At 46.3% G+C, this 72,089-nt stretch overlaps 1 protein-coding gene across 1 annotated transcript; it reads left to right on the top strand.

Moving 5' to 3' along the window:
• Positions 1-16,223: 16,223 nt before the first annotated feature.
• LURAP1L (leucine rich adaptor protein 1 like) lies at positions 16,224-65,485 on the top strand. The gene is made up of 2 exons (XM_075339593.1): positions 16,224-16,673; positions 64,978-65,485. Exons 1-2 carry the CDS (start codon positions 16,476-16,478, stop codon positions 65,353-65,355), a joined length of 576 nt encoding a protein of 191 aa, XP_075195708.1. The 5' UTR covers positions 16,224-16,475; the 3' UTR covers positions 65,356-65,485.
• The last annotated feature ends 6,604 nt before the right edge of the window (positions 65,486-72,089 follow it).

The following is a 72,089-nucleotide window of genomic DNA, read 5'->3' as shown; positions in this document are numbered from 1 at the left end:
ACAGACATAGGCAGAGACAGACAGACAGGCAAAGGGAAAGAGGCAGACAAGGAAAGAGACAGAAGCAGACAAGGAAGGAGACAGACGCAGACAAGGAAAGAGACAGACAGGGAAAGAGGCAGACAGACAAGAAAAAGGCAGACAAAGACAGCTAGACAAGGAAAGAGGCAGACAGGGAAAGAGGCAGACATACAGGGAAAAAGGCAGACAGGGATGGAGACAGATGGGGAAAGATACAGATAGCCAGGGAAAGAGACAGACAGATAGACAGCAAAAGAGACAGACAGGGAACTATACAGACAGACACAGAGATAGACAGACACAGAGACAGATAGAGAGAGACAAAGACAGACACACAGACAGAAACACAGATAGACAGACAGAAACAGACTGGGAAGCAGACACAAAGAGACAGAGAGACAAAAATAAATACAGAGACAGACAGGGAAAGAGACAGACAGAGATAGAGAGAAAGAGAGAGAGAGAGAGAGAGACAAAGACTGGGAGAGAGACAGATACTATCCCAGGGAACGCCGGGTACCACAGCTAGTCATTAATAAATAACATTTGCCACATAACTACTTTACATGGGCATCATTTTTTCAAACATATATATTTTTTTTTTTGCTATGAAGTTAGAAGGGGTAAAACATTATCCGCAACGTCTCATTTTACCAACAAAATTTACCAAACCAATTTTTTTTAGGCACCACAGCATATTTGAGGTGACTTTGAGGGTCTGGAATGGATAGCGGACACCATGTTGCATCCACAAGTCACCACATTTTGGAGAGTACATCCCATCAATAAATTCATCTAGAGGTGTTGTGACCACCTTAAACCCACAGGTGCTTCACAGAATTTTATAATGTTGAACCATTAGTATAAAGCTGTGGAAAAAGAAGCGCAGATAGGGTATTACCCCAATAATATGGGGGGAAGGGGGGGAGTATTACTCACCAGATGAAGTTGTGCAAGTCCCAACTCCTTTACTCGCATATAAAATGTGATTAAGGCTGCAGCCCCCCGAAGGCAGATAACAGAAAACAGTAGAGAGGGGTAGTGATGCTGCGCCAAAAATCATTCATGAGAATCAGATTAACGTGTCTTTATTATTGGCATAGGTCTACGCGTTTCAGGAGCTCTGCTCCCTTCCTCAGGACCGACAAGCAAGAAAGAAACATCAAATCTACAATCGTGACAACAGACATACATTAAATAGCTGCATTGATGTCACAAGGACCATCCCACTTGGACAAAAAAAACGGGTGGGAAACAACGAAGCATGGCAGTCCAATTAAAACATCATGGATACATTCCTAGAAACAGAAATAAAAATATAAAGATATATATATACACAAGAACTCCTGAAATAAATTAAATTTATGCAAAAAAGTGTATTTATTGTGATGCGTGTGAGCAAAAATATTTCAAAGAATGTGATTTATATATAAAACAGTGTGTGTGTGGGGACCAGAACCCACATGTGCTTGTAATTCATGTGGTATGTTAAAGATATAAAGAATATAGAGGATCCAGTAACGCCACACAGGCATGTGTTCTTTTTTTCTGAGGAAAAGACAAAAAACTATGGATCAGGAGGTGGAGCGACCTATATTTAATGCAGGAAGATAGGACATATATCTGTGAAATAATCTCACTAGAAAGAACCAGAAAAAGGGAAAGTGGGTACAGACTATAAAACCGCTACAGATCCTCATCACTGACAGCGGTTCACCAAAGTTCAAAGCGTGGGAAAAAAACCCTGCGCCTGCGCCAAGGATATATATCATGGGCAGGCGGGTTTAAAAAAGCTCATCAGCGTGAGGAAAAGAGAAAACCGGCGCTGATGAACTTTTTTAAACATGCCTGCCCATGATATATATCCTTGGCGCAATCATAATCAAGTAAGCAAGCAAGCAAAGCAAGAATCATAATCTTTTCCACTATTCTCCTTTATGTTTCTTTTTAGTGAGTTAAAATCCATACCGTCCTGGGATTCATATTATAGTATAGATCGCTTTCACTCTCTGCTTCATAGTTTTTTATCATATTAGATCATGTGATTTTATGAGTATATATGTTTCATATCCATATGGATAATATTGTTTATGTATTGTTAGGGTCATAATAATTCATTCATACCTCTTTCAGAATGCACCTAATTGGTGCAGACTTATATATATTATATATTTTTTTGGGTTGACCTTCCCTTTGGGTTTTTTTCTCCCATATTATGTATCCTAATTGTGTCCGTGTTCTTTTGCCCCTTGTTTGGGGTGTTGTGTCTTATTAGCGCTATGCCGAGCGGTACTGATACACATATCTTTCCGTTTTTTCCGGCTACCTATGAGGACGGTGATTCCTCTGTAGGTTCATATGCTTGATAAGGTTATCATTGCTAACGGAAGATAGTATTCTCTTCTACCATCTTCTCTAGGTTTCACATTTCTCTGGGTGTTTCTAGTTATTGATATACACCATATTTCTAGTGCCGGGCTTCTGACTTGCGCCGGTTTTCTCTTTTCCTCACGCTGATGAACTTTTTTAAACCTGCCTGCCCATGATATATATCCTTGGCGCAGGCGCAGGGTTTTTTTCCCACTCTTTGAACTTTGGTGAACCGCTGTCAGTGATGAGGATCTGTAGCGGTTTTATAGTCTGTACCCATTTTCCCTTTTTCTGGTTCTTTCTAGTGAGATTATTTCACAGATATATGTCCTATCTTCCTGCATTAAATATAGGTCGCTCCACCTCCTGATCCATAGTTTTTTGTCTTTTCCTCAGAAAAAAAGAACACATGCCTGTGTGGCGTTACTGGATCCTCTATATTCTTTATATCTTTAACGTACCACATGAATTACAAGCACATGTGGGTTCTGGTCCCCACACACACACTGCTTTATATATAAATCACATTCTTTGAAATATTTTTGCTCACACGCATCACAATAAATACACTTTTTTGCATAAATTTCATTTATTTCAGGAGTTCTTGTGTATATATATATCTTTATATTTTTATTTCTGTTTCTATGAATGTATCCATGATGTTTTAATTGGACTGCCATGCTTCGTTGTTTCCCGCCCGTTTTTTTTGTCCAAGTGGGATGGTCCTTGTGACATCAATGCAGCTATTTAATGTATGTCTGTTGTCACGATTGTAGATTTGATGTTTCTTTCTTGCTTGTCGGTCCTGAGGAAGGGAGCAGAGCTCCTGAAACGCGTAGACCTATGCCAATAATAAAGACACGTTAATCTGATTCTCATGAATGATTTTTGGCGCAGCATCACTACCCCTCTCTACTGTTTTCTGTTATAATGTTGAACCATGAAAATTAACCCATTCACCACCAGCCTGTTTTCACCTTCATGACCAGGCACATTTTTTCAATTCTAACCAGTATCACTTCTACAGGTTATAACTCTGGAAAGCTTCAATGGATTTTTGGGCTCCACATTTTAAAAAGGACATTCAGAAGTTAGAGTCAGTTCAAAGGCGGGCAACTAGACTATTACAAGGAATGGAAGGCCTCCCATATGATGGCAGGTTGAAAAAGTTAGATATGTTTAGCTTAGAAAAAAGACGTCTCAGAGGAGATCTCATTTATATGTATAAATACATGTGTGGTCAATATAAAGGACTGACACATGACTTATTTCTTCCAAAGACAGTACTAAGGACCAGGGGGCACTCACTGCGAGTGGAAGAAAAGCGATTCCGACAGCTAAATAGGAAAGGGTTCTTTACAGTTAGAGTGGTCAGACTGTGGAATGCCCTACCACAAGAGGTAGTAATGGCAGACACTATAACAGCTTTTAAAAAAGGGCTGGATGATTTCCTCAGTACACACAGCATTGTTGGTTATAAATGACTTTGTGACTAAATGTAGAACTGGTGGAGGAAGGTTGAACTAGATGGACCTAGGTCTTTTTTCAACCTAAGTAACTATGTAACTAACTATGGATCCCAGTAATTCTGAGATTGATTTTTCATGACATATTGTACTTCATGATATTGGTAAATTAAGGATTTCTTTTGTATACATTTGTGAAAATATTGGAAATTTGGAGAACATTTTTGCAATTTTCAAACTTTTAATTTTTATGCCCTTAAACCAGAGAGTTATGTCACAAAAAATACTTAATAAAATACATTTCCCTCATGTCTACGTCACATCAGCACAATTTTTTAAACATTATTTTTGTGGGTTGGGAAGATAGAATGGTTCAAAGTTTATCAGCAATTTCTATTTTTTCCAAAAAAATGTACAAAACTACAAAACCAATTTTTTAGGGACCACATCACATTTGAAGTGACTTTGAGAGGCCTAGGTAACAGAAAAAATACTAAAAAGTGACACCATTCTAAAAACTACACCCCTCAAACTGCTCAAAACCACATTCGAGAAGTTTATTCACCCTTTAGCTGCTTCACAGGAACCAAAGCAATGTAGAAGGAAAAGATTAAAATGTTATTTCTTTTCCCATAAAAATGTTACTTCAGCCCCAAATTTTTCATGTTCACAACGGTAACAAGAGAAAACGCACCTGACAATTTGTTGGGCAATTTCTCCAGAATACACCCATGTGTGGTGGAATTCTACTATTTTAGTGCATGTCAGGCTCAGAAGGGAAGGAGTGCCATTTGAATTTTATAGTACAAAATTGTCTGGAATAGATAGACGACGCCATGATGTGTTTGGAAAGGCCCTGATGTGCTTAAACAGTGAAGAACCCCCACAAGTGGCCCCATTTTGGAAAGTAGACTCCTCAAGGATTTTTTCTAGATGTTTGGTGAGCATCTTGAGCCCTCAGATGCTACAAGGAATTTTATAATGCTGAGCTGTGAAAATTCCTCCCAAATTTTTTTTGCCATAAAAATGTTGCTTTAACCCCAAATCTTTCTGCTGGCCACTGCCAGAGATAGTTCTATATTCCTGGTTGCTGTCCCACCCTGTTCTGTTTAGTGATTCTGGTGTTCTCACTTTTGTTTGTTTCCTGACTACCCTCCTGCCTGCTGTTTATGTACCTCACTGCCTGATCCGGATTTGACCTCTGCTTTGTTTTCTGATTACATCCTTGCCTGCCGATTCTGTCCCTGTTTTGCATTTCCTGGTTCGACCCTGCCTGACTACTACTCTCTCAGACTGCAGCCTTTCACAGGTAGTGATCTACAGGGCCCTGTGTATTTCCAAATCCCTGTATAGGGATTAAAGGGTTTCAGGGTTCTAGGAGTCCTGCGTGGTGAGTGGCTTCCCTCTAGCCTGTCCATTACAGCCCGTCTGAATCTGTTGATGCAGGCAGGTGTTACAATTCCCAACTGAAAATTCACTGTAATGAGGCAGAGTGGCAGAGGGAGTCACTTTGAACTCCTGTCTGGCCTGTGGTGCGATGGTGTGCATCTTTTTACTCGTCTTTTTATGCATGCACATAAGTGTGGTCATCATCAATTATGTTCACCTTTGAAAAAAATGAACACTGCTGAACTGAGGCCAAACTGAGTCTGGGGTATCTCTGCTGCCTGATTATAGTGAATGGATCCATCTGGGGTTTCTGCTAACAGAGACATGTTATGGCTTGTTTTTTGCGGGATGAGTGGAAGTTTTTATAAGTACCATTTTGGCACACATAATATTTTTTGATCTCTTTCTATTCCACTTTTTGTGAGGCACAATTAAAAAGAAACAGCAATTCAGGAATTGTTTTCTGTTCTTTAAGACAGCTTATTCTTCGGGTCAGTAGGATTATATCAATACCACATTTATATATATTTTATGTTTTCCAATTTTTACATCATAAAAACTATTTTTTTAAAAAAAAAAAACAAAAAACATTTTTACATTGCTGTATTCTGAGAGCTATAGCTTTTTATACTTTTTCTGCTGGTAGAGCTGTATTGTGTCTTGTTCTTTGCAGGACAAGATGACACTTTCAGCAATACCATTTTGCATACAACTTTTTGATCACTTTTTATTTCACGCTTTTTGTCAGCTGTATGATGAAAAAACTGTTTTTGCTACGTTTTTTATTTATTTTTTATGGTGTTCACTGAAGGGGTTAACTAGTGTGACAGTGTTATAGATTTTCTTATGGATGTGGCAATACCAAATATGTGTCCTTTTTTGTTATCTTTTTTATATAAATTTTTATATTTTTTGTTTTTTATTTTCTGATTTTTATTTTTTTTTTCATATTTTCACCTTTTTTAACTTTTTTATTTAGTCCCTGCATGGGACACTACTTTTTGCAGCTCTGACCGCAGCTGCACTTTATTACAATGCTTGATCAAACATACAAAACATTTTTTGAATCACCATAATTTGACAGCTATAATTTTCAAGATTTCTGCTGACAGTCATATCAAAGCTTGTTTTTTAGATGATGAGTTGACATTTTTATTGGTACTAATTTGGGTGGCATTATATTTTTGGATCGTATTCTATTCCGATTTTTGACAGGCAGAATTTATTTATTTTATTAGGCCTCCTTCACATATCCATGCAAAACACAAATGTTTTGCACGGTCCATTATTTACAGGTTTGTGGTGAGTGCAGTGAATATGCATGAGCTTAATTAGAGGGCCTGGAAGCAACAGCAGAGACAGACAAAGCAGCGTCGGAGACACGAAAGTATAATCCCGGAACTGTATCCGGCTCATCCCGATTGCCCTGGTGCGGTGGCAATTGGGTAATAAGAGATTAATAACAGCTCTCAGCTGCCACTAAGCCCTAGATTAGTAATGGGAGGTATCTATGAGATCCCCCAATACTAATCGGTAAGTGAAAAGAAATAAATACAAACACAGGAAAAAGTATTTATTTGAAATAAAATGCAAAAAAATCCCACCCTCTTTCACCCCTTTATTAACCCCGAAAACACTAAGCTCCGGCATAATCCACACGAGGTCCCATGATGATCCTTGCTCTGTTACATTACTGAAGGCACAGCGCGCAGGCATAGAACATGAACACCTACTGTGAGCTTCATGCAGGGACTGAGCAGCAGTGATGAGCGGTGACATCACTTAGGTTATTTGTAGTTTAGAGCTGTAGGTTCCAACGGTCCTCCACAGACTAATTGACACTAGTCAGACATGCTGTCACACAGGGTGGGGGCGCGTCTGACTCCAACCGATCAGAAATGCAGGAATTGCCAGAGGGCAGGGGAAGCAGTGCATATGAATTAGGTTAATGAGCGGCCCAGAAGCAGTGTACAGCCGCGCGAGAGATCGCTAAGTATAACGCACCTGCTTTCCCTTTTTTTTTTCTTTATTTTTCCTTATTTTTTTAATCACTTGAGTTGACAGACCTGGAACGTTACCCGGAGTTCCCTGAGAACTCCCGGCCCGAGGTCAGTGATCGGGTACTTTTACAGTCCGGGACAACTCATCCCTACTGCTGAGGAAAAAAAATAAACTGCATACAAATAGCATACACATGTCATATGGATGCTGGGTAAGCAAAAAAAAATATCACACTCACATGACATATGGAATATCAAATGGATTTCACTTCTCTAACATTTCTGACTAAAAATCATAGCAATTTTTATAGGCAGATGTGAGTAAACCATAAGCCTCCATTGCTCTGGCTGACTAGAAGGCACACAGCATTTTCTCCAATGCCAGTGTTTTCTCCATTTCTCTGGCTGACTAGAAGGCACACAGCACTGTCTACATGCCAGCATTACCCCCATTTATCTGGCTGACTAGAAGGCAAACAGCACTGTCTACATGCCAGCATTACCCCCATTTCTCTGGCTGACTAGAAGGCACACAGCACTGTCTACATGCCAGCATTACCCCCATTTATCTGGCTGACTAGAAGGCACACAGCATTGTCTACATACCAGCATTACCCCCATTTATCTGGCTGACTAGAAGGCACACAGCACTGTCTACATGCCAGCATTACCCCATTTCTAGGGCTCACTAAGAGGCACAAAGCACTGTACCGCATTCTCTGACTAGGAGGCAGACAGCACTGTCCCCCATTTCTCTGACTGGGAGGCATACAGCACTGTCCCCTATTATTGGAGGCACATATCACTGTCCCCTGTTATTGGAGGCACACAGCACTGTCCCACATTGAAGGCACACAGCACTGTCCCCTATTATTAGAGGCTCTCTGCCCTGTCCCCTATTGGAGGCACACAGCACTGTCCCCTATTGGAGGCACACAGCACTGTCCCCTATTGGAGGCACTCTGCCCTCTACCCTATTGGAGGCACACAGCACTGTCCCCTATTGGAGGCACACAGAACTGTCCCCCATTGGAGGCACATAGCACTATCCCCTATTAGAGGCACACCGCACTGTCTCCCATTGGAGGCACAAAGCACTATCCCCTATTGGAGGCACACAGCACTGTCCCCCATTGGAGGCACACAGCACTGTCCCCTATTAGAGGCACACAGCACTGTCTCCCATTGGAGGCACAAAGCACTATCCCCTATTGGAGGCACACAGCACTGTCCTCCATTGGAGGCACACAGCACTGTCCCATATTGGAGGCACACAGCACTGTCCCCTATTAGTGGAGGCACACAGCACTGTCCCCCATTGGAGGCACACAGCACTGTCCCCCATTGGAGGCACTCTGCCCTGTCCCCATTGGAGGCACTGTGCCCTGTCCCCCATTGGAGGCACTCTGCCCTGTCCCCCATTGGAGGCACTCTGCCCTGTCCCCCATTGGAGGCACTCTGCCCTGTCCCCCATTGGAGGCACTCTGCCCTGTCCCCTATTGGAGGCACTCTGCCCTGTCCCCCATTGGAGGCACTGTGCCCTGTCCCCCATTGGAGGCACTCTGCCCTGTCCCCCATTGGAGGCACTCTGCCCTGTCCCCCATTGGAGGCACTCTGCCCTGTCCCCCATTGGAGGCACTCTGCCCTGTCCCCTATTGGAGGCACTGTGCCCTGTCCCCCATTGGAGGCACTCTGCCCTGTCCCCCATTGGAGGCACTCTGCCCTGTCCCCCATTGGAGGCACTCTGCCCTGTCCCCCATTGGAGGCACTCTGCCCTGTCCCCTATTGGAGGCACTGTGCCCTGTCCCCCATTGGAGGCACTATGCCCTGTCCCCTATTGGAGGCACTGTGCCCTGTCCCCATTGGAGGCACTCTGCCCTGTCCCCCATTGGAGGCACTCTGCCCTGTCCCCATTGGAGGCACTGTGCACTGTCCCCCATTGGAGGCACTGTGCACTGTCCCCCATTGGAGGCACTCTGCCCTGTCCCCTATTGGAGGCACTCTGCCCTGTCCCCCATTGGAGGCACTGTGCCCTGTCCCCCATTGGAGGCACTCTGCCCTGTCCCCCATTGGAGGCACTCTGCCCTGTCCCCCATTGGAGGCACTCTGCCCTGTCCCCCATTGGAGGCACTCTGCCCTGTCCCCTATTGGAGGCACTGTGCCCTGTCCCCCATTGGAGGCACTCTGCCCTGTCCCCCATTGGAGGCACTCTGCCCTGTCCCCCATTGGAGGCACTCTGCCCTGTCCCCCATTGGAGGCACTCTGCCCTGTCCCCTATTGGAGGCACTGTGCCCTGTCCCCCATTGGAGGCACTATGCCCTGTCCCCCATTGGAGGCACTCTGCCCTGTCCCCTATTGGAGGCACTCTGCCCTGTCCCCCATTGGAGGCACTCTGCCCTGTCCCCTATTGGAGGCACTCTGCCCTGTCCCCGTTGGAGGCACTCTGCCCTGTCCCCCATTGGAGGCACTCTGCCCTGTCCCCATTGGAGGCACTGTGCACTGTCCCCCATTGGAGGCACTCTGCCCTGTCCCCCATTGGAGGCACTGTGCCCTGTCCCCCATTGGAGGCACTCTGCCCTGTCCCCCATTGGAGGCACTCTGCCCTGTCCCCCATTGGAGGCACTCTGCCCTGTCCCCTATTGGAGGCACTGTGCCCTGTCCCCCATTGGAGGCACTCTGCCCTGTCCCCTATTGGAGGCACTCTGCCCTGTCCCCCATTGGAGGCACTCTGCCCTGTCCCCTATTGGAGGCACTCTGCCCTGTCCCCATTGGAGGCACTCTGCCCTGTCCCCTATTGGAGGAACTCTGCCCTGTCCCCCATTGGAGGCACTATGCCCTGTCGCCTATTGGAGGCACTCTGCCCTGTCCCCATTGGAGGCACTCTGCCCTGTCCCCCATTGGAGGCACTCTGCCCTGTCCCCCATTGGAGGCACTCTGCCCTGTCCCCTATTGGAGGCACTGTGCCCTGTCCCCCATTGGAGGCACTATGCCCTGTCCCCCATCGGAGGCACTCTGCCCTGTCCCCTATTGGAGGCACTCTGCCCTGTCCCCCATTGGAGGCACTCTGCCCTGTCCCCTATTGGAGGCACTCTGCCCTGTCCCCCATTGGAGGCACTGTGCCCTGTCCCCCATTGGAGGCGCTATGCCCTGTCCCCCATTGGAGGCACTCTGCCCTGTCCCCTATTGGAGGCACTCTGCCCTGTCCCCTATTGGAGGCACTCTGCCCTGTCCCCCATTGGAGGCACTCTGCCCTGTCCCCTATTGGAGGCACTCTGCCCTGTCCCCCATTGGAGGCACTCTGCCCTGTCCCTCATTGGAGGCACTCTGCCCTGTCCCCTATTGGAGGCACTCTGCCCTGTCCCCTATTGGAGGCACTCTGCCCTGTCCCCCACTGGAGGCACTGTGCCCTGTCCCCCATTGGAGGCACTATGCCCTGTCCCCCATTGGAGGCACTGTGCCCTGTCCCCCATTGGAGGCACTCTGCCCTGTCCCCTATTGGAGGCACTCTGCCCTGTCCCCCATTGGAGGCACTCTGCCCTGTCCCCTATTGGAGGCACTCTGCCCTGTCCCCCATTGGAGGCACTCTGCCCTGTCCCCTATTGGAGGCACTCTGCCCTGTCCCCCATTGGAGGCACTCTGCCCTGTCCCCTATTGGAGGCACTCTGCCCTGTCCCCTATTGGAGGCACTCTGCCCTGTCCCCCATCGGAGGCACTCTGCCCTGTCCCCTATTGGAGGCACTCTGCCCTGTCCCCCATTGGAGGCACTCTGCCCTGTCCCCCATTGGAGGCACTCTGCCCTGTCCCTATTGGAGGCACTCTGCCCTGTCCCCCATTGGAGGCACTCTGCCCTGTCCCCTATTGGAGGCACTCTGCCTTGTCCCCCATTGGAGGCACTATGCCCTGTCCCCCATTGGAGGCACTCTGCCCTGTCCCCTATTGGAGGCACTCTGCCCTGTCCCCCATTGGAGGCACTCTGCCCTGTCCCCCATTGGAGGCACTCTGCCCTGTCCCCTATTGGAGGCACTCTGCCCTGTCCCCCATTGGAGGCACTCTGCCCTGTCCCCTATTGGAGGCACTCTGCCCTGTCCCCTATTGGAGGCACTGTGCCCTGTCCCCTATTGGAGGCACTCTGCCCTGTCCCCTATTGGAGGCACTCTGCCCTGTCCCCCATTGGAGGCACTGTGCCCTGTCCCCCATTGGAGGCACTCTGCCCTGTCCCCCATTGGAGGCACTCTGCCCTGTCCCCCATTGGAGGCACTCTGCCCTGTCCCCCATTGGAGGCACTCTGCCCTGTCCCCTATTGGAGGCACTCTGCCCTGTCCCCCATTGGAGGCACTGTGCCCTGTCCCCCATTGGAGGCACTCTGCCCTGTCCCCCATTGGAGGCACTCTGCCCTGTCCCCCATTGGAGGCACTCTGCCCTGTCCCCCATTGAAGGCACTCTGCCCTGTCCCCTATTGGAGGCACTGTGCCCTGTCCCCCATTGGAGGCACTCTGCCCTGTCCCCCATTGGAGGCACTCTGCCCTGTCCCCCATTGGAGGCACTCTGCCCTGTCCCCCATTGGAGGCACTCTGCCCTGTCCCCTATTGGAGGCACTGTGCCCTGTCCCCCATTGGAGGCACTATGCCCTGTCCCCTATTGGAGGCACTGTGCCCTGTCCCCATTGGATGCACTCTGCCCTGTCCCCCATTGGAGGCACTCTGCCCTGTCCCCATTGGAGGCACTGTGCACTGTCCCCCATTGGAGGCTCTCTGCCCTGTCCCCTATTGGAGGCACTCTGCCCTGTCCCCCATTGGAGGCACTGTGCCCTGTCCCCCATTGGAGGCACTCTGCCCTGTCCCCCATTGGAGGCACTCTGCCCTGTCCCCCATTGGAGGCACTCTGCCCTGTCCCCCATTGGAGGCACTCTGCCCTGTCCCCTATTGGAGGCACTGTGCCCTGTCCCCCATTGGAGGCACTCTGCCCTGTCCCCTATTGGAGGCACTGTGCCCTGTCCCCCATTGGAGGCACTATGCCCTGTCCCCCATTGGAGGCACTCTGCCCTGTCCCCTATTGGAGGCACTCTGCCCTGTCCCCCATTGGAGGCACTCTGCCCTGTCCCCTATTGGAGGCACTCTGCCCTGTCCCCGTTGGAGGCACTCTGCCCTGTCCCCCATTGGAGGCACTCTGCCCTGTCCCCATTGGAGGCACTGTGCACTGTCCCCCATTGGAGGCACTCTGCCCTGTCCCCCATTGGAGGCACTGTGCCCTGTCCCCCATTGGAGGCACTCTGCCCTGTCCCCCATTGGAGGCACTCTGCCCTGTCCCCCATTGGAGGCACTCTGCCCTGTCCCCTATTGGAGGCACTGTGCCCTGTCCCCCATTGGAGGCACTCTGCCCTGTCCCCTATTGGAGGCACTCTGCCCTGTCCCCCATTGGAGGCACTCTGCCCTGTCCCCTATTGGAGGCACTCTGCCCTGTCCCCATTGGAGGCACTCTGCCCTGTCCCCTATTGGAGGAACTCTGCCCTGTCCCCCATTGGAGGCACTATGCCCTGTCCCCTATTGGAGGCACTCTGCCCTGTCCCCATTGGAGGCACTCTGCCCTGTCCCCCATTGGAGGCACTCTGCCCTGTCCCCCATTGGAGGCACTCTGCCCTGTCCCCTATTGGAGGCACTGTGCCCTGTCCCCCATTGGAGGCACTATGCCCTGTCCCCCATCGGAGGCACTCTGCCCTGTCCCCTATTGGAGGCACTCTGCCCTGTCCCCCATTGGAGGCACTCTGCCCTGTCCCCTATTGGAGGCACTCTGCCCTGTCCCCCATTGGAGGCACTGTGCCCTGTCCCCCATTGGAGGCACTATGCCCTGTCCCCCATTGGAGGCACTCTGCCCTGTCCCCTATTGGAGGCACTCTGCCCTGTCCCCCATTGGAGGCACTCTGCCCTGTCCCCCATTGGAGGCACTCTGCCCTGTCCCCTATTGGAGGCACTCTGCCCTGTCCCCCATTGGAGGCACTCTGCCCTGTCCCCCATTGGAGGCACTCTGCCCTGTCCCCTATTGGAGGCACTCTGCCCTGTCCCCCATTGGAGGCACTGTGCCCTGTCCCCCATTGGAGGCACTATGCCCTGTCCCCCATTGGAGGCACTGTGCCCTGTCCCCCATTGGAGGCACTCTGCCCTGTCCCCTATTGGAGGCACTCTGCCCTGTCCCCCATTGGAGGCACTCTGCCCTGTCCCCTATTGGAGGCACTCTGCCCTGTCCCCCATTGGAGGCACTCTGCCCTGTCCCCTATTGGAGGCACTCTGCCCTGTCCCCCATTGGAGGCACTCTGCCCTGTCCCCTATTGGAGGAACTCTGCCCTGTCCCCTATTGGAGGCACTCTGCCCTGTCCCCCATTGGAGGCACTCTGCCCTGTCCCCTATTGGAGGCACTCTGCCCTGTCCCCCATTGGAGGCACTCTGCCCTGTCCCCCATTGGAGGCACTCTGCCCTGTCCCCTATTGGAGGCACTGTGCCCTGTCCCCCATTGGAGGCACTATGCCCTGTCCCCCATCGGAGGCACTCTGCCCTGTCCCCTATTGGAGGCACTCTGCCCTGTCCCCCATTGGAGGCACTCTGCCCTGTCCCCTATTGGAGGCACTCTGCCCTGTCCCCCATTGGAGGCACTGTGCCCTGTCCCCCATTGGAGGCACTATGCCCTGTCCCCCATTGGAGGCACTCTGCCCTGTCCCCTATTGGAGGCACTCTGCCCTGTCCCCCATTGGAGGCACTCTGCCCTGTCCCCCATTGGAGGCACTCTGCCCTGTCCCCTATTGGAGGCACTCTGCCCTGTCCCCCATTGGAGGCACTCTGCCCTGTCCCCCATTGGAGGCACTCTGCCCTGTCCCCTATTGGAGGCACTCTGCCCTGTCCCCTATTGGAGGCACTCTGCCCTGTCCCCCATTGGAGGCACTGTGCCCTGTCCCCCATTGGAGGCACTATGCCCTGTCCCCCATTGGAGGCACTGTGCCCTGTCCCCCATTGGAGGCACTCTGCCCTGTCCCCTATTGGAGGCACTCTGCCCTGTCCCCCATTGGAGGCACTCTGCCCTGTCCCCTATTGGAGGCACTCTGCCCTGTCCCCCATTGGAGGCACTCTGCCCTGTCCCCTATTGGAGGCACTCTGCCCTGTCCCCCATTGGAGGCACTCTGCCCTGTCCCCTATTGGAGGAACTCTGCCCTGTCCCCTATTGGAGGCACTCTGCCCTGTCCCCCATTGGAGGCACTCTGCCCTGTCCCCTATTGGAGGCACTCTGCCCTGTCCCCCATTGGAGGCACTCTGCCCTGTCCCCTATTGGAGGAACTCTGCCCTGTCCCCTATTGGAGGCACTCTGCCCTGTCCCCCATCGGAGGCACTCTGCCCTGTCCCCTATTGGAGGCACTCTGCCCTGTCCCCTATTGGAGGCACTCTGCCCTGTCCCCCATTGGAGGCACTCTGCCCTGTCCCCTATTGGAGGCACTCTGCCCTGTCCCCCATTGGAGGCACTCTGCCCTGTCCCCTATTGGAGGAACTCTGCCCTGTCCCCTATTGGAGGCACTCTGCCCTGTCCCCCATCGGAGGCACTCTGCCCTGTCCCCTATTGGAGGCACTCTGCCCTGTCCCCCATTGGAGGCACTCTGCCCTGTCCCCCATTGGAGGCACTCTGCCCTGTCCCTATTGGAGGCACTCTGCCCTGTCCCCCATTGGAGGCACTCTGCCCTGTCCCCTATTGGAGGCACACAGCACTGTCCCCTATTGGAGGCACTCTGCCCTGTCCCCCATTGGAGGCACTATGCCCTGTCCCCCATTGGAGGCACTCTGCCCTGTCCCCTATTGGAGGCACTCTGCCCTGTCCCCCATTGGAGGCACTCTGCCCTGTCCCCCATTGGAGGCACTCTGCCCTGTCCCCTATTGGAGGCACTCTGCCCTGTCCCCCATTGGAGGCACTCTGCCCTGTCCCCTATTGGAGGCACTCTGCCCTGTCCCCTATTGGAGGCACTCTGCCCTGTCCCCTATTGGAGGCACTCTGCCCTGTCCCCCATTGGAGGCACTCTGCCCTGTCCCCTATTGGAGGCACTCTGCCCTGTCCCCATTGGAGGCACTCTGCCCTGTCCCCCATTGGAGGCACTCTGCCCTGTCCCCATTGGAGGCACTGTGCCCTGTCCCCATTGGAGGCACTCTGCCCTGTCCCCATTGGAGGCACTCTGCCCTGTCCCCATTGGAGGCACTCTGCCCTGTCCCCATTGGAGACACTCTGCCCTGTCCCTATTGGAGGCACTCTGCCCTGTCCCCATTGGAGGCACTCTGCCCTGTCCCCATTGGAGACACTCTGCCCTGTCCCTATTGGAGGCACTCTGCCCTGTCCCTATTAGAGGCACTCTGCCCTGTCCCCATTGGAGGCACTCTGCCCTGTCCCCCATTGGAGGCACTCTGCCCTGTCCCCATTGGAGACACTCTGCCCTGTCCCTATTGGAGGCACTCTGCCCTGTCCCTATTAGAGGCACTCTGCCCTGTCCCCTATTGGAGGCACTCTGCCCTGTCCCCATTGGAGGCACTCTGCCCTGTCCCCATTGGAGGCACTCTGCCCTGTCCCCCATTGGAGGCACTCTGCCCTGTCCCCCATTGGAGGCACTCTGCCCTGTCCCCATTGGAGGCACTCTGCCCTGTCCCCATTGGAGACACTCTGCCCTGTCCCTATTGGAGGCACTCTGCCCTGTCCCTATTAGAGGCACTCTGCCCTGTCCCCATTGGAGGCACTCTGCCCTGTCTGTGTGACAGCATTACCTCAGCAGGCAGATACTGTGCAGGGCTATACGACACTCCCGGCTTTGCACTGCGCTATTGTCTGGGAGATCGCCTGCAGCTCAGTGTAACCTAAAGAGAGCGCAGCCAGGAGCCTGATAACACCGAGGAGCCGCCAGGATTCCCTCCTATCAGGAGATGTACGGTACTGGGGCTGGGTCACATCTGCGCCTCTTGGCACCGAGGTTTAAAGTTTCAGAGCTCTGGAAAGTGAATGATAGAGGCGGCAGCGCAGTGTCCGCACCGTCCGCCGGTGACAGCGCCTGTACCGGGGCAGCGCACACGGCGGGAGGATGCGCTGCTCCATGACATAGGCAGTGCACACCCTAATGAAGGCGCTGTGACTTGTCACCCAGGAAGCGATGACTTGTTCCTCTGCCCTGCTGTAGTCACCTGGGCACCTGGCTCCGTGCTCTGCTCCCTCCACAGCCATGGCCGATTCCTCCACCCCGGACCTCCGAGATATAGAGATCAAACTGGGGCGCAAAGTGCCCGAGAGCCTGGCCCAGTCCCTGCGGGAGGAGGACTGGAAGAAGGATGCCACCGACCCGCCGTGCCCGCTCAGCCCTGCCCAGCCCAGCGCCCTGGAGAGACTGGAGAGCAAGCTCCAGCTGCTGAGGCAGGACATGGTGAGTAGCAGCAGTGCCCGAGCATGGCAGTGCCCAGGAAGGCTCCTACTGCGGGCTCTGTGCAACAGCTGCCAGGCAGCAACAGGTGGACCATGCCAGGCTGCTGTACAGCACTACACAATAGGATGCCAGTGCCCTCACACAGGGCCACACACATTATGTATACATACACCATTCTCGGGTGGGCACTAGAATGCCAGTGTACCCTCACACAGGGCCACACACATTATGTGTACATACACCATTCTCGGGTGGGCACTAGAATGCCAGTGTACCCTCACACAGGGCCACACACATTATGTGTACATACACCATTCTCGGGTGGGCACTAGAATGCCAGTGTACCCTCACACAGGGCCACACACATTATGTATACATACACCATTCTCGGGTGGGCACTAGAATGCCAGTGTACCCTCACACAGGGCCACACACATTATGTGTACATACACCATTCTCGGGTGGGCACTAGAATGCCAGTGTACCCTCACACAGGGCCACACACATTATGTGTACATACACCATTCTCGGGTGGGCACTAGAATGCCAGTGTACCCTCACACAGGGCCACACACATGTGTACATACACCATTCTCGGGTGGGCACTAGAATGCCAGTGTACCCTCACACAGGACCACACACATGTGTACATACACCATTCTCGGGTGGGCACTAGAATGCCAGTGTACCCTCACACAGGGCCACACACATTATGTATACATACACCGTTCTTGGGTGGGCACAGTGTGGGCAATAGAATGCCAGTGTACCCTCACACAGGGCCACACACATTATGTATACATACACCATTCTCGGGTGGGCACTAGAATGCCAGTGTACCCTCACACAGGGCCGCACACATTATGTATACATACACCATTCTCGGGTGGGCACTAGAATGCCAGTGTACCCTCACACAGGGCCACACACATTATGTATACATACACCATTCTTGGGTGGGCACTAGAATGCCAGTGTACCCTCACACAGGGCCACACACATTATGTATACATACACCATTCTCGGGTGGGCACTAGAATGCCAGTGTACCCTCACACAGGGCCACACACATGTGTACATACACCATTCTCGGGTGGGCACTAGAATGCCAGTGTACCCTCACACAGGACCACACACATGTGTACATACACCATTCTCGGGTGGGCACTAGAATGCCAGTGTACCCTCACACAGGGCCACACACATTATGTATACATACACCGTTCTTGGGTGGGCACAGTGTGGGCAATAGAATGCCAGTGTACCCTCACACAGGGCCACACACATTATGTATACATACACCATTCTCGGGTGGGCACTAGAATGCCAGTGTACCCTCACACAGGGCCGCACACATTATGTATACATACACCATTCTCGGGTGGGCACTAGAATGCCAGTGTACCCTCACACAGGGCCACACACATTATGTATACATACACCATTCTTGGGTGGGCACTAGAATGCCAGTGTACCCTCACACAGGGCCACACACATTATGTATACATACACCATTCTCGGGTGGGCACTAGAATGCCAGTGTACCCTCACACAGGGCTGCACACATTATGTATCCATACACCGTTCTTGGGTGGGCATAGTGTGGGCACTAGAATGCCAGTGTACCCTCACACAGGGCCACACACATTATGTATACATACATCATTCTCGGGTGGGCAATAGAATGCCAGTGTATTCTCACACAGGGCCACACACATTATGTATACATACACCGTTCTTGGGTGGGCACAGTGTGGGCTCTAGAATGCCAGTGTATTCTCACACAGGGCCACACACATTATGTATACATACACCGTTCTTGGGTGGGCACAGTGTGGGCTCTAGAATGCCAGTGTATTCTCACACAGGGCCACACACATTATGTATACATACACCGTTCTTGGGTGGGCACAGTGTGGGCACTAGAATGCCAGTGTACCCTCACACAATTGAATCATGCACATCAGTTATGCAAACATACACCAATCTTGTGTAGGCACTAAAATCACATCTTGCCCTCGCTCACACTGTTGTATGTAGTTCATACAGATGGGGGCAATGTTATATATAACACCTACAGATGGGGGCAATGTTCTATGTAGCACCTACAGATGGCTTATCATGATATGTAGCTCCAACAGATGGGGGCACCATTGTATGTAGCACCTACACATGGGGCCACTGTTATATGTATCACCTACAGATGGGGGCATCATTGTATGTAGTTTCTACAGATGGGGGCACCGTTATATGTAGTTTCTACAGATGAGGACACCATTTTATGTAGTTTCTACAGTTGGGGGCACTGTTGTATGTAGCACTTCCAGATGGGGCACCGTTGTATGTAGTTTATGGGGGCACCATTGTATGTAGTGTCTACAGATGGGGGCACCGTTTTATGTAGCTCCTACAGATGGGGGCACTGTTGTAAGTAGTTTCTACAGATGGGGCACCATTGTATGTAGTTTCTACAGATGGGGGCACCGTTGTATGTAGCTCCAACAGATGGGGCACTGTTGTATGTAGCACCTACAGATGGGGGTACTGTTGTATGTAGCTCCAACAGATGGGGGCACCGTTGTATGTAGCACCTACAGATGGGGGCACCGTTGTATGTAGCACCTACAGATGAGGGCACCGTTGTATGTAGCACCTACAGATTGGGGCACCGTTGTATGTAGCACCTACAGATGAGGGCACTGTTGTATGTAGCACCTACAGATGAGGGCACTGTTGTATGTAGCACCTACAGATGAGGGCACTGTTGTATGTAGCACCTACAGATGGGGGCACCGTTGTATGTAGCACCTACAGATGAGGGCACTGTTGTATGTAGCACCTACAGATGAGGGCACTGTTGTATGTAGCACCTACAGATGAGGGCACTGTTGTATGTAGCACCTACAGATGGGGGCACCGTTGTATGTAGCTCCAACAGATGGGGCACCGTTGTATATAGCACCTACAGATGGGGGTACTGTTGCATGTAGCACCTACAGATGAGGCACCGATGTATGTAGCACCTACAGATGGTGGTACTGTTGTATGTAGCACCTACAGATGGGGGCACCGTTGTATGTAGCACCTACAGATGGGGGTACTGTTGTATGTAGCACCTACAGATGGGGGCACCATTGTATGTAGCACCTACAGATGGGGGCACCGTTGTATGTAGCACCTAAAGATGGGGGTACTGTTGTATGTAGCACCTACACATGGGGGCACCATTGTATGTAGCACCTACAGATGGGGGTACTGTTGTATGTAGCACCTACAGATGGGGGCACCATTGTATGTAGCACCTACAGATGGGGGCACCGTTGTATGTAGCACCTACAGATGGGGGTACTGTTGTATGTAGCACCTACAGATGGGGGCACCGTTGTATGTAGCACCTACAGATGGGGGCACCGTTGTATGTAGCAGCTACAGATGGGGGTACTGTTGTATGTAGCACCTACAGATGGGGGCACCATTGTATGTAGCACCTACAGATGGGGGTACTGTTGTATGTAGCACCTACAGATGGGGGCACCATTGTATGTAGCACCTACAGATGGGGGTACTGTTGTATGTAGCACCTACAGATGGGGGTACTGTTGTATGTAGCACCTACAGATGGGGGCACCGTTGTATGAAGCACCTACAGATGGGGGTACTGTTGTATGTAGCACCTACAGATGGGGGTACTGTTGTATGTAGCACCTACAGATGGGGGCACCGTTGTATGAAGCACCTACAGATGGGGGCACCGTTGTATGTAGCACCTACAGATGGGGGCACTGTTGTATGTAGCACCTACAGATGGGGGCACCGTTGTATGTAGCACCTACAGATGGGGGTACTGTTGTATGTAGCACCTACAGATGGGGGCACCGTTGTATGAAGCACCTACAGATGGGGGCACCATTGTATGTAGCACCTACAGATGGGGGCACCATTGTATGTAGCACCTACAGATTGGGGCACCGTTGTATGTAGCACCTACAGATGGGGGCACCGTTGTATGTAGCACCTACAGATGGGGGCACCGTTGTATGAAGCACCTACAGATGGGGGTACTGTTGTATGTAGCACCTACAGATGGGGGCACCGTTGTATGTAGCACCTACAGATGGGGGTACTGTTGTATGTAGCACCTACAGATGGGGGCACCGTTGTATGAAGCACCTACAGATGGGGGTACTGTTGTATGTAGCACCTACAGATGGGGGCACCATTGTATGTAGCACCTACAGATGGGGGCACCGTTGTATGTAGCACCTACAGATGGGGTACTGTTGTATGTAGCACCTACAGATGGGGGCACCGTTGTATGTAGCAGCTACAGATGGGGGCACCGTTGTATGTAGCACCTACAGATGGGGGTACTGTTGTATGTAGCACCTACAGATGGGGGCACCGTTGTATGTAGCACCTACAGATGGGGGCACCGTTGTATGTAGCACCTACAGATGGGGGTACTGTTGTATGTAGCACCTACAGATGGGGGCACCATTGTATGTAGCACCTACAGATGGGGGCACCGTTGTATGTAGCACCTACAGATGGGGGTACTGTTGTATGTAGCACCTACAGATGGGGGCACCGTTGTATGTAGCACCTACAGATGGGGGCACCGTTGTATGTAGCAGCTACAGATGGGGGTACTGTTGTATGTAGCACCTACAGATGGGGGCACCATTGTATGTAGCACCTACAGATGGGGGTACTGTTGTATGTAGCACCTACAGATGGGGGCACCATTGTATGTAGCACCTACAGATGGGGGCACCGTTGTATGTAGCACCTACAGATGGAGGTACTGTTGTATGTAGCACCTACAGATGGGGGCACCGTTGTATGAAGCACCTACAGATGGGGGCACCGTTGTATGAAGCACCTACAGATGGGGGCACTGTTGTATGTAGCACCTACAGATGGGGGCACCGTTGTATGTAGCACCTACAGATGGGGGTACTGTTGTATGTAGCACCTACAGATGGGGGCACCGTTGTATGAAGCACCTACAGATGGGGGTACTGTTGTATGTAGCACCTACAGATGGGGGCACCATTGTATGTAGCACCTACAGATGGGGGCACCGTTGTATGTAGCACCTACAGATGGGGTACTGTTGTATGTAGCACCTACAGATGGGGGCACCGTTGTATGTAGCACCTACAGATGGGGGTACTGTTGTATGTAGCACCTACAGATGGGGGCACCGTTGTATGTAGCACCTACAGATGGGGGTACTGTTGTATGTAGCACCTACAGATGGGGGCACCATTGTATGTAGCACCTACAGATGGGGGCACCGATGTATGTAGCACCTACAGATGGGGTACTGTTGTATGTAGCACCTACAGATGGGGGCACCGTTGTATGTAGCACCTACAGATGGGGGTACTGTTGTATGTAGCACCTACAGATGGGGGCACCGTTGTATGTAGCACCTACAGATGGGGGTACTGTTGTATGTAGCACCTACAGATGGGGGCACCATTGTATGTAGCACCTACAGATGGGGGCACCGTTGTATGTAGCACCTACAGATGGGGTACTGTTGTATGTAGCACCTACAGATGGGGTACTGTTGTATGTAGCACCTACAGATGGGGGCACCGTTGTATGTAGCACCTACAGATGGGGGTACTGTTGTATGTAGCACCTACAGATGGGGGCACCATTGTATGTAGCACCTACAGATGGGGGCACCGTTGTATGTAGCACCTACAGATGGGGGTACTGTTGTATGTAGCACCTACAGATGGGGGCACCGTTGTATGTAGCACCTACAGATGGGGGTACTGTTGTATGTAGCACCTACAGATGGGGGCACCATTGTATGTAGCACCTACAGATGGGGGCACCGTTGTATGTAGCACCTACAGATGGGGTACTGTTGTATGTAGCACCTACAGATGGGGGCACCGTTGTATGTAGCACCTACAGATGGGGGTACTGTTGTATGTAGCACCTACAGATGGGGGCACCGTTGTATGTAGCACCTACAGATGGGGGTACTGTTGTATGTAGCACCTACAGATGGGGGTACTGTTGTTCTTGTTATATATGTGTGTATGTATGTATATATATATATATATAGACTGTACGGACAGTGTGTAATGTGGACAATCGTCTGTGAGCTAAATGCAGCAGCACAACAACCTGATTCCTGTTCCTGTAGGATGTCACAATGTGTCAGTGTAGGTATGGTACAGAGCATGGAGTAACGTGAAGCTCACAGGCCCCAATGCAAAGCCTCAGGGCCCGAACTCTCACGGATTGTTAACCCCTTCACCCCCCAGCCTGTTTCCACCTTCCAGTGTCACTTTATGATGTAATAACTCTGGAACGCATCGATGGAGTCCAGTGATACTGAGTGTTTTTTCATGACATATTACATGTACTTCATGTCATTGGTAACTTTTGGTCAATATCATTTGCGTTTATTTATAAAATATCTAAAATTAGACCAAAAAAATGAAAATTCCACACTTTTCGAACCAGATAAAGGAAGGGAAAAAAATGTTGTTTTTTTGCGGTGCTCTGTTTAAGACTTCAGGATGGAAGAGTTGAGCAAACATCAATAGAGGAAACGTGGTTTATTCTACGTCTCTCGAAGCTATCCCGCTTCTGCATTTGTAGGAGGAAGAGACTGGATAGCTGTGAAACGCGTAGAATAAACTGCATTTGACCTATTGATGTTTTCCCATCCTGAAGACTTTAACAGCAGCGCAGAAGGGACCAAAAAATGTGTTGTGCAATTTCTCCTCAGTATGCCGATACCCCATATATGGTGGAAAACTACTGTTTGGGTGCATGGCAGGGTTTGTAAGGAAATGAGCGCTTTTTGAATTTTGCAATGCAAAATTGGCTGGAATAGATAGCACACGCCATGTTGCGTCTGTGTAGACCCCGATATGCCTACACAGTAGAAACCCCCACAAGTTACGCCATTTTAGAAAGTACACCCCTTAAGGAATTTATCTAGATGTATAGTGAGCACCTTGAACCCACAGGTGCTTTACAGAATTTTAAAATATGGAGTCCTGGAAATAAAAAAAAAAAAACATTTTTACTACAAAAATGTTACAATAACCCCAAAGTTTTAATTTTCACAAGGGTAAAAAGAGAGAGTGGACCACAACATTTGTTGTGCAATTTCTCATGAGTAGAGGGATAACCTATATGTAGTGAAAAACTAATGTTTGGGAGCATGGAAGGGCTCGGAAGGGAAGGAGCGCTAGTTCAATTTTAAAGTGTCATTTTGGCTGGAATAGATTGCAGATGTCATGTCACATTTAAAGAACCCTTGATATGCCAAAACAGCAGAAACCCCCACAAGTGAACTAATTCTGGAAACTACGCTTTCAAGGAATTCATCTAGGGTTTTAACGAGTCATGTTAACCCTCAGGTGTTTCACAAACTTGTATAACACTGAGCTTTGAAAATAAAAAATTACAATTTTTTTTTTCCACTAAAATGTTGCTTTGGTCCCAAAGTTTTAATTTTCAGAAAGGGTAATAGGAAAAAATGGACAATATAATTTGTTACACAATTTATCCTGAGTTCTCCAATACTGCATATGTGGTCAAAATTTAGGCACAGTGCAAAGCTGAGAAGAGAAGGAGTAGCATATTGGACTTCAGAATTTGCTGAAATGGTTCAGGGGTGCCATGTGACATTGGCAAATCCCTTGAGGTGCCGGGGCAGCAGAAACCCCCACAAGTGACCCCATTTTGAAAACTGCGCCCCTCAGTAAATTCACCAGGGGCATAGTAAGCAAATTCGCACACCAGAGGTGTACTACAAAATAATATGCTGTTGGGCGGTGAAGAAAAATTAATTAAATTTTTAACACTAAATGGTTTTTTAGCTGCAGATTTCCAATTTTCACAAGGGGAATAGGTAAAAAAAGGCCCAAAATGTGTTACACAGTTTCACTTGAACGTGGCAATACCCCATATGTGACTGTAAAGTATAGTTTGGCCACTCGGCAGGGCTCTTTGAATTTGAGCACAGATTTTCTATATTTACTATAGTTTGTGGACTCCATTTGCAGAGCCCATAAGTGCCAGAACAGCAGAAACCCCATTAAATGAACACATTTTGGAAATTACACCCCTCTGGGAATTCATCTACAAGTGTAGTGATGATTTTGTCACTATAAAACATCTATGGAGTTAAATGCAGTGAATGTTGCAGTATTAAAAATTGCAAATATGTTCCTTTAATGCCCAGTACATTGTAGTGCCCTTACATTGTGCCCAGCTTGTGCTTTTATAGACACACACACACCCTGTAAATTAAGCGATCTCTCATCACAACAACAATGCCAAACATGTGGATGATACCTGTGGTTCAGGCACATTCTGGTGCTTAGAAGGGAGGGGGGCATTTTGATTTGGGAGTGCAGATTTTGTGCCACCAGTAATGTGGAAACCCCTTATATTACCAGTAACAGATGACATACCTGAGTGGGGTCTTGTATTTTTGTGGGTTGAGTCGAATGCTATTTGGTGGCGATTTGATGTGAAATACCATATTAAACAACTCCCGTGCCATTTTATTGAAAACTTTGAGCTGCAGGGTTTTCTATGAACAATGACTATAGTAAGTGAGCTGCTTATCAGAAGACGGGGTGTGGTGGACTATCAGGCATGGTGCAATGTAGTTCAAGCAATGATATGGTCCTGGTGCTAAAACAATCATTGCAAGTAAACAACAGCAAAGAGCTTGATAAGAGATGCATTGCTGAAATTTTTATTTTAACCCCTACAGCATGCTGTGTTTGTATTACATAGCAAAACCTGGCTGACAGATTCCCTTTAAAAAGTGTTCCATTTGCCAGTTTAGGAAACTAGGTATTAGGCCCTGTTCACAGTGTGTTTATGGAGTATGTCCTGGGGTTCTGCCTGGATCCCTAAAAAACAAATTTCAGATGGAATGCCCAACACAGCCCTACACTGCAATGGTAGAGTTGAAATTGACTTATTTTCTGATTGCGCCCATCCTTACAGACAGGCACAAGAAATTCTTACATAGTCCACTAAAATGTAGAAAAAAATCCATAAACTGTAATAATTGCCCATTTGAGAAGATGGAGGAATAGAGAGATTCAATTTCAGGAGGTACACCTGGACCAAATATATTGGTAACACTATAGCACATAAAGTAGAGGTGGCAAGCCCGTGGATATTGTAGGACCATGCTCTGAATACAACTTTAATGGCAGCATCGTTTTACTTTCATAAAAAAAGGAGATGAATTGCAGCTATTCATTAGGCATGACCTCAGAAGAAAAGCACGGCTGTGAGCAGGTATTCCGTCATTTATCCTGTGGACTTCACTAGTAATGAAATTGCTGTGTGTGATGTATGAGGCTTGCTCACACCACGGTCTAAATCGGATGAGTGTTATCCAGTTTTGTTTATCGGATAGCGTTTGGACCAATGTTGTTCAATGCGTCAGTGCAAATGAACAATTTTTTTTGTCACTGGCAGAATCTGTAAGTAAAATAAATTTGAGTATGCTGCGATTTAACTCTGAAATCGCATGAGACTCACCCATACAAGTCTATAGGTGGATGAAACTCATCAGGCTGCACTCGGATGACATCCAGGTACAGGCTAATTTCTGTGGACTCAAAATAAAAAAGTTGGAGAAATGTTGTCCTCCATCTTCTCCTCCCAGTGTATTCTGATTGTGTCCTCCAAGACACTAAGGGGTACTTTGCACGCTGCGACATCACTACTGCGATATCGTCGGGGTCAAATCAAAAGTGACGCACATCCGGCGCCGGTAACAACGTCGCAACGTGTAAAGCCTAGATGCGCCGATAAACGATCGCAAAAGCGTTGAAAATCGGTGATCATAATGTCGCACCAATAGGAGATACGATGTTGTTCGTCGTTCCTGCACATCGCTGTGTGTGAAGCCGCAGGAGCGAGGAACATCTCTTACCTGCCTCCACCGGTTATGCGGAAGGAAGGAGGTGGGCGGGATGTTTAGGTCCCGCTCATCTCCGCCCCTCCGCTTCTATTGGCCGTCTGCCGTGTGACGTTGCTGTGACGCCGCACGACCCGCCCCCTTAGGAAGGAGGCGGGTGGCTGGCCAGAGCGACGTCGCAGGGCAGGTAAGTGCGTGTGAAGCTGCCGTAGCGATAATGTTCGCTACGGCAGCTATCGCAATGATATCACATGTGCGACGGGGGCGGGTACTATCGCGCTCGGCATCGCTAGCCGATGCTATCGATGTCGCAACGTGCAAAGTACCCCTAAGATCAGACTCTGATCCAAGTTTGATCTGAGTGTCATTAGCATAATCAACCGAATTTTCTAGTATGAAAGATTGTACAGTTGTTTGACCCCGTACTTAGGCAGTTAGTGATCAATAACTATGTATAATTAATATGTTCAAAGTAGGAAAAATCGAAAAGCACAAGGATATAAGTGACTTTGACAAATGAAAGTAGGCTAAAGAAGGACAACTGGTGACAGTCATGGGCACCCAAGTCTTATTGTCACCTATAGTGAGCAAAGGCTAGCCCTTCTGGTCCAATGATAAAGAAGAGCTAGAGGCACATATAGTAAAAAGCTAATAATGGCTGTGTAATCTTGGGTCCTGGAATTCATAGGGATGCTACCACTTATCTAAATATTGCTGCACACCAAATACAATGGATATAAAAAAATCTACACATCCTTGTTAATATGCCAGGTTTTGTCATGTAAAAAAAAAACTTTCTAAAGAATCATTTCAGAACTTTTTCCAATCACTTTTTAAACTTTTAAAATCACCCATAGTCTGTACAGTTCAATTGAAAAAGAGGATAAAATCTTTTCGCTGGTGTCATGACCCCAAGGCGTACAGGAGGGAGGGCGGTGGACGAGAGGAAGGATGGGGGTGGTAGTGACGGTGAGGAAAGTTTTTGGTTTTTTTTTGGTTTCTTTTTAGATCGTGACGCCACCTGTGGTCCGTGGCCAGAGATGGGCCGCCGCAGAGGGTGCTGCTCTCCGGGGTTGATGGTGAAAGTTGCAGCTGGGATGGTGTCGCTCCCCACAGGCGGAGCGGGGTTACCCCGGGGAGTATGATGGAAGACGGACGGGGGTGGTGGTAGTCCCAGTTGGCACCGCAGCGCTGGGCGCCGGTCAAGGAGAGGCAGAGAAAGGGGCTGCGGTTCCAGCTCTTTTACTCACTGGTAGTTCAGGCACTGCTCCAGAGTACCAGTGTCCGCCATAATGGGCTCTAGCCGATCCCGAATCCGTGGATGGTCAGGTCTAGTGTGTCAGCCTATGGGCCATTCCTCCTTTGATGCTCTAAGTATTGGATCTCCGTGGTGTGAAACACTTGGGGATCCCGGTGTCAGTAAAGTGTCCCGTCCTGTATGCTGTTAGCGCGGTTCCGCTGTGGGGCTGGTCGAAGACATCAGCCCCGGATCCTATAGGCTGTTTGGCTCCAGAAATGGGGGGACAGGTCCAGTAACTTTTCTAGCCTGTTCCTACGACCCTTGCAGAGTTGGTAGCCAACGTGAAGTATGCCTGCCCTAAGGTTCTGTACCCCGACAGCGCCGGTCCTGTGGAAGCAGCCGCCTGCTTCTCCCCAGAACCGTGTTGAAACTCCTTTGCCCACAGAGCTGCCTCGCGGCATGTCTGCTCTGCTTGGCATCTGTAGCCGTTCTCTTTATCTCTAAGTTGTATTGTGTGTTGGAGGCTGTTGCCCCCAGCCGCTGCCACCTGCTGGTTTACTAATCTCACTAGGTCAACCTGCTTCTTCCCACTGTGTGCTCCTAGCTCCCCCTGGTGGTTGCTTCTCCCTGACCCCGAATCCTGGTTCCAGTGGATCGGGAGCCCCTGGTGCGGTAGTGTCCTGTAAACCCAACCGCTGTGGTGACCCCCTTCTGTGACCAGACCATGGCCTGGTCCTCAATGGGGAGGGCAACCCACTGTTTATGTATGTGTATGTTGGTGGAACTAGTGCTGACCTTCATTGGACCCGGGGAAAGTACTACACCATAAGGGAGGTGCAGTGCCTTGTGGCGCCTGAAGCCTCAGGTGCCACATAACACTTGACTTCTTGCTGTAGTTTTGATCAATTCTCTGTTTTATCTATTGTAGATCTTCTTGTTCTCTCAAGAATAAGTTTTGTAGTAACCACCTACAATGGCAACTTTCCTTGTACACTACGGCATAGACAGAAAGCTGCCAATCAGTGGTATACAGTGTCATTACACAAAGTTTCTGAATATGACGAATTACTACATAGTAGCAGGTTTCCCAGTCCTCTAATGATAATCTCCTGCTGATAAACCTTTTATCAAAACTTCAGAACAAGCAGCCCTGTAAAGGCCGCTTTACACGCAACGACATCGCTAACGAGATGTCGTTGGGGTCACGGAATTCGTGACGCACATCCGTTCTCGTTAGTGACGTCGTTGCGTGTGACACGTACGAGCGACTGCTAGCGATCAAAAATGCTCACCTTGTCGTTGATCGTTGACATGCTATCCATTTCCCAAATATCGCTGCTGTTGCAAGATGCAGGTTGTTCGTCGTTCCTGCGGCAGCACACATCGCTACGTGTGACACTGCAGGAACGAGGAACATCTCCTTACCTGCGGCCGCCCGCAATGAGAAAGGAAGGAGGTGGGCGGGATGTTCGTCCCGCTCATCTCTGCCCCTCCGCTTCTATTGGGCGGCCGCTCAGTGTCGTCGCTGTGACGCCGAACGAACCGCCCCCCCCTTAGAAAAGAGGCGGTTCGCCGGTCACAGCGACGTAGCTAGGCAGGCAAGTAGTGTGACAGGTCCGAGCGATGTTGTGTGCCACGGGCAGCGATTTGCCCGTGACGCACAACCGACGGGGGCGGGTACGCTTGCTAGCGATCTCGCCAGCGAGATCGCAGCGTGTAAAGTGCCCTTAAGTGACACATCACTGAAATCAGGGTTTCTGCTCTCAGATTAGATGACAAAACCTGGTGACTGATTACCTATAAGCATAAAGTTTCATGTCCTGTAGAACCACATAGGTATAATTCTATATAGATCTATTAATGTGACACATAGGACCAAATTCTGAGTTATATAGGATTCTCATGGCTTTGAGTATCTACTCTTTGACCCCTTCCAGTTGTCAGAATGACGGTACTGTGACACTTTTGTGAGGACGTTTTCCTTATTCCCATCAAAGGTGCCTGGTATACTCATATGGTATATGAGTGTTGTGTTTTTTTTACTGAGCTATAGTCATAAATTCATAGGTGGAGAATAAAGATTAATGTACTCATTACATGATGATCTCTATTAAAGCACATCTAACTCCAGAGATCTGTAGATATAAAGAGGTGAAAACAAGGTTTATAGTACATAAGATAAAAACGAGTCCAATAAACATGGCTACATGATGGACAATCTGGAGTATACGAAGAGGGTCCTGCCCAATCAGGTTGTTTCACAAGGTCCGACTTCTATGTAAATCTGATCTGACCTTGTGAGTAGATCATGTATACAATTGAGTCATAACTTTAAAACTGACAAGGGTTTCCAAAATATGCCTGCCAAGCTGAAACATATGGCACACCGCTCCAATCCGCTCCATAGCTTTGTGTCCATGGAACATAGTTGTGCCCCCCCCCCCTGGCCTCTGTGATTAGAAGGATCACATTACTCAGTGTTTCCATTATTTCATTGTCATAATCTACAACACCATCCTTTTACCACCTGCTGGTAATGAAATTAATACTAGGCAAAATGAAAATATATAGGAAATAATAGCACCAGAGACTATGCCTAACTAACTAACTGCAAAAAAATATATCTATAATTCAGACCTCATATTAATCTAATGTCCACCACGTGTATGTATAAGGTATTAAAAAACCAGCAAACTAGTAAAGCTGCTCGTCTGGGTATGTTAACCATGCCCCTGTCCCATTCTCATGGCAAAATTAAGGCTGTTGGCAAGTATGAGTCTCTTCAAGTGCTTTTGTGAGTGCCCATGACATAGTAATCTATATATATAATTGCCTTATTCTGTCTGTCTGTCTGTCTGTCTGTCTGTCTGTCTGTCTATCTGTCTGTCTATCTGTCTGTCTGTCATGCTCCGAAATTGTGTCCTTACGGTGACACAAAGCTGATTGGCCGCTGGGCTCGCCATGGCCCCCCCCCCACACGGATTGGCCTCTCGCCCCGGCTCTCTGCAGGCCCCGCCCCCCTCACGCAATGCACGCTCGCTCTGGCCCAACTGACACGGAGCCCCGATTCCCAGGTGAGTACACACACACACATCAGATCACACTCACTCTCACACTCACTCTCACACACACCTCACACATCACAACATGCTGGGATATCGCTTGCTTCTACACCGGCTCCGTCAGGATCCCAGCAGCGCCACACATAACCTTGCGATGCTGGGATCTTCACGGAGGCCGTGAAAGCTGGTAACCATTATACACATCGGGTAACTAAGGTCCCTTAGTTACCCGATGTGTATCATAGTTACCAGTGTACACCGGCTCACACTCACTCTCATACACACCTCACACACACATCACATCGCATCCACACATCAAGGTCCTGCAGCGGCGGAAAATACAGACACATAACAGCACACACATAACAGCACACACATACACACACACAAATCAGATCACACTCACTCACACACACACATCACATCGCATCCACATACTCACAACATCCTGGGATATCGCTTGCTTCTCGGCGGCGATACTGTGCTGTTGTGATCTTCCAGGACCTGCCGGAGGATCACATGGCCAGAAGCATGTGATATCCCCGGATGTTGTGAGTATAAGCGCGTATGTGCGATATCGTCAGTGTCTGTGTGTGTGAGTGTATGCGATCGGGTGTGTGTGAGTGGATGCGATCGGGTGTGTGTGAGTGGATGCGATCGGGTGTGTGTGAGTGGATGCGATCGGGTGTGTGTGAGTGGATGCGATCGGGTGTGTGTGAGTGGGTGCGATCGGGTGTGTGAGTGTCGGCAGAGGAGCACGGCGTGCTGGAGGAGGCTGGGAGCAGAGAGGCTGATCATGGGGAAGGCTGGGAGGAGAGAGGCTGATGCTGGGGGAGGCTGGGAGGGGGAGGCTGGGACGAGGGAGGCTGATGCTGGTGGAGGCTGATGCTTGGGGAGGCTGATGCTGGGGGAGGCTGGAAGGAGAGAGGCTAATGCTGGTGGAGGCTGATGCTTGGGGAGGCTGATGCTGGGGGAGACTGGGAGGGGAAGGCTGATGCTGAGGGAGGCTGGGAGGAAGGAGGCTGGGAGGAGAGAGGCTGATCCTGGGGAAGGCTGGGAACGGGAGGCTGATGCTGAGGGAGGCTGGAAGGAGAGAGGCTGATGCTGGGGGAGGCTGGAAGGAGAGAGGCTGATGCTGGTGGAGGCTGATGCTTGGGGAGGCTGATGCTGGGGGAGACTGGGAGCGGAAGGCTGATGCTGAGGGAGGCTGGGAGAGGGAGGCTGGGAGGAAGGAGGCTGGGAGGAGAGAGGCTGATCCTGGGGAAGGCTGGGAAGGGGAGGCTGATGCTGGGGGAGGCTGGAAGGAGAGAGGCTGGAAGGAGAGAGGCTGATGCTGGTGGAGGCTGATGCATGGGGAGGCTGATGCTGGGGGAGACTGGGAGCAGAAGGCTGATGCTGAGGGAGGCTGGGAGGAAGGAGGCTGGGAGGAAGGAGGCTGGGAGGAGAGAGGCTGATCCTGGGGAAGGCTGGGAAGGGGAGGCTGATGCTGAGGGAAGCTGGAAGGAGAGAGGCTGATGCTGGGGGAGGCTGGAAGGAGAGAGGCTGAGGCTGGGAGGAGAGAGGCTGATGCTGGGGAAGGCTGATGCTGAGGGAGGCTGGGAGGGGAAAGCTGATGCTGGTGAAGGCTGGGAGGACGGAGGCTGGGAGGAGAGAGGCTGATCCTGGGGAAGGCTGGGAGAGGGAGGCTGATGCTGGAGGAGGCTGGAAGGAGAGAGGCTGATGCTGGCGGAGGCTGATGCTGGGGAGGCTGGGAGAGGGAGGCTGATGCTGAGGGAGGCTGGGAGGAGGGAGGCTGGGAGAGGTAGGCTGAGAGAAGAGAGGCTGATGCACACACACACACACACACACACACACACACACGCGCGCGCACTGCACAACACACCACACACACACACACACACACTGGGAACCACAAACAACTGCCCTACACAGACACCCACACACACAGACAACGCTGCACACACACAACACCCAACACACAAACACCGCGGCACACACAAATATACGCACATACCGCACAACACACACATTGCACAAAACATACCTCCCCCCAAAACACACCACACACACACAAACCGCGCAACACACACACAACGCTACAGACACACAGCGCTCCACAAACAACGCAACACACGCAACACACATACAACACCGCTCTCACCCCCCGTCACACCCAGACAACACCCAGAACATGTACAGCGCCTACACAAACACTTGGTAACTACAGACAACAACATCTCTCTCTCTATATATATATATATAACAAAAATCATACATGAACTACATAATACGTAAATTCTAGAATACCCGATGCGTAGAATCGGGCCACCTTCTAGTACAGTAATAAGCTCTTCTCTCCTAACTGATTGGTTGAGAGGGAGCATGTTCCCCCACATAATGCCTTTGATGTGAGCTCCTACATACTGTAGATGGTCTTTTGTCAAGATGCCCATCTCTGTGACATCTTTAAAGGGTTGGTCCATGTTCTTCCAGGTGTGCATTACTTCCCAGCCTCCTTGCTTCTTGCAATTCTGATAATTGACTCGTTGGGTCTGCGTCATTATCATCTCCATTGTAAAGGGTGACCGAATATTTTGGCACTATGTAAATAAAATCATTGTTAAGATTATTATTACTTCAAGCAGAAGCAGAGGAGCTTAAAGGGGTTGTCCACTAGTAGGACAACCCCTTCTGATTCCACATATTTCCCCCAGGTAAAATAATAAACCCTATACTCACTTCCTGTGCCAGCACCGTTACAGCGGTGTCCGGGCTTGTGGTGCTGGGGCTCTCATGGAGTTGTGACATCACGCAAGCATCTCATCCAATCAGCTCCGGCTTCTTTCTCCCCACCGTTGGAGCAAACAAGTGAATCAACAGGCACTGCAGCTGCACTCACTTCCTGTTGATTGCTCATGTGTCCTAAAGTGAGGAGAAGGAAGTTGGCGCTAATTGGACAACCCCATGTGAGCTGAGCACCGCTGGAATGGGTTTGGCAAGGGAGTATAGGCGTTATTATTTTACCTGGGAAAACATGTGGAATCGGAAGGGGTTGTCCTAGTCGTAGACACCCCCTTTAAGGACGCTGAAGCTAGTCAGGTCCAATGATCCGTCCAGCTTCAGTGCAGTGCTTAAAGGAAACCTGTCAGGTGCAATATGCACCCAGACCCATATAGTAGTGTATACAGGGACGGTTAAGCAGGGATTAGAGATATACACCCAGAACTCGTGGATCTACAGTATGTGCACATTAAACCTGACAGGTTCCCTTTAAAAGCTCTGCAGTAAAGAGTGCATAAGTGCTGGACATCTCGCCTAGGAGACCGGCCACCACTGATAGACAGCTTAAATAAACTAAGTAAACTGGTAAACTGGGCAATGAGCAGTAGACAATACAACTAAAGAACTGAGAAGATTTTTAAAAATAGGTAAATTACAAACTTGCTTGTAATTACAAACACTTTTCAATTTCCCCCATTTACGAAGTTGAAACAACCTCTTTAATGCTGCTGTTGGGTGTGGACCTGTAGATGAGACAGTGTCTTTCTGGAGTACAGTCTCTTTAAGTACTAGGCTTAGCTTTATTTAACTAACAAAATATTTGCCTGTGCTTCTATTCATCACGCCTGTTTATATAACCTCACACATGGCTGCTTTGGGTGTACAAAATAATATGGGTGTGATCCAACCCACATCTGAGTATGAAACCTGCTGCCATTGCAGATACATAGTCTCATGTCACTGCAGCAAAGCGCACCTCTAGAAGAAATGTAAGGCTCAGTCACAAATCTCAAGAAGGAATAGCACACGGATTAGATGTGTGTGCTGTCTGTGAGTTTACTGACCCATAGTTTTATATAACTGAGTGTGATCCATAAAGCAGATAAAGAACAAACAAAATAGACATGTGAGCAGCACATTAGACTCTAATGTCCACGTGTTCTCTTCGTGAAATACACAGAACACATACCGTACCTGAAAAACTGTTCTATAAGTGAGTGGCCAAATTTGCACACCAATCCCAATATTCGCTCTATGTTGCTTAAAGGCGACCTGTCACCAGGTCAAAAGTGTTCAGTTTTTTATCTTATTTTTCCCAGCTGGTTCTATGAGTATTCTGTTTTTTTGTATTTTGAAAATCCGCCATACGGTTCCAGAGATATTCGCCTTTTTATTTTGTGCTAATTTTTATGACGTTTACTAAGGGGGCAGTGCTCACAGGGTAATAATGCAGAGCCGCCTAAAGACACGCCCCCAGTGAATCGAGAACACAATACCCCCTTAGTAAAGAACATAAAAACTATGATATATCTATGGAACCGTATGGCGGATTTTAATAAAACAAGAAACGTAATATTCAAGACAGCGGCTGAAAAAATACAAGTGTCAAATCTGGCCACTTATGTCCTGGTCACAGGACCTCTTTAAACCCTACTTTTCAGGAGAATATCGTGTCTTATGAGGTCAGTATACAGCAACACAGACAACTCATTTAGCTCAGGAATTCAGAACCATGAGAACTAGCTTCTTCCTGTAGGGTTTTTTGCACAGACTGGTAGCATATTGTGCTGAAGACTGCATGGGATATTACCCCACTTAGTCCGAAACAGAGAGCCACTCTGACAGACGCATTTGTATTTCTACTATATAATGCATTATGTACCCTGTTGCCCCATGTCTAGATAGATTGATTTTTACTCAAAGATGTTGCCTTCATTTCCAATCTCCAAGGAAGCATAACAAAATCAAAATTCACAGATAGGGTCCACCTTCTATGAGCAGAGAGGCACTCTTCAAAAGAATCTATGGTATGGTCCATAATTAGTGTTGAGTGGATCCGAACTGTAAAAATCCGGATCCGCGCGGTTTCAGCGTCCGATCCGGGTTCGACCTGGATTCGGGAATCCGGCTGCACGATCCGGGTTCGTTTTTTTTTTTTTCTCTCTCTCTCTCTTCCTCTCCCTCTCTCGTCCCGGATCCACTCCCTTATTGACTTACATTGGGCCGGATCGGATCCGGACTTCTGGGGCAACCCGCGACAGATCCGCTGGACCCGCTCAGCTCTGTCCATTCTTTAATAACTGTCATGTAATATTACAATGTCCTTCTAGACATGGCGTCAGAGAATTAATACCCCAGCTTCTGGTTAATCGCTTTAAGGCCAAGTTCCTGTGACCATATTTTCAGCTCATGTATAAACGGACAGCAGATAAACCGCTCTCAGACCAATGGGGCTATGGAGATCGCAGTATTCACTAGTCTCTGCCATGTGTCAGATGAGACTCACACACCCAAGTCAATAAGTGTGCAAAAAAATCAGACTCCACCAGGACATCCGATTTTTACACATACGTACACTGCAGTTCTTTGACAGGAAACTGTATGAGCCTTGGATTTTTTTTTAATACCTGCTGCTATATAAAAGCTGGTGGAATACAGATTGCAAATGGATGACAACTGAGAAAAAAATCATTCTGGTTTTCAGGATGAAACTCAATGACATTGGCTAAGTGTAACATTATCATTACTGACCTGCTATTAGTGCAAAAGAGCTAGAAAAGTTTATCATTTCTAAGATAGGATACAACATCCTGACACATCCACTGTAAAGCGGGCTTTACACGCTGCGACATCGCTAGTGATGTCACGAGCGATAGCACCCGCCCACGTCAGAAGCGCATCACGAACAGTATCGCTACGGCAGCGTCTTACGCAATTACCTCTTCACCGATGTCGCTATGGCCGCCGAACAATCTCTCCTTTAAGGGGGAGGTTCGTTCGGCGTCACAGCGACGTCACTAAGCGGCCGCCCAATAGAACGGAGGGGCGGAAATGAGCGGCCGGAATATCCCGCCCATCTCCTTCCTTCCTCATTGCCGGCGGCCACAGGTTCCTGCGGTGTCACACATTGCGAAGTGTGCTGCCGCAGGAACGACGAACAACCTGCGTCCTGCAACAGCAACGATATTTGGGAATAGAACGATGTATCAATGAATAGGTGAGTATTTTTGATCGTTAACGGTCGTTCTGCGTTTCACACCCAACGACATTTCTAACGAGGCTGGATGTGCGTCACGAATTCCGTGGCCCCAACGACATCTCGTTAGCGATGTCGTTGCGTGTAAAGTCCCCTTAAGGATCATTTTTTTGCCATCAAGCACAATCCAGTTTCGCAGATTTGTGGCAAAACTGATCCGTCTCAATTTTTTCCTTCCGGCCAAAGGTTATTTGCTATGGAAGAGAGAGAGAGAAATCCGTCGCATGATTCCGTCATTTGACGGATGACGACGGATCCGGCGCTCATAGGCTTCCATTGTAAAAATAGACGGACCGCACTGGATCCGTCACCTTCCGTTTTCTCGCCGGTCCCAAAAAACGTTCCTTTGGATGTTGCTTCAGGCGGCTGCATGGACAATTTTTGCCGGATCCGTCGTACGACGGATGAAACGTCAGGCAATGCATCGCAATCTGGCGCTAATACAAGTCTATGATAAAAAACGAATCAGGCGCAGGATCCGTTTTTCTCCCAATTTGCCGGATTGCGACTGATGACAAAAAACTGATGTGTGAAAGAGGCCTAAGAAGGGCAATCCTGCTATGTAAAAAAGTGGTTAAAAGAGGAAGCCTGTTATGACGGCATACTAACTTTCCTACTCAAACTCGATGATTCTGATATGTAGCATCTAACATAATCAACAGCATATACAGAACATGTAACCAAGCTATGATTGTGATTCAGGATCCAGACATGCCCCCATACTGGAGGAATTAGACGATGAGGAGGGCTGACCACAATCTCATGCACAGAACACGTGGACTGATTGCCCAGATCACGTCAGGTATTTCAGATGCTGAATTGGGGCCTGTAATCAGCTGTTTCTGGTCCATCAACCTCCAGATAATTTCTGTGTAAAGATGATTTTACTGGAAATTATTACTAAACCTGTCAGATCCACAGTAGAGCACATTAAGCAGACCCTCTAACCAGCGATGCACAAGTAAACACATCTCTGCTCCGCTCCTCAGCTTTTTCTTGTGCAGTATAGTGTTCATATCTGCAGTAATCCCACCATTTAAAAAAAAAGACTAATAACCTGGTAGTGTTGAGTATAGAGTATATAGCACATTACTACAAAAACTGGGCACACAACTATAGAGGATGCTGACTAACATGCCCCTCACTACCACTGACTTGGCCTATTAGAGTAGAGCATGGACTATTCCAGATCTTAGCAATTTTGGTCCTGAGATGTTTGGTACAAGATGTTTGGCATCTGGCAACCAGAACCTTGTGTGCATACAGTAGGCATTAACTTCATGTGGCTAGTTGTTGTTTTGCCCTTCAAGACCCTTGCACTTTATCAAGAAGGCTCACTAATCCCTTCACCTATTTAAAGGAAACCTGTCAGCAGGTTTTTGCTATGTAATCTGACAGCAGCATGACACAGGGAAAGAGACCCTGATTCCAGAAATGTATCACTTGGTTTATTGAGTGCAGAAATTATTATAGAGTCACAATTTTCTCTCCTATAGATCTAGCAGTTTAGCTGTGTATGATGCCATCCACACCACAGCTTTTTGTGCGCATTGTATAATGACAGAGAGCTGCTAATTAGTGGTGTGGCCCTCTTGGACTAGGTGGCATGAGGCAGCTTGTCTTCTAGTTATAATCTCCTTCTGATAAACCCCATTGCATTGAAACTTTAAAACCCAGCTCAGTAAGTGACATATCACCGTAATCAGGGTCTCTGCTTCTACATTATGGTGCTTTCATATTACCTAGCAAAAACCAGCTGATAGATTTTCTTTAAAGGGAACCAATCAGCAAGATTTCGGTATATAACCTAAAGCCAGTGCTATTCTGGATCTATCAGGCAGATTCTATACATACCTGTAAAGGTCAGCTCGGATGTTTAGGTTTTGAAATCCAAGAAAGTAAAGTTTATAAAATCATCAGCTTCTTGAGTGACAGCAGCTGTGGATCAGATAATATCTGGGAGGGTATTCATAATTATCCCCTCCCCCTGTTAGAATTAGCACAAGTATTATACAATCGATTCACTTTTTCACTTCCAGGACCTGTGTGAGGTCATACCCATGTGACCAGAAGGGGTGGGGCCTCAGCCAACAAAGCTGATACCAGGAAGCAACATTTTTCTGTTGGCTGAGGTCCCACCCCTTCTGGTCACATGGGTATGTCCTTAGCACAGGTCCTGCAAGGGAAAAAGTGAATTGAATGTATAATACTTATGATAATTTTAACAGGGGGAGGGGATAACTATGAATACCCCCCAGATATTATCTGATCCCCAGCTGCTGTCACTCAAGCAGCTGATGATTTTGTAAACTTTACTTTCTTGGATTTCAAAGCCTAAACATCCGAGCTGACCACTACAGGTATGTATAGAATCAGCCTGATAGTGCCAGTATAGCACTGGCTTTAGGTTATATACCAAAATTCTGGTAATTGGTTCCCTTTAAAGGACTGCAAGTCAAAAATGGTTTTTTTTTTCTTTATTTTATTTTATTCCCATGTTTTTTGTTTTATTTGTAAATTTTCATTATGCTTCCAGAAATGAGTCTTTTTATTTAGTGCTAATTTTTATGGTCTTTACTAAGGGGGCATGGCTTACAGGATTTTCTGGGGACATGTCTTTAGGCAACTCTGCATTATTACCCTCTTAGTAAGTAGTAGAAAGCTTCAAGAAGAACCTCAAGACCCATCTCTTCCAACAATCCTACAACCTACAATATTATTATTATTTTTTATTATTATTATTATTATTATTATTTATTATTATAGCGCCATTTATTCCATGGCGCTTTACAAGTGAAAGAGGGTATACGTACAACAATCATTAACAGTACAAAACAGACAGGTACAGGAGGAGAGAGGACCCTGCCCGCGAGGGCTCACAGTCTACAGGGAATGGGTGATGGTACAATAGGTGAGGACAGAGCTGGTTGCGCAGTGGTCTACTGGACTGAGGGCTATTGTAGGTTGTAGGCTTGTTGGAAGAGGTGGGTCTTGAGGTTCCTCTTGAAGCTTTCCACGGTAGTGGAGAGTCTGATGTGCTGAGGTAGAGCGTTCCAGAGTATGGGGGATGCACGGGAGAAATCTCGTACGCGATTGTGGGAAGAGGAGATAAGAGAGGAGCAGAGAAGGAGATCTTGTGAGGATCTGAGGTTGCGTGCAGGTAGGTACCGGGAGACTAGGTCACAGATGTAGGGAGGAGACAGGTTGTGCATGGCTTTGTATGTCATGGTTAATGTTTTGAACTGGAGTCGTTGGGCGATGGGAAGCCAGTGAAGGGATTGGCAGAGTGGCGAGGCTGGGGAATAGCGAGGGGAGAGGTGTATTAAGCGGGCTGCAGAGTTTAGGATAGATTGGAGGGGTGCAAGAGTGTTGGAAGGGAGGTCAGAGAGCAGGAGGTTGCAGTAGTCGAGGCGGGAGATGATGAGGGCATGCACTAATGTTTTTGCTGATTCTTGGTTAAGGAAAGCACGGATCCGGGAGATATTTTTGAGTTGTAGTCGGCATGAGTTGAAGAGGGCTTGGATGTGTGGCTTGAAGGATAGAGCAGAGTCGAGGGTTACTCCAAGGCAACGAGCTTGTGAGACTAGGGTGAGTGAGCAACCATCAAATTTGATGGAAAGGCTTGTTGGAGGAGATGAGTGAGGAGGAGGAAAGACAATGAACTCTGTTTTGTCCATGTTAAGCTTTAGGAATCGTGCAGAGAAGAAGGATGAAATAGCAGACAGATATTGTGGTATTTTGGTTAGTAGAGAGGTAATGTCAGGTCCAGAGAGGTAGATCTGTGTGTCATCGGCATAGAGATGATACTGGAAGCCGTGGGACTCTATGAGCTGTCCCAGGCCGAAGGTGTAGATGGAGAACAGCAGGGGTCCAAGAACTGAGCCTTGGGGGACACCGACAGATAGGGGGCGAGATGAGGAAGTGGTGTGAGAATGGGAGACGCTGAAAGTTCGGTCGGTTAGGTATGAGGAGATCCAAGATAGGGCCAAGTCTGTGATGCCCAGAGATGAGAGAATCTGTAGTAGGAGGGAATGGTCTACTGTGTCGAAGGCAGAGGACAAGTCCAGGAGGAGGAGGATAGAGTAGTGTCGCTTGGCTTTGGCGGTTAGTAGATCATTTGTGACTTTGGTTAGGGCAGTTTCGGTAAAATGATGTGGTCGGAAGCCAGATTGAAGCCGGTCAAAGAAGGAGCAGGAGGAGAGGTATGAGGACAATTCAAGATGGACATGCTGTTCCAGTAGTTTTGAGGTGTAGGGGAGAAGGAATATGGGGCGATAGTTTGACACAGAGGATGGGTCAAGGCAGGGCTTTTTGAGGATGGGTGTAATAGAGGCATGTTTAAAGCCCTCAGTCCAGTAGACCACTGTGCAACCAGCTCTGTCCTCACCTATCGTACCATCACCCATTCCCTATAGACTGTGAGGGTCCTCTCTCCTCCTATACCAGTCTGTTTTGTACTGTTAATGATTGTTGTATGTATACCCTCTTTCACTGTAAAGTGCCATGGAATAAATGGCGCTATAATAATAATAATAATAATAAGGCACAAATACTGACGCCACTAAAAAGGAGCAAATTGCTCCAGAAAACTGGAGGAACAGCAATGATGAATCTGAGCTGAGAGTCTTCCATTTCGGAATGTGGCAAGACGTTGCTAGGGCTCATTTGGATAGGGGCTCTGCTCAGAATGTAAGGGACACCTTTGTTTAGCTGGGTTAATAAAGAAGATATACTCCACTTTTCACTTTTGGGCATTTTGGCAGGATTCTGTATCAATATTTGTAAACGAAAATCAGGTCCAAAGTTCTGAAGAAGTGCAAATCTTTCCATTAGACGTTCTCTTAGCTAGCAAACACTGATGAGAAATACTGACCAATATATGGCAGTGTGAAAGTGCTCCAATGGCTCAGAACAGGTCCCAGCTCCGCAGCATTTAACGGGTAAATGCCGATCCTGGAACGTGTTTGGTTTAAGCAAACATTGAACAGTTTGATTAACTTCAGCGTTACACATACACATCAGGGTTATTGCAGCGAATGTCACATTCCATGCCCCGCTGCAGACTTCCATTAACCCTTATTATTCGGGTGAGAGTTAAATCCTTTAGCCAAACGAGAAATTCTAGATAATCGAAAGATGGCAGCTTCTTTGCTGTAGCACTTGTCAAACAAATCAGAACTAATAGTATCAAGTGTGTTAGTCCTCCAACCATACCAAAACTACGTCATATGATCATTTGTTATAGGGACTTGTTCACACTACATTCTTCTGAGAGTTTTTGCCGCTGAAAAAGCAGTGTTTTTTTTAGAACCAGTAACATGAATGAGATGTCTGACATCTCAAAAGCACTTTGATTATTTATCCTTGCAGATTTGAACCAACAAAGCATTTTCTTTTCTAATCTGCAACATGTCAATTTTTTTTGTAAATTCTTTATTTAGAATGTTTGTTTGTTTCTTAAGAGAGTGTTTTTCTCCCATCCAAATGAATGGGAAAAAGACACAAACACCCACAGAAAAAACACGTTAAAAATGCATGTATTTTAGACAGCATTTTTCATGTCAACACTATACAGTAGCTCTTACTGCAGAAAAATCTCCTGCAAATACATGTGCTCATCTCCTAATATCTCTGGGCACTCAGGGAAACATCATTGTAAGGCTATGTGCGCACAGTGCGTTTTTCGCGGCGTTTTTGCGCGTTTTTCGGGTGCGTTTTTGGCCTCAAAACTGCATGACTTTGCTTCCCCAGCAAAGTCTATGAGTTTTCAATTTTGATGTCCGCACACAACTGTTTTTTTAAGCTGCGTTTTTGAGCTTGAAAAAAAAATGGACATGTCAATTCTTTCCTGCGTTTTTCTGCGTTTTCCCCCCATGCAATGCATTGGAAAAAACGCAGCCAAAAACGCACCAAATCGCGGTAAAAACGCATGCGTTTTTTGACGCGTTTTTTCCACGCAGGTGCTTTTTTGTGCGTTTTTAGCGGCCAAAAACGCACAAAAACGCAGCGTCAAAAAAACGCAGTGTGCGAACTTAGCCTAACTAGGGATGATCGAATACTTCAAATATTCGGCTTTGCGAAAATCCGACGAATAGGTCGCAGCTATGCTATAAGTCTGTGGGAAGCCCGAATAATTCCAAATAGTTGTTATTTGGGGTTTCCCATAGACTTACATTGCGCATCGAATATTCGCGAATAGTCGAATAGCGGCGATTTATTCGGCAAATAATCGCGAAGCCGAATATTTGAGGTATTCGATCATCCTTAATTATAACCTCTAATTTTGTTATAATGCATTAATAGGGAAGTAAACACAGTGGATCATTTCCAGGTATCGGGTTATAATTCCGGGGACTAATGCCAACCATTTATATTAGGTAGTTGTCACCTGTTCAGCTAACATCTCACTTTCTCCCCCCCCCTCCTTTCACTATACAAGTTTACTTTCATGGTGGAAGGGGAATAATCAGCTGTCAGACACTGGCAGTGTGTGTGTCCTGGTGGAATAAAGAATTGGACACGTGGGATTTTATGTTCCTAGACATCTGTTATCTAGGGAATGTCAGGTTCTCCCATAAGGCTCTGTTTACATCAGATTTATCCATACATTAAAAGGATGCCTCCAGCAGATGCTATAAAGCGGCATCTTTCACTCATAAGATGCCATTCACTGGATACCGTTTTATGACATCATGTGGTCTACTATGCTATTACCTATACCTTTTTATTTAAAATATTCTTGACTGTCACATTATAACAATGAGTATATGCTGGGGCCTTACCTGATGTAGACTCGAAATATACTATAATTGAGATGTAATCATAGCCTTAAATTCAGGCATGAAGGTACAACCAGGGAATTTACCCTGAATCTTTGGTCTCATCCCTCAGTGTAGCAGACTTCATCTGTCATCTACTTAAATCACCACTCCAGCATTTTATTTTCTTTAGCACTCCTCCTTTTGCGTTTTCATGCTTTTTCGGCATTGCCCTGATCCCATGGCACCATCTTGTGACTAACTTTTGACTATCAGAAGTTACATCACTAGAACACAGTACAACTCTATGAAAGCCAGAACAAGATCCTCATAGACTTAAAGTGAGTTGTGATCTCCGGCGCGCTCCATGAAGCACTGAAGCTGCCATCAAGTCATGGGGTAAAAATAAATAAAACAATTGGTGTAGGGTCCCCCCATATTATGATACCCAGCATAAATAAAACATACGTGTAAAGGCTGCAACCCCAGCCGTGCACTTATCTTTTTGGCTGTGTATGAAAATAAGCGGAACCGCATGCGGCATTTTTTTTATTTTTTATTTATTTAAACAAGTAATTAAAAAAAAAAACCATGCGATTTCGCTCACTTTTGTTACCCAGCCATGATAAAGCCCGACAGCTTGGATCTGGTATTCTCAGGCTTGGGAGACTCATGCTTATTGGGCGCCCCCCTCCAGCCTAAAAATAGCAGCTTGGAGCCGCCCTGAATTACAGCATCTAATAGATGTGCCAATGCCGGCGCTTTAGCCGCCTCTTCCCAGTTGCCCTGGTGCGTTTGCATTCGGGGTAATAAGGGGTCAATAAAAGAAAAGCCGACTGCTGCCACTAAGTCCTCAATTAGTAATGTGAGGCGTCTATGAGGCCCCCCATTACTAATCTGGAAGTGAGAAGAAATAAACACAAACACCGAAAAAATCCTATATTTGCAATAAAACACAAAAAGCACCCTCTTTCACCAATTTATTAACCCCAAAAACACCCCTTCAGGTCTGATGAAATCTACACGAGGTCCCACGACGATTCCAGCTCTACTACATCTGAATTCACACCAAGCGACCATAGAATATGACCGCCACTGTGAGCTACAGGCAGAAAGTGAGTGAGACGTGTAATCAGATGTGACGTAACTCAGGTGATTTGCGGTCACAGGTGAATGACCGTGGGAATTTTTTCGGTGTTTGTGTTTATGTCTTTTCACTTACATCAGTTACTGAATAAATCAGCCATCAAGTGTAGGGAAAGAAGTGGGCTCAGCATATGAACCCGCATCAAAGGCGAGATACGGCATTGATCGTAAAGGGGTTTAGAGTATTTTATAAGAGGGGCTGCTGAGAAGTCTTTGGCTTTGTAATCTTTTTTTGTTTCTATGGTATTATAGTGAACTTTTGGACCAATTGACGGCAGCTCTGAAGGCCAAAAGGCACTGCAAGCTATCCATAGAAATCTTGTTCCTGCAATGCAACGCCTCCGCTCACCCTGCACAAGCGACCACGGCAAAACTGTCAGAGCAGGGTTTCCAGGTGGTTGACCACCCACCTTTTTTTACCAAATCTAGCCCCCTCCGACTATCATCTGTTTCCAAACCTTAAGAAACACCTCAAGGGTACCAAATTTCACACCATTTCTGATGCCATGGCTGCTACAGATGCCTGGTTTGAGGCATAACCGAAATCCTTCTTTTTGCTAGCCTTACAGAACTTGGAATACCGATGTAAGAAGTGTGTTGCCATCAGTGGAGAGTATGTGGAATGTAAAGTTTCATCATCCTATCTCGTTTTTTTTCTGGGTAAAGCCAAAGACTTATCAGCAGCCCCTCATATACTTCAATCATGTAAGCTGCATTTGTCAATTTTTCTGAATATTTTTTCTCTTATTTTACATATGAAATAAAGTAAGAAAGTTTTCATACCTTTGCTAGACTATGGTGAATTTTGGAATTGCCTATCATCGGTTCTGAAAATATAAAACAACATTTTTTTAATGTCAAAGGTGCCAATAGCCCTGAAAGCTCAAATTTTAAAATATTCACTCTTCAAGGGGTACATTCTGGCTCGTAGTATTGTATTTTCACGTGGGGTGTATATAAACCTAGAATTGCATTGCTTCAAGAATCAAGATAATCCTAAAGTTAACTATGCAGAATGGTACATCCCACTAATATTACATGTGAGACCTCTCTCAATGTTTGGGTCCATTCATGCAAAAAGACATAAGATTTTCTGACCTGTTGGAACATCTCCTTGACTAATAAAGTATAAGGCTATGTGCGCACTAGAAATGTGAAGTTTCTCAAGAAAATTTCTTGAGAAACTTCTGGGAGTGAAAGATTTCCGGACCTCCGGAAAAAATCCGCACCAAATCCGCATGCGGATTTGCCGCGGATTAGCCGTGGAATAGCTGCGGAATTGCCGCGATTTTCCCGCGGGTAGTTCCCTGCGGATTTTTGCAGGCTGTACTGCCGAAATCCACAGGGTACCTGCGGAAATAATAGACATGTTCATTTTCTCAGGAAAGTTTCTCGAGAAATTCTTCTCAAGGAAATTTCTTGAGCAAAATCCGCACCAGTGCGCACAGCTATTTTTTTTTACCATAGAATTTGCTGGGAAATGTCTGCACAAAGATTGCAGACATTTCTCAAGAAATTTCCGCGGCAAATCCGCGGGTAAATCCGCGGGTAAAAAGCTCTAGTGCGCACATAGCCTAAAGCACTCGCTACCTCCCCATACACATGACGGTTCTTGAGCTTTCATCACCTCTGGATAAACTGTTGTACCATGTATGACCTACGGTAGACTACAAACTTTCACCGACAACAAGAAAATGCTTCCATGCAAACGTACACAGACAAGTTTCTAAAGTAGCATGGAAAAGAGATATATGTGTAAATGATAGAAGAGGACTAAAATGAGTCAACTCTTTTATGTTCTGACAAGTGGTGCATTGTTCTGTTGAGAGGACTATTAGTGGCTTGTTTATGCCTTGTTAGAACTTGACATCAAAAAGCATTGTAAACCTGAATTTATTTTATGTGTCTCTTACATGTCCTATTATAATTGTATGCCTCATTCTATAATTTCCTCCTGACATCACTTTGTAGTTGTGTGCACGCATAAATCCAAACACATTCTTCATGGGTTATATTTTGATTACATGTTTGTATGGTTTATTATGTGACTCACTGTCCTAGAGGTATGTCTGTCTTTTTAATGTATCTCTTTGTGGAGCACAACAGCTTTATTCTGTACGGAAACAAGATCACTTACATCCTCAATTTTTAAACCAGCTCTTGTTTTGATAGTACACCAATCTTTATGCTTCAGTTGGCAATGAAAACCAGTGTTATGCTTTCGGGTTACACTCTTCCCAGGCGATAGTAGCTTACTCTTAGACTAATATAATATCTGGATAATTATGGACATGCAGTCTCATATGAAGAGATGTCCTTTCAACAGTTGAACAATAACCTCTTGGTGTCAGCTCTTGTTCTTCCCATTATCTTGTTCATTGACTCGCATACCTCTTGTCAAGCTTCACCAGCCCCATCAGCAACTTTCCAAACTAATCAGAGCACTTCCAGTGGAAAGTACACGGTCAAGAACAGGACATATGCAAAAACTAAAACAGTTAAACTTTTCTAGAAGAATAAATGAGTATGTTAAAGTTAGAGCATTTTTAGGATTTTTTTTATGTTGTACTCATGTGCTGATGGTAGTCCTTGTGTGGTATTCCTGTTCTGTTAGTGGTTCTGGTGATGTATTCATGTAGTGATGGTTGTTCTGGTGCTGTGTTCATTAGTAGAACCATACATTAATATGAAACCACAATAATCAGAACATAAAGAGAACACCACAGCCATCATAGTACATGAATACAACTCCAAAACCATCATCTGTAAATAAGTAGGTTACCAGAACCACTATTAGTGAGTGTGTCACCAGAGCGCCCATCAATACATGAATACATCACGAGAAAAATCATAAAGACTTGACTACAAGAACCAAGCTTAGTACAGTGATCAATTGTAATGGCAGGTCAGCCCCATATACATTTGTATTGCATGAACCTACATCTCTCAGTATGTCCTTACCAATAATAAGTAAATACTGGGAGTTATTGATAGCAGCCATCATCAAACTCTGGACCACACATAAACCACGTATTGACGACACAGGCAGTATCACAAAAAAAATTTACATCCAGGTACTTTATAGATGACATCTTGCCATGGGGTCATTCTCTTTCTTTTTAAAACCTTCTTGCACTAGAAATCTCAGCACCAAATTTGCACTTCCTGGCAGAAAACCACACACAAATGGCCTCAAAGCTGTTTTTATGCATTTTATTGCAGATTTGGAAATTTATAAACCATATTCCTTCACCAAATCTGCATTTCCTGACAAAGAAAATCACATCACTACACCATCAAAACAGCATTGTGTTTTGATGTGTTTTTTTCCCAGAAGATACAGATTTGGTGCAGGAATATAGTGTATAAATTTCAGCACCAAATCTCCATCTCCTGGCAAAAAACCTGAGGTTTGCTGCCGGAGTTGCCTGTCTTCTGATAGCAGCTGGGTGCTGCACACCCGCCAATCATTCCAATCAATAGGAGGCGGATGTGCAGTACCCGATCGTGGCCACTATTAGAAGACGAAGCATTCCCAGCCACCTGCTGCTGCCGTTAACCACCATTAACAGCTGATCGACAAGGGTGCTGAGTGTTGTACCCCGACCAATCAGACATTGATAAATATCCAAAAAACTGACCCGCACATCCAACAAATGTGAGCAGGTGCTAGCCGAAAAACATAGTAACTATAAAATGCATACAGCTGCACACTGAAAAGCCAAAAATGTAGAAGGGAAAATATGGCACTGCATTACTACAAAAGAGAGATATTTAGCTTATGTATTGGCCAATGCATGTAAGCCTGGAGACCAACGGCAAGGTATATCTCTGTAATCCGGGAACCTAACTTAAATGCTACTATCTAGGTTAAAAAAGGTTGTTGGGCACTCTGCCCTAAGACCTGGCTGTGTTCATAACCATTATAGCAGGAGTCTAGCTGCCCATACATGGAGGTTTGGAGTCCAAATAGTGGCATTTTGCGCAGACACAGATGTTTTTAACCTAGATAGTGGCATTTAAGTTAGGTTCCCGGATTACAGAGATATACCTTGCCGTTGGTCCGGGCTTACATGCATTGGCCAATACATAAACTAAATATCTCTCTTTTGCAGTAATGCAGTGCCATATTTTCCCTTGTACATTTTTGGCGTTTCAGTGTGCAGCTGTATGCATTTTACAATCAGACATTGATGACCTATTCTAAGGTCAGCACGCCATACAGCTTACAGCCCAATGTTATAAAAACCATCATAATTAAATATGTCCCAATCTTTTCTCAAGATGAACCTTTACACAACATACTAGCTAATGGTTATAGATGTGGGGCAAGAAGGGGTAAATCAGTTGGCAACATTGTGTCTCCCATTCTTTATGGAAACCGCAATGAGAAATCTTGGCTTTCAATAAAAGGGTTTCACAAGTGTTTTGAAAGAAATGTCATATCTGTAAATTTGTTAAAAAAAACCCGCAAAAACTGATGATTTGTACCCTATCAATTTGTTAATGAATTGCAATAGTTGACATGTAATTTATTGCATTGAATGTGTTGCCTGCAATCTTAAGTACATTGGTTTTACCAGCAGAAATGTGAAAAAGAGAATAGTGGAATATCTTTATAGCATCATTACTAAAAATTATAGTTATTCTGGTGCTGGTAAACACTTTTTGGAAAGACACAATGGAAATATCAGTGATTTATCTTTCTTTGGAATAAAAAAGTTAATTACCCAGTTCGTCAAGGTAACTGGCAAAGGAAGCTCCTTTTGGATCGTAAAATTACACACTACACAGCCTAACGGCATGAATGATACAAGTGACACATTGTTTATTTGTTAACAGCTGTCAATAGTATATTGTTTGCTCATATGTATTTTTTGTTGATTGTGACAGTTTTGTCTTCGTATGTTTACACATGTTCCTATTCTCATCAGGGCAATTAACTAGTTAATTTCACCTGGTTTGTTAAATGTGTATCTACACCCATTCAGTTAATACTCCAGGACCAGGGGAGCATGGTCCTCCAGAAACGCGTCAGGGAGTGACTTATCCATTGCGTTTAATAAAATTAAATTTAATAACGCATGACGATTTTTATTCCAAGTTGGTTGTGTCATCCTCCCCTTCATTTCTTTGGCATAAGCAAATAGGTAGTGAAAATATCCTAAATAATTTGTAAAAAAAGAAACTGTCCATATATGATGTGATAGGTATCTAATCAATGAAGGTCCTAAGGATTTAGGGTCTGTCTGCACGTTGCGTTTTGGTCGCGTTTTTTCACTGCACTGTGCCAATGACAAAATGTTGCGTTTTGGATGCATTTTTGTCAACAAAAAACATAGGTCAGCCACATCTCTCGCGCCGGTGATCGGTGAGTATGAAGCGGAGAGAGGTCTGCTGTACCTTGGCTGATTTTAGAAAAATGAGTGGGTCCCCTATCTATTTAGCTATCTATCTAGTTTTTGTATCTGATTTTCTATCTATCCTTCTATTCTAGCTATCAAATATCCTATCCTATCATTTTTTTTCTCCTGTAAAAAATGCACATTGCGTTTTTACCGCTTTTTTTTGTCAAACACAGTGTTTACAATTGTCAAAGTCTGCTAGAGGGTGCCTTTTTTTTTTTTTCCAAACCATGAAAGCAGGGTTTGCACATACCCTTAAAGAACAAGGATCTAAACTTCTAAGCAGCAGATGAGCATGCTCAATGTCGCTCTAGCCAAACTGTATAGAAACCGATGAGATAGCTAATTATAGCACTTAGTTATATCAGTAAGTCCCATAGGCATTGAATGAAACAGTTGAGATCTTGGTACAACCTGTTTAGAGACAATCACAGGGAGAGTCCTTTGTCCTTCCTAGTGGTGGAGAACTTCATAATCCAGCAATAAATTTATGGATTATTGTAATGAGTATTCAAGTGCTTGGCACACAAGGGGGTGAAACATGGCTGATTAAGGAAAAAGATCTGTGGAATTAATTTACTTATGGTTGTTGTCACTCAAAAAGCTTTTATATGCAACAGTTACTAACATGGCCTGGTAACAAAAAAATGGTGCAGCAGATAGTAGACGAGAAGTTGGGTCGGTCTTGTGATTCCTAGCATATTCTTTTAAAGGGAACCTGTCAGCAGAAATTTCCCCTAAAACCTAACAGATTCCCCCTCTGCAGCTCGTGGGCTGCATTCTAGAAAGGTCCCTGTTATGATTGTGCCCCCTTTCTGACCGAAAAAAAGTGTTTATAAAGTTGTACCTTTTTGGCTTCTGATTCTGTAAATCCGTCACGGGGGCGGGCTGCCTGATGGCCGTTATTCTGCCCCCTGGTCCTGTATGCCGCCCCCATCGCTGATTTCAATACTTCTGGACGCCGCCCACTGCTCCAGCCATCCCCGCGCATGCCCAGTACCCATCTCTCGGGGATGAGCACTGTGCCCAGCGTCACCGCTGGTGACGTGCACGCAGGGTTAAGATTATGGGCGGTGCTGTGATGTTTATTCCTAAGCAACCGCCCATAATCGCGGGACCGCGCTTTCCCCCTCGGCCTGCTTCTTTCTGCGCAAGCGCGCTGCTGCTGACCTCACTTCGCCTCCTTCCCATCTTGCCCCGAGGCAGGAAATAGATGGGAAGAGCGCGGAGCAGTGACTACACCGAAAGCGCGGTCCCGCGATTATGGGCGGTTGCTTAGGAATAAACATCACAGCACCGCCCATAATCTTAACCCTGCGTGCACGTGACGCTGTGCACAGTGCTCATCCCCGAGAGATGGGCACTGGGCATGCGCGGGGATGGCTGGAGCAGTGGGCGGCGTCCAGAAGTATTGAAATCAGCGATGGGGGCGGCATACAGGACCAGGGGGCAGAATAACGGCCATCAGGCAGCCCGCCCCCGTGACGGATTTACAGAATCAGAAGCCAAAAAGGTACAACTTTATAAACACTTTTTTTCGGTCAGAAAGGGGGCACAATCATAACAGGGACCTTTATAGAATGCAGCCCAGGAGCTGCAGAGGGGGAATCTGTTAGGTTTTAGGGGACATTTCTGCTGACAGGTTCCCTTTAATAATATCCAGAGTTCATGTCTATACATGGTTTAAGCAATTTCTGGAGCTTCAGATATGAGATTGTACAATTCCATGATTTCAGATTATATATTCAAGCAACTAGATGCAGAGGATGAATCTGGAAACAATTATAAACTACCACTAACAGATTCCAATACTTAAAAATGTGCAAAGTATAATGCGACTCATGTCATGACACTAGAATATGTCATCACTTACTGAATGCTCGAGGTCTGACTACTGAGATTCTTATGAGTGAAAGGCCGCACCGCTGCATAAGCTTCGGGCCCCTTCACTGATAGCTCTCCCAGCTACCCACTGTGCAGGAAATGCCCTGCAACATTGTCAGTATCTTCACATCATTTTTTTAAGTACTGTATATCGGTATATATAAAAGGAGGATTTAAATAGCCCTGTTGGAAGGTCATGAAGAGCAAGGGACTTGAAATAATGCCATCTAAGCATACATCCTGCCTACGATGAGTTTTACTCATGTATATTGAAGCTGCGTATTTTCGCGGAGTCAAAAAATTAATAGAAATCTCATGCCCGCTGTACTTTTTTTCTATGCTGCGTAAAGTGACCTGAGGTGTAATTTTTCAAGCCATAGCATGTCATTTTTTCTTGTGGGTACACTTCTGTGCAGAAAAACACGAACACTTATGTCACCCATGTAGCTGAGGAAGCAAATAAAATGACTTTTCATTGTTGTTTTCCTTTCTCATGTTTGTGAGTAATTGAAGAATTAAAGCAACGGTAATAAAAATTAACTTTTAATAAATGTATTAAAATGATTCAAGGTCCAAAATTATCACCCAGTGAACAAATAGTACCACAAAATTATGTTGTAGCACCCTGGGTGCTGAAAATGCACATTAAGGAAAAGGGGGCTTCAATTAACACAATCTTTATGCAACTAGTATCCCCTTCTTCCTTCTCATAGGTGTTCAGTCCGTACCTCTAGTGTCAGTTGTGTAACACAGTCAAAAATTAGCACACAATTCTCACATAGTTCATTAATGATAAAGTGCCCTTGTGCAATAAATAGTATATTCACAAATTGCACATAATCCGTTGTAAACCATCAATAAAAAGTGCTATAATGTAGTATGTAAACATATGACCGTGTAAACATAGAAAATGTGGGTACAAACAATTACCAACATGGAACCTTTTCATATAAAGTCATATGTGCAAGTATGGCAGTGCAAAAAGCTCAGAGTGCTTATATGTATTGGTGGCAATGGGGTAAATGCTTACCAACTGGCCCCATTGCTAACCGATTAAACTGGTATTACCTCTGTAACGATAAGGGGGGGCCCACAGTACGCCACACATTATCCCAAGTAATCACCAGCGACGCTCAATGCCCTCCTTCCAACGTGTTTCCTCAACAATGGATTCATCAGGGGAGTTGGAGGCAATAAAAAGGTATAATGAGCTTCTGACCAAAATCCAGTGGTACACAGAAGAGTAATTGACTTGATGAAAAATAAGTGTTAGCCTTTTAGTCAAATGAGAAAAAACAGAATCTCACTAATGTCCTACTTTAGGTTGTAACAATATTTGTATATTGTCTTTTTCATCTGAAAACTTCCTAAGGCCTGCTTCACACATCACTGAAAAACACAGACGTTTTCCACTGATGTGCAAAAGACGCCTATGTCCCTCCGTGTGCTGTGATTCACGTCACGCGTGGGTTGTCCATGAGCTATCCGTGATACAAGATCCGTACTCCGTGGATTGCACATGGCGATAAACTCACCTGCCACCTTTCCTGTTGTCCGTGGTGCTGAACTCTCCGACTCTGCTGCATCCGGCCGCCGCTGTCTCTCACTTCTGCAACTACTTCTGGCTTGGCTCTTGCTGCATAAATGAATCTGCATGCCATAATGAGCCGCCCAGGAAGAAGTAGAGAGCAGCTGCTGAACACAGCGTCGCTGGAGACGGGTGAGTTGAAAATGCTTTTTTATTTTCAATGTCCGTGTTTTTCTGGTAGTTGTTTCACAGATCACACCATAGTGTGGTCCGTGGGACATCAGTGATGCCAGAAAAAAACAGACTTGTCTCTGTGCGACAATCACAGACACGCGTGTATGCCGCACGGAGACACAGTCAGTGAAAAATCACTGACGTGTGCGCAGGCCCATTGATTTTAATGGGTCTGCATATGTCCATGATTCTGGTATGTATAAAAATTAGCCCATAGGTACCAGAATCACTGACGTGTGAAACAGGCCTAATAGTGTTTTAATAGTGTAAGATATGAAGAACATTTCTTCTCGCGTTATGCAGCTGCGCTGTACAGAAGAATAGGTGTGAATATTTCCGAAAGCAATATTCTTATTAAAACACAGCCTTGTACAAGGTTTTAAAGGGAACCTGTCAGCAGAAATTTCCCCTAAAACCTAACAGATTCCCCCTCTGCAGCTCCTGGGCTGCATTCTATAAGGGTCCCTGTTAGTATTGTGCCCCCTTTCTGACCCAAATAAAGACTTTATATAGAGGTACCTTTTTGGCTTTGGATTCTCTAAATCTGACACGGGGGCGGGCTGCCTGATGGCCGTTATTCTGCCCCCTGGTCCTGTATGCCGCCCCCATCGCTGATTTCCATACTTCTGGACGCCGCCCACTGCTCCAGCCATCCCTGCGCATGCCCAGTGCTCATCTCTCGTGGATGAGCACTGTGCCCAGTGTCACCGCTGGTGACGTGCGCGCAGGGTTTAGATTATGGGCGGTGCTGTTATGTTTATTAACAAGCAACCGCCCATAATCGCGGTACCGCGCTTTCCCCCTCAGCCTGCTTCTTTCTGCGCAAGCGCGCTGCTGGTGACCCCACGTCACCTCCTTCCCATCTTGCCCTGAGGCAGGAAATAGATGGGAAGAGCGCGGAGCAGTAACACCGATCAGGAGGAGACGCTCCGCGCTCTTCCCATCTATTTCCTGCCTCAGGGCAAGATGGGAAGGAGCTGACGTGAGGTCACCAGCAGCGCGCTTGCGCAGAAAGAAGCAGGCTGAGGGGGAAAGCGCGGTACCGCGATTATGGGCGGTTGCTTGTTAATAAACATAACAGCACCGCCCATAATCTAAACCCTGCGCGCACGTCACCAGCGGTGACACTGGGCACAGTGCTCATCCACAAGAGATGAGCACTGGGCATGCGCAGGGATGGCTGGAGCAGTGGGCGGCGTCCAGAAGTATGGAAATCAGCAATGGGGGCGGCATACAGGACCAGGGGGCAGAATAACGGCCATCAGGCAGCCCGCCCCCGTGTCAGATTTAGAGAATCCAAAGCCAAAAAGGTACCTCTATATAAAGTCTTTTTTTGGGTCAGAAAGGGGGCACAATACTAACAGGGACCTTTATAGAATGCAGCCCAGGAGCTGCAGAGGGGGAATCTGTTAGGTTTTAGGGGAAATTTCTGCTGACAGGTTCCCTTTAAGTTCCCATAGCCGAGACATTACAGACAAGCCACTTATTTAGTTCCACGACCAGAAAAATGGAATTTATAGTCAAAGATAAAGATTTGGATTTCACAAAACAAATAACATTTTCCGTGTCAAATTACTCGAAGAACAAGTATTAGAACCAGACATAACTCTGAGCCGTACAAAAAAAACCTCTGTATAAGCAATGTCTTCAGATGTGTCTGTGATAACCACAAATCACTCATAACAAGGCCAGCAACAAATGTCAGTGGGAGAACTAGGATTTTTTGTTCTCGAGCATGCTTCCTGGTACGGGACAATACTGTCTGATGCTTGGATTTAATTGTTTATACTGAAAATACCAGTGCCTTCTCTGTAGACAGCTCTCCGTATCCCATTATGTCATCATTCTATAATACTTGTATTTGAAGGACTTTCTGTAGATTATAAAATTAATGCCATTTGAAAATCAATCACAAAAAGTGTTTTGATTTTCTTTTCATTGTATTATAGTGTTAACTATTAAAATTATAATCAATTATTACACATATTTAAAGATTTACAAAACGTTGTGTGCCCCTTTGAATCTCACTGGTAAACTAGTGATTTGGAATCCATTTTAGTGATCCAGTTGGCACCTATAATGGAACAGTATTTTGGGTCCAATCCTTGGCAGCCCATTGAAATATTTTCAAACTAAGTCTTGATTTATACTACCCGACCGTCAGCATTAACAATCACAGACACTCTACATCTTTGTCGTCGACAGTCATTTAACACTAGAAGTCCCAGAGAGGGGTCATGCAACATTTCTACCTTTGGAGCCCAGAGAGCTCTAAATTTCTGGGACTTCTAGTGTTAATACCCTGTTTAGACTGCATTCAATATGCACATAGAATAATCAGTAGTTGGTTATTCTGTGTGCATAGACTGCCATTGTTGTTGGCAGCACATGCCCTCTTTACTGTGCTGATGAGAAAAATTGAGTTTTTAAGTAAACCATAGATTATGTCTCCTAACTAATGAGTATTTGCTCCTTCATAAAGTATGTTTATACTGCGTGATTATTCTGAAACTAATGTTCCTACTAAAGCTCGTTCATGAAAATCGGGGAGTGTAAATGCACCTTAAAGGTTTTTTCCACAAACTTAATTTTAAAGTTGACTTAAATCAATAGATCTTGGAATAATAATAATTACCACAATTGCATGTGTTTTAAAAAAAATTTCCTGTGCTGAGATAATGTTATACTTGTGACCCTGCTATGTGCTGTGTAATGGCTACATCTGACTGTACAGCAGGGGTGGGGAACCTTTTTTCTGTCAGGGGCCATTTGAAAATTTCTACCAACATTCGGGGGCCGCACAATTTGAAAATTACCCTACTATATTTGGTCAAACAATTAACTCGCTATAGTGGCTGGAGCTTTTTCTCTTTGGTGCAGCTACGATATTCATCTTGTTGCGTCTCACAACTGCTTTACCAGGTTTATGTCACCTGGTGCTGCTGAGGGGATATACATCACAGGAGACGCTGGGGGCATATACATCACAGGAGACGCTGGGGGCATATACATCACAGGGGAGAGCTGAGAGGAATATACATCACTTTGGAGGCTGGGAGCATAGACATGACTGGGGAGGCTGGGGTTCATAGACCTCATAGTTGACATTTAGGGCATATACATCACTGGGGAGTGCTGTGAGGAATATACTGTACATTACTAGGGAAGCTGGGGGGCATAAACATCACTGGGGGTACACATCTCTGTGGGTGTATATATATATGTATATATATATATATCTCACTAGAGGGCACAGTAATATAGTTGGGGGGGCACAAACATTGCTGGGGGTATATACAGCATTGGAGGGGCACACACAAAGGTCTGGAGGGGCACACTGAGGCTGAAGGGGCACACACAGTGGCCTGGGGAGGCTGCAGCGGCACATATAGAGGCCTGGGGAGGCTGCAGAGGCACACACAGAGGCCTGAGAAGGCTGCAGGGCCTCAGACAGGCCTAGGGGTACAAACAAACCTGGGGGACGCTGGAGCAGCTGCTCCTTTCCTGTGGGACGAGAGGGCATTGCAGGCTTACCCTACCCCCAAAGTAATCTTCCATTGTATGCATGGTTGAGCCTAGAATGTATGGGCTCCTTCCAGGTTGGTGGGCGTGCATTGCATAGAGGGTTTAAAGGGCCAGCAACCAGCAAGACGTGGCTGCCACCCAAGCACTACGGTCCCTGGGAATCTGCCCGAGGGCCGCAGAAATGGTCATCGCGGGCCACATGCGGGCCAGAGGTTCCCCCCCTGATGTACAGGGACATGGTCTAATCATACCACAGCTCCTGGGCAGGGGAGGATGCAAAAGAGAGAATACTAATGGCACAACATGGGATCACATCGGATTCTTAATGTGTAATAAAACATTTCCCTGCCTGTGTTTAAAAAATGCTTTACCTCATTGAAAGAAAAATTTGCGATCCCATGCTGTAATGTCTGTATACTTTTTACATCCCCTGCCCAGAAGATGTGATATTATCAGACCATGTCGCTGTATGGTCAGAAAACATCCATTACACAGTACAGAGCAGGGGTGCATGTATAAGATTCTCAGAACAGCAACATTTTAAGCACATCCAATTGTATAAATTATTCTAAGATGTGTTGATTAAAATCAACGTTGTTTATTGGAAAATCCTTTAAAGTCTATTTCCCAATGCAAAGGAGAGGGGATAAAACAATGTATAGACAGGTATCTACCTGTCAAGTCTAAGGCGGGCTTTGCACACTACGACATCGCAGGCCGATGCTGCGATGTCGAGTGCGATAGTCCCCGCCCCGTCGCAGCAGCGATATGTGGTGATAGCTGGCGTAGCGAAAGTTATCGCTACGCCAGCTTCACACACACACTCACCTGCCGTGCGACGTCCCTGTGGCCGGCGACCCGCCTCCTTGTTAAGGGGGCGGGTTGTGCGGCATCACTGCGACGTCACACGGTAGGCGGCCAATCAGAGCGGAGGGGCGGAGATGAGCAGGATGTAAACATCCTGCCCACCTCCTTCCTTCCGCATATCCTACGGAAGCCGCAGTGAGGCCGGTAGGAGATGTTCCTCGCTCCTGCGACTTCACACACAGCGATGTGTGCTGCCGCAGGAGCGAGGAACAACATCGGACCATTGCGTCAGCGTAATTATGGATTACGCCGACGCTGTACCGATGATACGATTACGACGCTTTTGCGCTCGTTAATCGTATCATCCAGGCTTTACACACTGAGATGTCGCATGCGATGCCGGATGTGCGTCACTTTCAATTTGACCCCACCGACATCGCACCTGCGATGTCGCAGTGTGCAAAGTGCCCCTTAGTCAAGCAGATGACTTATCTCGCAAAGTGCTCAACGAGCTACTGTATGTTCAGCTATTTCTTTACACCCATTTTTATGGTTTACAGACTCTCAAATGACACATAAGTAGATTGAAAAATAAATTATGGCTCTGAAAGAAAGTTTAAAAGAAGTTCTGTACATACAAGAGGATACAGTCATATGAAAAAGTTTAGGCACCCCTGTTAACCAGGGAGCAATTTATAACAATTTGGGTTTTTGCAACAGCTATTTCAGTTTCATATATCTAATAACTGATGGACTGAGTAATATTTCTGGATTGAAATGAGGTTTATTGTGCTAACAGAAAATGTGCAATCCGCATTTAAACAAAATTTGACCGGTGCAAAAGTATGTGCACCTCAACATAAAAGTGACATTAATATTTTGTAGATCCTCCTTTTGCAAAAATAACAGCCTCTAGTCACTTCCTGTAGCTTTTAATGAGTTCCTGGATCCTGGATGAAGGTATATTTGACCATTCCTGTTTACAAAGCAATTCCAGTTCAGTTAAGTTTGATGGTCGCCAAGCATGGACAGCCCGCTTCAAATCATCCCACAGATTTTCAATGATATTCAGGTCTGGGGACTGGGATGGCCATTCCAGAACATTGTAATTGTTCCTCTGCATGAATGCCTGAGTAGATTTGGAGCGGTGTTTTGGATGATTGTCTTGCTGAAATATCCATCCCCTGCGTAACTTCAACTTCGTCACTGATTCTTGCACATTATTGTCAAGAATCTGCTGATACTGAGTTGAATCCATGCGACCCTCAACTTTAACAAGATTCCCAGTGCCAGCATTGGCCACACAGCCCCAAAGCATGATGGAACCTCCACCCAATTTTACTGTGGGTAGCAAGTGCTTTTCTTGGCCTGCCACTTCTGGGCTTAACAAGAACTGTACCTGTGTTCTTCCATTTCCTTACTATGTTACTCACAGTGGAAACTGACAGTTTAAATCTCTGAGACTACTTTTTGTATCCTTCCCCTGAACAACTATATTGAATAATCTTTGTTTTCAGATTATTTGAGAGTTGTTTTGAGGAGCCCATGATGCCACTCTTCATAGGAGATTCAAATAGGAGAACAACTTGCAAGTGGCCACCTTAAATACCTTTTCTCATGATTGGATACACCTGCCTATGAAGTTTAAAGCTTAATGAGGTTACAAAACCAATTTAGTGCTTAAGTAAGTCAGTAAAAAGTAGTTAGGAGTGTTCAGATCAAGACATTGATAAGGGTGCCCATACTTTTGCATCGGTCAAATTTTGTTTAAATGCGGATTGCACATTTGCTGTTAGTACAATAAACCTCATTTCAATCCAGAAATATTACTCAGTCCATCAGTTATTAGATATATGAAACTGAAATAGCTGTTGCAAAAACCCAAATTGTTATAAAGAAAAAGGTTAACATTAATAGGGGTGCCCAAACTTTTTCATATGACTGTAATTTACTTTGATATTGGATAAATTCTATCTAAGACAATAGCTGTGGGCAATAATTTATACTTTGAGCCACTGGTTTGAAGGTCACCTCAACATTCAGTCTCAGGATTATTATTAACTTTTATAAAAGAAAAATAGACACGTTATTGTAAATTAATGGTGTATGTAAATAACATAGGTTACTTAATTGATACTATTTTTATATTGTGTTAAAGCCATCACACCACAACAAGGTGTATCTAATGAGGATGGTGCTATCTCTAGTATTTCATTTTCTTGTGTTGCACCTGCATGTGGAAAGCCATATAGACAAGATATATAGTCCAAGCTTTCCACGGGCAGGTGCATCAAAAACAGTCAGGCCTGGATTCTGCTCTGCTCCCATCTATTAAGGCCTGCTGGCACAGGTGAAATTCTAGCGATAGGACCATCCTAATTGGGTACATCTTGTCACGGTGGGATGGATTTTATAGTTTTTTAATCAAAATAGTGTCATCTAGGTGCCATATGTCATTTACATGTACTATTATTGCTCGTTTTTATCCTAGGTTTGGTCATAGTGTGAATGTGCACCTACATTTCGCATTTATACTAACCCATTTTTTCAGTTTAACCATGTACAGTGCTGGCCAAAAGTATTGGCACCCCTGCAATTCTGTCAGATAATACTCAGTTTCTTCTTGAAAATGATTGCAATCACAAATTCTTTGGTATTATTATCTTCATTTATTTTGCTTGCAATGAAAAACACAAAAGAGAATGAAACAAAAATCAAATCATTGATCATTTCACACAAAACTCCAAAAATGGGCCAGACAAAAGTATTGGCACCCTTAGCCTAATACTTGGTTGCACAACCTTTAGCCAAAATAACTGCGAACAACCGCTACCGGTAACCATCAATGAGTTTCTTACAATGCTCTCCTGGAATTTTAGACCATTCTTCTTTGGCAAACTGCTCCAGGTCCCTGAGATTTGAAGGATGCCTTCTCCAAACTGCCATTTTGAGATCTCTCCACAGGTGTTCTATGGGATTCAGGTCTGGACTCATTGCTGGCCACTTTAGTAGACTCCAGTGCTTTCTCTAAAACCATTTTCTAGTGCTTTTTGAAGTGTGTTTTGGGTCATTGTCCTGCTGGAAGAGCCATGACCTCTGAGGGAGACCAAGCTTTCTCACACTGGGCCCTACATTATGCTGCAAAATTTGTTGGTAGTCTTCAGACTTCATAATGCCATGCAAACGGTCAAGCGGTCCAGTGCCAAAGGCAGCAAAGCAACCCAAAAACATCAGGGAACCTCCGCCATGTTTGACTGTAGGGACCGTGTTCTTTTCTTTCAATGCCTCTTTTTTTTTCCTGTAAACTCTATGTTGATGGCTTTTCCCAAAAAGCTCTACTTTTGTCTCATCTGACCAGAGAACATTCTTCCAAAATGTTTTAGGCTTTCTCAGGTAAGTTTTGGCAAACTCCAGCCTGGCTTTATGTCTCGGGGTAAGAACTGGAGTCTTCCTGGGTATTCTACCATACAGTCCCTTTTCATTCAGACGCCGACGGATAGTACAGGTTGACACTGTTGTACCCTCGGACTGCAGGGCAGCTTGAACTTCTTTGGATGTTAGTCGAGGTTCTTTATCCACCATCCGCACAATCTTGCATTGAAATCTCTCGTCAATTTTTCTTTTCCTTCCACATCTAGGGAGGTTAGCCACAGTGCCATGGGCTTTAAACGTCTTGATGACACTGCGCACCGTAGACACAGGAACGTTCAGGTCTTTGGAGATGGACTTGTAGCCTTGAGATTGCTCATGCTTCCTCACAATTTGGATTCTCAAGTCCTCAGACAGTTCTTTGGCCTTTTTTCCTTTCTTCTTTTCTCCATGCTCAATGTGGTACACACAAGGACACAGGACAGAGGTTAAGTCAACTTTAATCCATGTCAACTGGCTGCAAGTGTGATTTAGTTATTGCCAACACCTGTTAGGTGCCACAGGTAAGTTACAGGTGCTGTTAATTACACAAATTAGAGAAGCATCACATGATTTTTCAAACAGTGCCAATACTTTTGTCCACCCCCTTTTTTATGTTTGGTGTGGAATTTTTATCCAATTTGGCTTTATGACCATTTTTTTTTTCATTGAAGACAAATTAAATGAAGATAATAATACCAAAGAACTTGTGATTGCAATCATTTTCAAGAAGAAACTGAGTATTATCTGACAGAATTGCAGGGGTGCCAATACTTTTGGCCAGCACTGTAACTATGTAAATAGAAAAGGATACTGTAAGTACAGTAGAAGAAAAAAATGGAGTTGACTAAAGACTAGTAAATGCGGGAAGAATTAGGATATTGACCTAGTAAAATTAGCAAAAACTTCTAGTATCAAATGCCAAACAAAGATATTACCGTAACTGCTTCAGGACCGCTCATTAACTATAAATGTCCAAGCGGTTTCGCTCCTACTTGGCAGCAACATTGTAAAGCGGCCATGCATTGTAACGCAGCTACATGCAATTGTGTACCTTTGGGAGAGGATCTAGCTGTCTTAGACAGCCGGAGTCCCCATAGAGAAAGCACATACGTTTTATTAGTCTGTGCCTTCTTGATCGCTGTATACAAAGCACTAAAGTACCTCTGTCTATGCAGTAATAAGAAGCGGTAATTATGCTTCCTGTGCCATAGACAGCAGTCATGTGATCGCTGTGTATAGGGGGGACATCAACTGCTGGGTCATAGGAGACAGAAATGCCCACCCCAAAGCTCATTTATGACCTTATAGAGGGCACAATATATATGTATATATCAACTATTTTCTTCTTTTTCCGCCAATATTACCCTGTATGGGTAAAAAAAAGACATTAACATAAAAATTATACCCTGTCTATCACAAAAACCTGCATAAATTACTTGAAGGTCCGAGCGAGAATAAATGTACAGCTCATCAAACGCATGTAAGAAAAAAGCTGGGAGATGTGGTCTTCAACGGGTTAAACTATTAAACTATAACACAGTGTTGATCCTTATCAAGTAATATCCATATACAGTGTAAGAAGTGACCTCCAAGTTATCCTGTGTCCTCAAAGCTTTATAAGTTAAAAGGGATTTTTGTTTTGGAAACTCCTGCCCAGTAAACGGCTGACTTTTTTTGTGTGGGAGGGTAGAACATCTGTGATCACTGAGGAACAGCGCAGCATTACAATATGTGACTGCTTCGGGCCCACCAGATTTCAAGCCACTCATTATTGCAATTCTCAACACTTGCTTATAAGACCAGGGCATTGACCATATGACTCACCGATTTTAGACCCCACTGATCTGTGGGAGTATATTCTTAATCCAGCGTTGAATAGTATGGTACCAGAGTAAAACCAAAATAATAAGCCAGAGCACAAGTCAGCACACATGCTGCGTATAAGAGCATGTTCACACTGTGACCATTTAAGAGACAAAACCTAAGATAGAATCAAAATGGGCAAATACTCCGCAAGAAGTAAAAGGTAATAGTACATAGAAATATCATGGGGTAGTTAGTAAACACAGTTTTTGATCAAAAAACCGTGAAAGCCATCCCACCATAACTAGGTGATGTACCCTAATTGGAACGGTCCTATCCTCTAATATTAAACCTCACCTTGTGTCAGACGACTTCAATGTAGATGAGGTCAGAGCAGGACGGGGACCAAACTGTTCAGATGTCTGCCCATGGAAAGTTGTATAAATAAAATGCCCAGCTCAGAAAGGGAACCACACCCCGTTATGGTACCACATACCTGTATCATACCACTGTGTAGATAATTTGATACTAAAAGAAAAACAAGCGCAATGGGGGTCTTACCTCCGAGTGTTATAGTAGTTTCTGTGCTTAAAAAAGATTATACTTCAAAATGTGTAGAACTAATAAGGTACTTGAAATATCCTGTATTTTGCAGATTATAAGACGTACTTATGGGGGTGTGTCTTATATTTCGGATGTAGCTTATGGGTAGGGGCAGCAGTGGCAGTGGAGTGAGGTCATAGTAGAGAAGATTGCTTGCGGCACAAATGGGGTGATGCTGTGGGCCCGAGGCTGGGTGGAGGGGTTGTCGCAATGGCGCAAGGCTGGCGCCATTGATCTCCTGTCGTTGGACATGATGGACTTCAGGAAAATGGCTGTTGAGGTGACGCACACTCAGATTGAGATCTCAGCTCTCCGAAATCTCAATCTGCGTTTGCGCTGCCTACGCAGCCATTTTCCTGAAGTTCATTGCGTCAGTAGTGGTGCATGCACAGAGTGAGATCTCGACTCTCTGAGATCTCAATCTATGAGTGCACCAACTCTACATCCATTTTCCTGAAGCCAGTCGCGTGCACTGTTGAAAGATCAATGGAACTCGCCACGCACTGCCCTGATACCCCTTCCTCTCAGCCTCCTGCCACCCTGCTCCACCACCGCGCCCCTCAGTAAGCTGCATTCGGATTATAAGACAGACTCTAGGACTTCAAGACAGACCCCCATTTTAACATTCAATTATTTTTGTTTTTATTACTGACCTCTAAATTTGGGGTGCATCTTATGATCCAATGCATCTAATAATCCGCAAAGTATCATACTTACTTGGCTTGTCCTCTTCACATCCTGTGCATCTTGTCCATCGACATCGCGGACCTTAACCCTTCTTCTCCTGTTATCTATTTGATGATTTCATGACTCTTCTTTACAGTAACTGCATTATCATTATGCATTTATATTGCACTTTGTCGTTTTACAATAAGTAAAGAATATTTTAACCATGTTTTATTTTATGTTTCTTTTTCTTGACAGATTTATCTTCGTGCTACTGATGTGAAATTGATGAGACAGTTGCTCATTATCAATGAAAACATTGAATCTATTAAGTATATGATGGAAGAAAAGGACATCGTCACCAGCCAGGGAAGCAGCCTAAGTGGCAGCCTTTGCAGTTTATTGGAGAGTCGGGAAAGTTCATTGCAAGGAAGCTACACTAGTTTACACGGCTATAGTGATGGAATGGATGAAATATCAGTGGGCAGCTACTTGGATACACTGGCAGATATAGTCCCTGGACATTGTACCCCGGATTTTGACCAGTACAGTGACATACAACAGAACCCTGACAACTTTCAACCACTATGCAATGATTCCAACCATCAATATGATGAATATTATTGCTTTAGATAGGATTAGTCTATCACTTATGTCCATATTGGACACATTGCAAATGTTCTTAATTATTCCAACAGGTCACAAATAAAACAAATATGTACACAAGTTTTAAGAAACTGTATATGTATTTGCTACTCTGTTATTCCACACGTTCGGTTGCTATTTATTGAATGACTTGTAATTTTCCATATTTATAATGTTATTGATTGAAGACTGCAATATTAATCTGTTTTATAAGAAAAAAATCAGGGAAAGGGTTATGCATTACCTTAAAACTGCCACAATGTTTTACGCTATTTTTAATTGCTATGTGTTTTCTATCTGTACTCAATAAAATAAAGCACAGCATCACTGAGCAATATGTCCATATGTTGTTTTCCTATATGCGTAATCACAGGGGAATAAAAGCTCATATATTTGTATAGTGCCAACCTATAGCACTAGATCTGGAAGAACTGAAAATGCAAAGAGTTTCTAAATGGCATATTTACAGGAATACAAGTTTTTCCTGTTAACATTTTAATATAGTATCCGATTAGGGATGAAAACTAATACTTTTTATTAGGACTAAAGTAGAGGATTGGACGCATTATGCATCCCAACTAGCATATGTGGACTTCGATTTATACACATTTTTCTCACTATTTTAATAAGGATGGGAAGATAACTAAACAGACATATGAGAAGTGTTTACAGCTGTGCAGTTTACTCTGGATGGTTTACTTCCTTTCTCAGAGAACGTTCATTTTTCTTATGTATCTTTTTATAGTACAAGTCAGCTGAACTCTTGTGGGAAAAAAAAAATATTTAAGAGAATCTGGCAGCACGTTTTTACTATGTAATCTGAGGACAACATGCTGTAAGGGTTAAAACATTCAATTCAGCTATGTTTCCCCTATTATGCTGTTGTTTACTTATGATGAAGGTTTTATCACCAGAAGATAATCACTGCCTGGACAAAGGGGCTCATGAGCAGTTGTCTGACAACTCGCCCTCCTGAGATTATCAGGTCACTGTCAATAGAAATGCATATACAGTGGAACCTCGCTTAACGAGTAACCCAGTTAGCGAGTATTTTGCTTAACAAGCAAAGCTTGCTGTAAATTTGTAACTCAGTTGATGAGCAAGCTTTGCCGTACGAGCAAAATACCGCATACACTTCCGGTTGCGTACATCCACCGTGCTCTAACCCGCTCTTGCAGTCCGCACAAACACACACACAAGCACGCACAATCATGCACACACACATATTATGCTCACCTTACCTTCCGTTCCATAGCCGGCCTCATGGTTCCTGTAGTTCGCCGCTACAGGATGTGTATTGGGTAACTATTGCGAAGAGGGAGGAACTTCCGCTGTCAGCCACTACTCAAAGGCAGCACGCTGGCCAATCAGAGGCAAGCGGCTCCTGCCCTTGATGTCAGCGCTCTGGCAGCGGAAGTTCCTCCATTGTCGCGATGGTTACCCAATACACATCTTGTTCCAGTGAACTTAAAGATCCAGGAGGCCGGCGATGGAATGGAAGGTAAAGTGAGAATAGTATGTGTGTGCGTATGTGTGCGTGTTTGTACGTGTGTGGAATGGCACAATAGGGGACCAGGATGGGACATTTAACAAGTTGTGGAACGAATTGTCTGCATTGCAATGATTTCCTATGGGAAATCTTGCTTTGCTGAACGAGTAACTTGGTTAACAAGCACAGTCCCAGAACGGATTGTTCTCGTTAACCAAGGTTCCAATGTAGAAAGTTTTGGTGTGGGTGGGGTTAGCTTTCTAAGTGATGCTTCAAGCTATATCTAAGAACTGTGATTTTGTCACAACTGCTGCACTCAGTAAATTGCAATTAGGCCAAAAATGTTGGCATCCTCGAAATAGTTCCAGAAAATGAAGTATTTCTCCCAAAAATTATTGCAATTACACTTGTTTTGTCATATATATATTTATTAATTTGTGTGTATTGAAATAATAAAATAAATAAAAAAATAAAAGGCAAATTGGATAAATTTTAGATAAACCCCAAAACTAGTCTGTAGAAAATTGTTGGGCCCTTTCAAAATTGGGGCTAAACAACTTTGTTTCAAACATGTAATGCTCATTCAAGCTCATCTATGGCAAGTAAAAATTGTGGGCAATATGATAATCATACCTGAAATCAGATAAAAAGGGAAGAAGTTGACAGAACTTTGCATTGTGTGTGCCAAACTAAGCATGGAGAACAAAAAGAGGAGAAGGGAACTGATAACGACTTGACAACTAATATTTTTGAAAAATATCAACAATCTCAAGGCTGATATCCAGAGATCTTGATGTTCCTTTGTCCATGGTGTGCAACATAATCAAGCAGTTTACAGTTAGGTCCAGAAATATTTGGACAGTGACACAAGTTTTGTTATTTTAGCTGTTTACAAAAACATGTTCAGAAATACAATTATTAGTGATGAGCGAGTACTAAAAAGCTCGGGTGCTCGAAGCTCGGGCCGAGCCTCCCAAGATACTCGTGTACTCGGGCCGAGCAACGAGCCCAATGTTATCCTATGGGAGACCCGAGTATTTTTGTGAAATGACCCCCCGGCAGCATGGAGAAACCCTAAAAATGTCACAAAAGTCTCAGAAGAGTGCTCAAATGACATGGCAACAGCATGGGGAAGACCCCTTGAAGCATTTATCACTGAAAAGTCACAGCTGTGAACAATTTTGTCCGCGTTTTACGCCATTTTTACGGACTCACCAGAAAACCTTCCAAAATGACCCCAAAATGATTTTTCATGGCGGAAATGTTAAGGGCACATACCCAATAGTGAGATAGAGCTGGTGTATGTTACTTTTTGAGATTAATACATGAAAGATTTTACGTGAACACATTGTGTGGCACTCCGATGTCCCTGAGAAGAGACGTACATGAAGGCCTCTTGAGTCTAATGTGCCCATTTTGAGGAAGTGAGTCTTTGTAGTATTTTCCTTTGCCAGGGCAGTCCAAAATTGTGAGGTTCACCAATGCCCCTGCATACAGACGTGCATGAGGGCCTGTAAACCTGAAGTGCCCATTGTAAGGAAGTGGGTCTATTTTAGTATAGCCCTTTGCCAGGGCAGCCAAAAATTGGGAGGCTCCACGTTGTCCCTGGATAGAGACGTGCATGATGGCCTGTAAACCTGAAGTGCCCATTGTAAGGAAGTGGGTCTATTGTAGTATAGCCCTTAGGCAGGGCAGCCAAAAATTGGGAGGCTCCACGTTGTCCCTGGGTAGAGACGTGCATGAGGGCCTCAAAACATTAAGTGCCCATTGTAAGGAAGTGGGTCTATTGTAGTATAGCCCTTAGGCAGGGCAGCCAAAAATTGGGAGGCTCCACATTGTCCCTGGATAGAGACGTGCATGATGGCCTGTAAACCTGAAGTGCCCATTGTAAGGAAGTGGGTCTATTTTAGTATAGCCCTTTGCCAGGGCAGCCAAAAATTGGGAGGCTCCACGTTGTCCCTGGATAGAGACGTGCATGATGGCCTGTAAACCTGAAGTGCCCATTGTAAGGAAGTGGGTCTATTGTAGTATAGCCCTTAGGCAGGGCAGCCAAAAATTGGGAGGCTCCACATTGTCCCTGGATAGAGACGTGCATGATGGCCTGTAAACCTGAAGTGCCCATTGTCAGGAAGTGGGTGTATTATAGTATAGCCCTTAGGCAGGGCAGCCAAAAATTGGGAGGCTCCACATTGTCCCTGGATAGAGACGTGCATGATGGCCTGTAAACCTGAAGTGCCCATTGTAAGGAAGTGGGTCTATTGTAGTATAGCCCTTAGGCAGGGCAGCCAAAAATTGGGAGGCTCCACATTGTCCCTGGATAGAGACGTGCATGATGGCCTGTAAACCTGAAGTGCCCATTGTAAGGAAGTGGGTCTATTGTAGTATAGCCCTTAGGCAGGGCAGCCAAAAATTGGGAGGCTCCACATTGTCCCGGGATAGAGACGTGCATGATGGCCTGTAAACCTGAAGTGCCCATTGTAAGGAAGTGGGTCTATTGTAGTATAGCCCTTAGGCAGGGCAGCCAAAAATTGGGAGGCTCCACATTGTCCCTGGATAGAGACGTGCATGATGGCCTGTAAACCTGAAGTGCCCATTGTAAGGAAGTGGGTGTATTATAGTATAGCCCTTAGGCAGGGCAGCCAAAAATTGGGAGGCTCCACATTGTCCCTGGATAGAGACGTGCATGATGGCCTGTAAACCTGAAGTGCCCATTGTAAGGAAGTGGGTCTATTGTAGTATAGCCCTTAGGCAGGGCAGCCAAAAATTGGGAGGCTCCACATTGTCCCTGGATAGAGACGTGCATGATGGCCTGTAAACCTGAAGTGCCCATTGTAAGGAAGTGGGTCTATTGTAGTATAGCCCTTAGGCAGGGCAGCCAAAAATTGGGAGGCTCCACATTGTCCCTGGATAGAGACGTGCATGATGGCCTGTAAACCTGAAGTGCCCATTGTAAGGAAGTGGGTCTATTGTAGTATAGCCCTTAGGCAGGGCAGCCAAAAATTGGGAGGCTCCACGTTGTCCCTGGGTAGAGACGTGCATGAGGGCCTCAAAACATTAAGTGTCCATTGTCAGGAAGTGGGTGTATTATAGTATAGCCCTTAGGCAGGGCAGCCAAAAATTGGGAGGCTCCACGTTGTCCCTGGGTAGAGACGTGCATGAGGGCCTCAAAACATTGTTCCCATTGCAAAGGAGCGGGTCTCCTGTCGTTGTAATGTCCATTCTGCAAAGAATGGGCGAAAAAATTTACCACTGGGGGTATACCTGAAACAAAGGCCTAAGTATTGCAATTTGTAACGGTCATCATCATGGTGGCGCATGAGGAGAAGGAGGAGCAGTCCAGCGATTATCCAAAGTCCAGAAGTGTGTACCCATGGGTGAGTGGAAGTACATGGCAAACTTTAAATTCCGCTCTCATTTGCTGGTGGTGTGGTGAAGTCTGGCCCAATCCAACCCTTGTTCATCTTGATCAGAGTCAGCCTGTCAGCATTTTCAGTTGACAGGCGGGTGCGTTTATCTGTAATGATTCCACCTGCGGCACTAAAAACACGCTCTGACAAAACGCTAGCAGCAGGGCAGGCCAGGACTTCCAAGGCGTAGAGAGCCAATTCATGCCACGTGTCCAGCTTGGATACCCAATAATTGTAAGGCACAGAGGAATGTCGGAGTACAGTTGTTCGATCTGCAAGGTACTCCTTCAGCATCTGGGCAAACTTAGGATTTCTTGTGGCACTACCCCGCACCTCAGGGGCTGTGGTACGTGAGGGGCTGAGAAAACTGTCCCACATCTTAAAGACTGTTCCCCTACCTCTGGCGGATTGGACTTGTGCCTCTCTCGGCTGTACGCCTCGGTTGTCCACTGATTCCTGACCTATGCCGCTAGCGTTTTGTGAGGGGAATGCTTTGCCTACTTCCGTGACTATGGCCTTCCGGAACTGCTGCATTTTGGTTGACCTCTCCTCCATGGGAATAAGAGACAAAAAGTTCTCCTTGTAGCGTGGGTCTAACAGTGTTACCAACCAGTAATGATTGTCGGCCAAGATGTTCTTAACGCGAGGGTCACGAGACAGGCAGCTTACCATAAAGTCAGCCATGTGCGCCAGACTCTTAACAGCCAGGACTTCAGTAGCCTGACCAACAAGATGACTGAACATGCTGTCCTCCTCCTCCTCCTCCTCCTCCTCCTCCTCATCTACCCTGTCCTCTAGCCAGCCACGCTGAACCGAGGATATGACTGGTGTGCATGTCATATCCTCAATTTGGCCGGAGAGTTGCTCCATGTCTTCATCCTCCTCCTCGTCATAGTCCTCCACTGCACGTTGTGATGAGACGAGGCTGGGCTGTGTGTTATCACCCACACCCACTACTGTTTCTTGCTGCAACTCATCGCGCTCCGCCTGCAATGCATCATGTTTGTTTTTCAGCAGAGACCGTTTTAGAAGGCAGAGTAGCGGTATGGTGACGCTAATAATGGCGTCATCACCACTCACCATCTTGGTGGAGTCCTCAAAGTTTTGGAGGATGGTACATAGGTCTGACATCCATCTCCACTCCTCAGGTGTTATGTGTGGAGTTTGACCCATTTCCCGACGGCTTAGGTGATGCAGGTACTCAACAACTGCCCTCTTCTGCTCACATATCCTGACCAACATGTGCAGAGTTGAATTCCAACGCGTGGGGACATCACACACCAGTCTGTGAGCCGGAAGATGCAAACTGCGCTGAAAGCCGGCAAGGCCGGCTGAAGCAGTAGGTGACTTTCGAAAATGTGCAGACAGGCGGCGAACTTTTACCAGCAGATCAGACAGCTCTGGGTATGACTTTAGAAACCGCTGAACCACGAGGTTGAGCACATGGGCCACGCATGGAACATGTGTCAGCTGGCCTCGCCTCAAAGCCGCCACCAGGTTCCGGCCATTGTCACACACGACCTTTCCTGGCTTTAGGTTCAGAGGTGTGAGCCAGTGATCTGCCTGCTGTTTCAGAGCTGTCCACAGCTCTTCTGCATTGTGGGGTTTGTCACCTATGCAGATTAGCTTCAGCACAGCCTGTTGCCGCTTCGCCGAGGCAGTGCTGCAGTGCTTCCAGCTTGTGACTGGTGTGGAGGGTACAGTGGATGAGGATACGCAGGAGGAGGAGGAGGCTGAAGAGCATGACATTCCGGAGCTGTAGAGTGTGGGTGAAACACTGACTGAGGTAGGGCCTGCAAACCTTGGTGTGGGAAGGACGTGTTCCGTCC

This window comes from Anomaloglossus baeobatrachus, chromosome 1 (genome assembly GCF_048569485.1).
Source record: "Anomaloglossus baeobatrachus isolate aAnoBae1 chromosome 1, aAnoBae1.hap1, whole genome shotgun sequence".
Taxonomy (NCBI): Eukaryota; Metazoa; Chordata; class Amphibia; order Anura; family Aromobatidae; genus Anomaloglossus; species Anomaloglossus baeobatrachus.
Note: the sequence above shows the minus strand (reverse complement) of the source record. Positions and strands in the feature narration are given on the sequence as shown.

What these genes read in the sequence shown, in the direction of transcription:
- LURAP1L (XM_075339593.1), top strand. Translation starts at nt 16,476, where the DNA reads ATGGCCGATTCCTCCACCCCGGACCTCCGAGATATAGAGATCAAACTG. An exon ending in AGCTGCTGAGGCAGGACATG is followed by an intron (nt 16,674 to 64,977) that starts GTGAGTAGCAGC and finishes TTTTCTTGACAG; the next exon opens with ATTTATCTTCGTGCTACTGA.